This window comes from Lathyrus oleraceus, chromosome 4 (assembly GCF_024323335.1).
Source record: "Lathyrus oleraceus cultivar Zhongwan6 chromosome 4, CAAS_Psat_ZW6_1.0, whole genome shotgun sequence".
Classification (NCBI taxonomy): domain Eukaryota; kingdom Viridiplantae; phylum Streptophyta; class Magnoliopsida; order Fabales; family Fabaceae; genus Lathyrus; species Lathyrus oleraceus.
The window spans coordinates 500,696,098-500,768,186 of NC_066582.1; the positions used below are offsets into that span (position 1 = coordinate 500,696,098).

Here is a 72,089-nt window from a genome sequence, read left to right on the forward strand (position 1 = left end):
ATGATGAATGGAAATATTCTTATTCAGAGAATGATGGCTACAAAAAGGATTAAAAGTTACAATGATTGACACCCTATTTATAAGCCTCTAACAAACTTAAATATGAATCAAATCTAATATTTAAATCTAATATCTAACAAACTTAAGTATGAATCAAATCTAATATTTAAATCTAATATCTAACAAACTTAAATATGAATTAAATCTAATAATTAAATCTAATACCATCCCTTAATTCATATTCCATCAAAACTTGTAACACCAATTCCATCCCTTAATCTGAGAAATTGATCAGTCTTGATAGCTTTCGTCAGAACATCTGCCAACTGCTTCTGAGTGCTGCAGTGTACAACTTCTAACACTCCCCTCTGAACTTGATGTCTCAGAAAATGATACTTGGTCTCAATGTGCTTGCTTCTCCCATGCAACACTGGGTTTCTGGCAAGATTGATTGCAGACTTGTTGTCAATCATCAGCTTCAGAGGTTTGTTTACTTTAATCTTCAGATCCTGCAATAGATTCAGAATCCACACAACTTGGCATGCAGTAACAGCACCTGCAATATATTCAGCTTCACAAGTTGACAATGCCACAACAGGTTGCTTCTTGGAACACCAAGAAATGGGACCTCCCAGAAATTTGAATAAGTACCCAGACGTACTTCTTCTGTCAACTCTGTCTCCACACCAATCAGAATCTGAATAACTCTGAAGTTCTGACTCATCCTTTCTTCCAGAAGGAAATAATACTCCATACTTCAGAGTTCCCTTGATATACCTCAGAATCCTGACTGCAGCTTGGTAATGGGACCACTTAGGTTTACTCATGAACCTACTAACCATCCCAACTGAATAGCAAATATCAGGTCTGGTATTGCACAAATACCTCAGAGAACCAACCAACTGTTTGAAGGTTGTAGCGTCCACATCCTTTCCATCAGAGTCAGAATCCAGTTTCTGATTTGTATCAGAAGGTGTGACAGCAATCTTACAATTCTCCAGTTCAAATCTCTTCAGAAGTTCTAATTCATACTTGAGCTGATGCAAAATAATACCTTTCTCAGAGTATCTGAACTCCATCCCTAGAAAGTATGTCATTTTGCCTAGATCAGTCATTTCGAATTCATTCATCAGAACTTTCTTGAACTTGGCTATCTCTTGTTCAGAACTTCCAGTCTTGTTTCTCTCTATAGCATCAAGTTCTTCTTTCATGGCCTTCAGCCAGAGCTTCTGCTTAAGAGCCTCTTCTGTACTTATGAGTTTAGAGTCTACTAACATGGCACACTGAATAACTTCTCCTTCAGAGTCTACTTCAGTGTCTTTCAGCATGTCAAATTCTGCATATCTTCTGGGGATGTTTCTGACTCTTTGTGGTCTCTGAACTTGTTCAGAGTCTTCAACTTCAGAGTTTCTACCTTCAGATGGTTGACTTCCTCCAGAACTTTGACCATCTGAAGGTTCTAGCATATTTCCAAAGTCTGAATTGCCACCAGAATCTGGATTACCATCAGAGTCTGGGTCATCAGAGTCAGGATCATCAGAGTCTGAAACATCAGAGTCTGCAACATCAGAGTCTGGAACATCAGAGTCTGGAACATCAGATTCTGGATCACTATCAGAGTCAGAATCAACGTCAGAATTTACTCCAACCTCAGAAATTCTGAACTCTGACCTTTCTTCAGAAGTTCTAACATCAGAATCAGATTGAGACTTATCCCAATTCCAAACTTCTGATTCCTTCACAATCACATCTCTGCTGAATTCAATTTTATTGGTTTCTGGACAATAGAGCTTGTATGCACCTGTACTGTGGTACCCTATCAGAATCATCACTTTGCTTCTATCATCCAGCTTCTGTCTTCTGGCTTCTGGAACATGTTTATAGCAAACAGAACCAAACACCTTCAGATGACTAACACTTTGCTTATCTCCAGTCCACTTCTGTATTGGAACTATTTCCTTCAACTTCTTCGTAGGACATCGGTTGAGTACATACGTTGCAGTGGCAACAGCTTCTCCCCAGAGCTTCTGAGGAAGTTTCTTCTCCTTTAGCATGCTTCTCACCATATCAAGCAAAGTGCGGTTTCTTCTTTCAGCAAGACCATTGTGTTGAGGGGTATAAGGAGCAGTAACCTCATGCTCAATTCCATTCTCCTCACAGAATTTCTGGAATTCTTTGGAGTTATACTCACCTCCACCGTCAGTTCTAAGAATCTTCAACTTCTGACCACTCTGATTCTCAGCCTTCATTCTGAACTTCTTGAATTCATCAAACACCTCGTGTTTAAACTTAATAAGGGATACCCATGTCATTCTTGTGAATTCATCAACAAATAACACAAAGTATTTATTCCCTCCCATCGATGCTACTGGAAATGGACCACACACATCAGAATGTACAACTCCCAAGGCATGTTTTGCTCTTGGAGCAGTTTCTGACGCAAATGGCAATCGTGGTTGTTTTCCTTCCATACAAACTTTGCATGACTTTTCAGGCTTCTTAATTGCAGGAATTCCATGTACCAACTTCTTTGAATTCAGATGTTTTAAGCTTCTGAAATTCAAATGACCAAATCTTCTGTGCCACAGCTCACTCTCCTTCTCAGCACTTGTTGCACTAAGACATTCTGAGTCTGCAGTTCTGACATTCACCTTGAATGTTCTATTCCTTCCCTGTTCTGACTCCATAATCAACTTCTGATTACAGTCGTACAACTTCAGAAGATTGTCCTTCATGGTAACTGAGAAACCTTTCTCAATTAATTGTCCCACACTCATCAGATTGCTTCTGATGCCAGGTACATACCACACGTTCTGAATCAATGCTGTTTTCCCATTGTTCAGAGTCACTCTGACATTTCCCATACCTTCTGCATTAAGATATTTGTCATCAGCACATCTGATCTTTGTCCTCTTTTCAGAGTCAAAGTCAACCAGCCATTTCTTGTTTCCAGTAAGATGATTTGAACAACCAGTGTCCATATACCACCAGTCTATCAGATCCATATCATCAGATTCAGAGGCCATCAATAGCACAGATTCGTCATCAGAACTTCTGGCTATATTTGCTTCTTCTGATTTTCTCTCCTTGTTTGACCAACAGTCTCTAGCAAAGTGACCAAACTTCTTACAGCAGTAACATTGGATTTTCTTCTTGTCATACTTCTCTTTTCCCTTCTGAGCATTTTTTTGTCTATCAGAGGTTGAGCTTTCTGACTTCTGACCACCATCAGATCTTCTCCTGGCTTCTGACTGCTTCTGATACCTCCTATCAGAAGTTGCTTTCAGAGCCTGCTGCTCTACTTCCCTTTCAGAAGTTCTCTCAGTCAAACGCAACTCTTGCGCTTCTAGACTGCTCTGCAGCTCTTCAATTCTCATGGTGCTCAGATCTTTGGAATGTTCTATTGCTACCACAATGTAATCAAATTGAGAGGTAAGGGATCTCAATACCTTCTCCATGATTGTTTCTTCAGAAAGAGTTTCTCCACACGCTTTCATCTCATTAGTGATCAGAATCACTCTGGAGATGTATTCAGAAACTTTCTCATTATTCTTCATGTTGAGATTCTCATATTGCTTTCTCAAGGACTGAAGCTTCACCTTCTTCACTGATGCGTCACCACCATAACATCTAACCAGTGTGTCCCACGCAGCCTTTGCTGTCGTTGAATCTGCAATCTTCTCAAACACATTTACATCAACACATTGATGAATGAAGAACAATGCTTTCTGATCCTTCTTCCTTACTTCCTTCTGCGTGTTTTTCTGTTCATCCGTCGCATCTGCTGCTACCGGAACATAACCATCAGTGACAAGATCTAGAACATCTTGAGCACCGAACAGTACACGCATTTGGATCATCCAACGATTCCAGTTTTTACCGTCAAATACTGGAAGTTTGGTGTTCATGTTGCCGTTTCCGTTCATCTTTCTACCTTGCACAATACACTCAGATTTCTCACACAGTGTTTCCCAACCCACAGAATTAAAATTCTGATCAGATTTTGTTCAAGATTCAACACGAATCTAAGAATCAAAATCAAACACACAAGACCTCACGTTCACTCGTGTTTCCCGTGTTTCCCAATGAATCTGAACCGGAGCTCTAGATACCAATTGTTGGTGCAAAGGTAGAATATATGATGAATGGAAATATTCTTATTCAGAGAATGATGGCTACAAAAAGGATTAAAAGTTACAATGATTGACACCCTATTTATAAGCCTCTAACAAACTTAAATATGAATCAAATCTAATATTTAAATCTAATATCTAACAAACTTAAATATGAATCAAATCTAATATTTAAATCTAATATCTAACAAACTTAAATATGAATTAAATCTAATAATTAAATCTAATAGTCTGGACCAAATTTGTGTTATTTATTCACACCTGTTCGGTTTCAAGTGTGTTTAAGTTGGAGTGATGTTTGTTGTTAACCTTGTTGTAATAAAAAGTTATTAATATATAAAAAAAAGGTAATCAAAATTGAAAGGAGATACAAAAAGTTAATGCTCTTCTGGAACTTCTGTCATTTCGAGCAACTACAAAGGAAGTTGGTTTGTTGGTTAGACGGAAACATACCTGAAGGCGAAAAAATTATAAGTATTGAGAGACTCGATGCCGTACTGGATGAGTGCGAGTTAAAAATGATAAGGATGTTAGGGAAGTGATGTTTGGACCAAATTTGTGTTATTTATTCAAAGGTAATCAAAATTGAAAGGAGATACAAAAAGTTAATGCTCTTCTGGAACTTCTGTCATTTCGAGCAACTACAGAGGGAGTTGGTTCGTTGGTTAGACGGAAACATACCTGAAGGCGAAAAAATTATAAGTATTGAGAGACTCGATGCCGTACTGGATAAGTGCGAGTTAAAAATGATAAGGATGTTAGGGAAGTGATGTCTGGACCAAATTTGTGTTATTTATTCAAAGGTAATCAAAATTGAAAGGAGATACAAAAAGTTAATGCTCTTCTGGAACTTCTGTCATTTCGAGCAACTACAGAGGGAGTTGGTTCGTTGGTTAGACGGAAACATACCTGAAGGCGAAAAAATTATAAGTATTGAGAGACTCGATGCCGTACTGGATGAGTGCGAGTTAAAAATGATAAGGATGTTAGGGAAGTGATGTCTGGACCAAATTTGTGTTATTTATTCAGACATGTTCAGTTTCAAGTGTGTTTAAGTTGGAGTGATGTTTGTTGTTAACCTTGTTGTAACAAAAAGTTATTAATATATAAAAAAGGTAATCAAAATTGAAAGGAGATACAAAAAGTTATTAATATATCAAAATCAAAGGCAGGGGCCTGACACGGCCATCCGTGTCAGCCCACCTAGGATGAAACTGAAGATGAGGGTCAAGGCAGGGGCCTAACACGGCGACCCGTGTCAGCCAAGCGCAAAATATTCAAAATTTTGGGCTTTTATCCGGACTTGAGCAACAATGGTGTTCTGGGGATTTCAAACAAATGCAGAGTGATTTTCACTATTTTAGAAGAGTTTCTACTAGAGAAGAAAGATACTTTTTGACAAGGAGAAAATAGAGCATAGAGAATTGTCAGACGATCGAGAATTACATATATCAAGGAATTCGAAGAGCAGAAGATTTTCATGAGCAGAAGCAATTGAAGATCCAAGTCATCAAATTACTTGTAATGTCTAATTTTTATCTTGAATCTGCTTTTGAATAATATGAGGAGCTAAACCCCTCAATGCTAGGGGGTGTCCCTAATTTAGATCTGTAATGACTTTGAGTTTACAACTGCATTGATAATATTGTTTTTCATAATTACGGTAATCTTTTGATGTGTTTAATATTTTCTCTTTCGGATCAATTGAGATTGTTATATGATTATCAATTAGGCTGGACCGTCATTGATGGGGTTTTCATAAGATTACTCTACAGTAGATATTACCTAGGACTAGGGATACCCTGTATGAACCAGATAATTTTTGATATCACAGAACTTAATTTCACCGGTAATTTTCTATGATTAAAGATTTTCTCACCAAGGCCTTGAGAGAAAATACCCTTGAGAACTGGTAGTAGTTAATTGATATTTGTTGATGAAATAGTGACTTAGAGTTATTACAAGGACAAATTATACATATTTCCTGACATGTTCCTTTTTTCTTGAAACCCTTATTTTTACCGTGTTTCTTTTATTTACCCTTATTTTTATAAGTTTGAATTTAAAAACCCCAACACTAGTTTTTGTTTAATTGAACGATGATTTGAACTCGATATTAACGCGCATTACTTGAGACCGACATTCGAGGAATTTCCCCTTTAGTACTATAAAAGGAAAAATAATACACTTGTTATTTTTCCAATCACTCGTTCATTTAGAAAACCTATATAACAATGTCATTTTTCACAATTTTGAACTTAACTAACATAACTCATATTAACTCCTTTAACCATTTCTCACCATTTCTTCTCAACTTCTCGCATAATTCTCTCTTTTCTTCACTCCTTCACCATCATCAAAGTTCATATTCATAACTATCTAAAACTTCACATTGGAGTTTTAAATTTGGTGGAAATTAGCCACAATCCAATTTCAACAAACCATCCATCAAGTTTCAACAATTCACACATTATCATCAACAATCATCATTCTAAGTTCATCAATATTCAAGCATATTCATCAATATTCTACATTTAAGATTCATCTTCTATATTCATAATTTACTTTCAACCATAATTATTAAGCAAAGATTAATTGAATTAAATGAGCTTACTTTGAAGTTTTTAGGGTTTCTCATCGATGAATTCGTTGGGGATTCTCAATATTAACCGGGGCAAACATCCCCTTCATCGGTAAGATATTTCATCTCTCTTTGCCGTATTTTATATTACCACTTTCGAATTGGTTGAAATATTTTATCGAACACCTTGTGTGTAATAACAAATTCCATATTTTTCTTCACCTTTGATGATATGCTTGTTGTGGTCCTAATTTAAATCATAACATGTATCAAAACCGAGTCGTAATCAAATTCAACGCAGGCCGTATTTTATGTCATATTATATATTTTTTGTACTTTTAGTTTGAGTTGTGGTAAACATGTATCAGTCGGAGAAATAATAAACAATAAAGGTGTGAATACGTTGTAAGCATAGTAGTATAATGCGGTCATGTGTGCTTCTTGTGATAGTAATAAGATGAGAAAGGCTTAGCATTGTAATGTGCACATGTCATTTTGTATGTGATATATGTGCATGCATGGTGACTGTAAGCTTGAGTTGCGAGTTGCAATGCGTGTTTTTTTGTATGGATATATTATTGTGCGTGGTCATGAACATTGTATAGGTGATATGTGCAATCCGAAATTTAGACTCATCTTGCATTAATATGTCATATTTTATGTTGTCATTAACTTGCTAAATTCAATTGTGAAAGTGATTGCTAAGCTAGTAGGAAACTGATGCCAGCGAATCGGACAGAACACGTGTGTTGTGGACTTCATGTTTTTTCAATTAATATTTCTCGAGCTTTTTAAAAAAAATAATCCACTTTTTCATTGAAATTCCCAAAATACTTCTGGTTTCAAAAACATTCTCAAACTATCTCACTTTTAGGAGGAGTCGCCAATTGATTGGCGACTCCTCTTAAAAATTGAATGGAGACGCCAATTGGATTGGTTATGGCACATGCCCTAACCAATCCAATTGGCGCCTCTGTGTATAACTTGAGAGAAGGCGTCAATTGGATTGGCGCCTCTGTGTGAGTCATTGTTCCACATCTCATTTAATCATTTGGCAATCATGTTTGGTGTTCGTCGCTGATACGGAAATGTGATTTATGCGAGAGACAAACCTCAGATGCTGATGCTGTTATGGAACATCATTACGTTCGATCAACTGAAGAGGGAGTTGGTTCGTTGGTTAGATGGGAAAATACCAGAAGGGAAAAAAATTAGAAGTATTGAGAGACTCGACAGTATCTTTGGTTGAGTGCGAATGAAGACTGATAAGGATGTTAGGGAAATGATGTTCGGTCGAGATGACATCAATTTGATTGTTGTAATCAGTTAGAAATATTTCTGTTTTCAGATAGCTTATTTTGTACTGATGTTTGTTGTGAACCTCGTTGTAACAAAAACTTAATGATATATAATGATTGAAGGTTACAGAAATACAATGTTACAAAAAGCTTAAGACCCAGATGATGCTCCTCGATTGGGACAATTGTTCTTGTTGTGTCCTGGTTGACGACAGATACTACATAATCTTATCATTTTATCTGTGGATTCCATTTCTGTCCTGATACGTGTGCTGTTTGACCTTCCTTTTTTCTTTCTACACATCTCGTCATTGTGGCAAACTATATCACCTTCATATGGAGGCCAATATTCCTCCATTGGTAGTACCAAGAAGCTTTGATTATATACATTCATGACGGTGACGGCCTTGTACACATCAGGTAAATGGATGTAAGCGTCTTGACGAGTATAAGCGCATGCTGCAATGACATGGGAGCAAGGAATGCGGAAGGCCTGAAATTTTCCACAATCGCACCAACTTCTGTTTAGTCTAACAACATAGACTAAATTTGGTCTCCCCTATTTGTGGTCCATTGTTTCCTGGATGCTGAAATTTTTCCTATGACGGTCAAAGACTGTTACAGCGTGTGTGCTAGCTTTGATGTTCTCATTTTTCATGAATTTCGTGCAACACTCACTGAATACTTGCCCGGACATTAACACCGCACTCCATCTTTCACCTTTGGTTGCGAACGTAGAAGTCAACCTATAATAGGTCGATCTTACCAAGGCGGTTATTGGCAGATTTCTAATTCCTTTGAATACCCCATTCATGCATTCCACAAGGTTTGTTGTCATGTGGCCCCATCGACAATCTCTGTCAAATGCCCTTGTCCATTGCTGCTCTACTGGTATGTTATTTAGCCATCTCTATGCGTCTTCATTAGACAATCTAATTTCATCACGATAATATTGAAATGACGGCTGAGTTAGAGCATACCCAACATTCACCACCTTCTTGTGAAGATTCTTATCTTTTATTACACGCATGAAGTTTTGTGCAATATGTCTAATGCAATAGACATGGGTAGAAGGAGGATCATGTCATCCGTTGTCATGGTTGTTGTAGGCACTCTCAATGGCAGCATGCCTATCAAAAATCAAACAGAGATTGACTTGTGGAGCCACATGCGTTCTGAGATATCGAAGAAAGAAACCCCATCCACCATCCGTTTCATCTTCAACCAGAGCAAAGGCAATGAGAAAGACATTGTTGTTGCCGTCTTGTGCAACTGCCATAAGCAAAATACCCTTGTATTTGCCGTATAACCAAGTGCCATAAATTTGAATAATAGGTTTGCAGAATGCGAAACCTTTGATGCATGTGTCAAACGCCCAAAAGAGACGGTGAAAGATTCTATTACCTATAACACATGTTCCGTCTGGCATCATTGCTGACAATGTTTCCATAATTGTCATAGTTCCTGGGACATATGTTTTTAGGCCCCATAAAAACCATGGAAATTCTTTGTATGAATCCTCCCAGTTGTCGAATACCTGTTCAACAACCTTTGTCCTTGCAATCCAGACTTTCTTGTAAGATGAAGTATAATTATATGTTATTCTGATATGAGATATAATTATACTCTCCTTCATTGATGGGTTTTTATTAATCAACGGAAGAATGTCTTGACATATCAATGCATCACTTAGTTTACGGTGATCTTGTTCAACGTTAGTTGCAATGCAACTGTGAGGTGGGTCTACTGAAGCGATCTCCCAAGAGTCGTTTTTCTTTTTGTAAGACGTAGCCAACCGAAACTTACAAAGGATGTTACGACATTCGATAACATACCTTCTTAAATCAGTGTGTTTCACTGTAAAATCAGTAGAGTTTTTCATGTGGAATTTTTTGATAGCTCGCACACATTTGTCTTTAGTACGAAACATGTCTCCCACCTTTAATTCGCCTTCTGATCCTGGATACAGGTTATAGAAAACATTGTTGGATGTATCATCGTCATGCAGATCCAAATTTGTCATATGTTGAGGCAAATTGTAGACATGACTAGGAGGTATTGGTGGTGGTTGATCATCATCTTCAATGTCGTTGTTCAACATCTAATCAACCTGTATTTAGGTCTCCTCTTCTTCTTCATCAACGAAGTCCATTTCTGCTTCTGCTTCTGGGTTGACGTCATCTGACCATTGTGGATCAAATTCACCAGATTCATCCTGACTGGTTATTTGAGACTGCTGAGACGGTATAGATGGTTGAAGAGTAATGTACAACTCAATACAGTTGCAGCCTGAATGTTCATGACTAACAAACATGTATTCAACATCTTCATCGTCTCTTACCTTAAGCGGAAAAAACTTGCATTGACTATTCTAAAAAAATATTGGATTTTGATACGTGATCTTTGACACAATACCCGATCCTATACAGGATTGTATTCTTTTTTTCAAATGCAAGAATGTTGCATTTCTCTTAATCGTAAGTCTAATGGTATCAGTGTTTCGAAAATAAAAACCATATAACTCAGACTCGTATGTTTCACCGTTGCAGTGAGCATTGACACTGTATTTTGGTGAAGATGACATTGTGCAGATGAAAACTATTTTCTTATTGCAGATGAATGTGAGTGATGTATTTTGGATGTTGATAGTAAGACACTTAAATAGGGAAATGACGTGTCTCACATGCTAGCTAGTTCAAAGTGATGTGTCGCATGCAAGCTAGTCCGAAATTATGTGTCAACCATGCAAGCTACTAAGAAGTGACATGTTCAGCATGTAAGAGAGAGGACAACCACGTGTCAGACATGTAGACACACACTCCAATTGAATTGGTGCCCCCACTCATTCCTTGCACATGAGCGCCAATCCATTTGGCGACACCTTGTCAAAGCATGCATGCAGACCTCGAAACCAAGCAATCAGACCTAGGTCTTGCATGCATGTCCCAATGGAGGCGCCAATTTGAATGGCGACACCATGTACAAATTGTACATGGGCGCCAATTCAATTGGAGACACCATGCAAGCACAACTTTTCATGCTCCCATTCATTTGCCTATAAATACATCCACACCATCAACACTTCTTCCACACCATCACTTTCACTACTTCTTCTACAATTTCATCTGCAACAACTTCTTGTAGTTTCATCTGCACCAACCACTTTCTTCCCCGATAAAATGTCTATCCTCACAATGGGCGAAATGCATAGAGAAACAGTTGCAAACATAGCAACTTATGTAAGTTTTTTTCTTTTGTTATTTGTTTTAATAGAGGTCCCTTTTATTTTAACATACCAACTTAGTCAAGTTTTTTGTTCTTTCTTTTATAGGATGTTTCAAGGTTCCGGACTCGGGTCCACGAACATGTCCATATGGACCCGATGGTTCAACCTTATGTTGAACTCGCCATTTTTGGTCACATAAGCAAGATTTTGTCTTGGTCTGTAGATAACAAATTCATTCTTGCTTTATGCGAAAGATGGCGTCCAGAGACACATACATTTTAGTTCCCAACCGGTGAGTGTACCATGACGTTAGAAGACGTCTATATGCTTTTGGGACTGCCCATTGAAGGTAAGGTTGTTAATGGTAAAACCAACTATGCAAATTCAATTTGCATGGACCTCTTGAAGAATTATTTGTTAGATGATAACGCAAGAGGTCAAGGTATACTACTTTCACGCCTTAAGTCATACTATAATAGTTTATACTTAGATGAGCATTCTACCGAAGATGCTCGAATAATAAAAACTAGGTGTTACATTATGTTGTTAATTGGTTCGATTTTATTTCTCGAAGGTAGTGGTTCTAGCATGCATATTATGTATTTACCTTTACTTAGACATGTAGATAGAATAGGAAGTTATAGTTAGGGATCTTCTTGTCTAGCCTATCTCTATAGCTCCTTGTGCAAAAACTCACACAAAGACACATCTACATTTTCTGGATGTGCTATTTTGCTACAAGCATGGGGTTGGTCAAGACTACCGTCCCTAGCACCCGTCAACAACAATCCTTTTACATTCCCTTATGCACAAAATTAAGTTGTTTAAATTGCTATATCTTTACTTACTTCTTTAAAGATTATTATCTCTAACTAATATTCCTACCTTTTTGGTGTAGATTGTCTACACGTGGTATGAGTTATAACAGATGTTCTAGACACTGTACTACTCAGTATCGCAATCTATTGGATCACCTTCGATCGACATACGTAAGGATAATAACTTAATTTATTTCGCTATAATTTGTTAACTTCTTCTACCTAGATTATAATCATATCTTCTTTCACATTTCAGTTCATTTTGCGTCCATACCTTAATTTGGATCATGACCATGAGGTAAACGCTGAAGACGCGACCGTATGGACTGCATGCACACCGATAATACGGTTCACAACTGTGGATATGCACAACAGTGATCGTGTGAAGTTGCAGTTCAGTATGCCCCAAAACATCCAATATCCCCCAGCAAGCCTAGGAGAGTGGCATCTATGCAAAATTAACGACCAATGAAACTTCAATCCATGGAAAAGCTTCGCAAGATCGGAGTGTCGCAAATGGAAGCACCGCCATGACCATGTCTTAACTGACATAATCATGCCATATGAAGAAAAACCAAGTCGTACTTATATGGCTTGGTACAGATCGGTTGGTTTTCAGTTCATCGTCGAGGATATGTACCTCTACGACCCACGCCAGATGACTTACACACCTGACACCTCAACATTAAACCCCCAACAACAGTGTCAGATAGGATACACACAACCCCACGTCTTTCAAACGTTTAGTTCAACCATCACACAAACATACAACCAAAATATGCCATACACCTAACCCCAATACCAAGAGCATACCCCATACCACCACCAATAAATTGACCATCAACCTGAGACCCAACATCACTTCACACCCACGTCACCACCCTACCAAAGTCGCCTTAGCCAAAATACCTAACGATCATTCAACACCAAGCGCCCCTTCTCCTACCATAGCCAAGAAGCCCAAACCTCACAAAACTAAAACATCCAACAACCTTATCTCTACCAAACACCCCAACAACCTTTCCAACCTTTCCTCGACACATCATTCACACCCATGTCTCCCTTCAACCGTCTCGGTCGCCCACCAATGAGTCAACCACAACCCAACTACTCTGGCATGGGTCATGAACTCAGCTACGATGGTACACCCTCGATGCATACTGAAGACTATTCCGACTTGTCTGACTACCTCAACAGACCATCTCCTGTAGTTGGTAGTGACGCTCCTGGCCCCTCAGATGCTCAAACACTAGTGATGAATCATCAACGTGGGTTAGGGCCACGGGTTAGGGTAGCTAGGGGATGTGGAACCGGAGGTCGGTTAGGTGATCTCGGTCATCATCATTAGGCTTTTTTGTGTAAACGAGATTTTTTATTAATATCAATTGGTCCTATTTCAAATTTATGTATTATGTAGACCATTTACAAAAAAAAATTGCGTTTTACACTGAGGTGTCAATCCAATTAGCGCCTCCTATCAAGTAATACACATGGACGCCAATTGAATTGGCTAGGGCACATGCCCTAGCCAATCTAATTGGCGCCTCCATTCAATTTTTAAGAGGAGTCGCCAATTCAATTGGCGACTCCTCCTAAAAGTGGGATAGTTTGAGATTTTTTTGAAACCGAGGGTATTTGGGGAATTTCAATGAAAAAGTGGGTTATTTTTGTAAAAAAGTCATATTTCTCGTTCAGTACATTAGCTTTTCTTTTGTAATATTCTTTTTAATACATTAGTATCTCATATTTTTACTAATATCCTTGTTAGTGCATTAGTTATTTAAGGATTGAAGTGATAATTAGAGGAGTTTAAGAAATAATAATTCTTTTTAGGATTAAGAAAATAATACACTTAATTCCTAATTTAAATTTTAATTATTAGAAGTTTTAGAGTATAATTGAAAAAATAATTCAAGGTTAGGGTTGTAGTCTTACTTTCATCCTTTAATTCATAATTTATAAGTTTGGTTATTTCTTGAACTATTACTTGGTTTCTCGAACAAAATAGACAATATGACCAATCAATTACATGCTCCCTTAGGGTTTATATTCAATTAAGTGATCACAAGTACCTTGATCACTTGATTTGAATTAGATCTTAAGACTTGCACCTATAAATAATTCCTTATGTCATTTCTAATTCCATTCATCTTTAAAAGCCTAGAAATAGGTGATCATCAAGACATGACAACACTAAAATTCATCCTATTCTCTAAAATCATATCCCATTCTTGCAAACGCATCTTGTCTCATTCCCTTCAAAACAAAGATATTCTTTTCTTATTCAACTTTAAAACACTTAACCATTCTGATGCGAGTTATGTGTCACGAGCCTTATGAAATGGAGAAGGTTGAGAGGGAGAATTCCTACCCTTGTTCTGAATACCTTTGAATACGGGACATAGGCCATAGTTATTCAAAGTATTCGCCTATATTCATAGACTTTAGTACAATTCAAATCAGAACAACTTTCAGCGTTCATCCTTAGACCAACAATTCAACAATCAATAACAAAACACCTTTCCTTGGGTTAATCACCATCATTTGGTTAAAATGCCTCTTGCATATTTGCCTTGTAAATCCCATGGTTTACGAAAACCCCCATGTTGTAGGCCTTGATCCCCGAGTATAGGCAAACCCCTACAACACTGCATTGATTTAGACACCGCAACTTGGTTAAAGACACCTCATTCATGTTTAATCACCATTTCATAGTTAAATACCTCATTCTTGGTTTAGACACCACAACTCTGCTAAAGACACCTCATGCATGGGTTAATCATCAGTCATTAGTTAAAATACCCCCTCATTCATGGTTAATCACCATTTTATGGTTAATACCTCATTCTTGGTCATGATACCACTTTTATTTCCCATTATTGGTTATGACACTACTTTTATTTCAATTCTTGGTTATGACACCATTTTTATTTTAGTTCTTGGTTATGACACCACTTTTATCTCAGTCCCTGGTTATGACACCACTTTTCATTTTTAGTTCTTGGTTAAGACACCATTCTTTACAATTTATTGTTCTTAGTTCAGACACCACCTTTTCATTTCTTTGTCCAAACAACAATTTCTTTTCATAAAAGAACAACTATAATCCATTCCTTAGCAATCATCTTAAAATCTTAGAGCATACGAACTAGGATCGAACCAACTAAAGTCAAAACACTTCTAGAATGCGATTATAACACCGTTCCCTAAAAACAACCAACAAACATGTATGTTTCTGCCACGAACTACAGAGCTTTGATTTTGTCGTTGCACCTTGAGAATACGTAGGCACAGGATTTTGAAATCTTGGCGAGCAAATTAATTAATAAATTATTATCCCCCTTAATTAAAATCAATCGCAAGTAATCTTTAGATAATATCACCCATATGCACAAAGAACAATTAAAATGGTTCCCATTGAGTACAACAGATGTGAGGGGTGTTAATACATTCCCCTTGCATAATCGACTTCCTAACCATTTTTCTTTTCCCTTTGTATTTTATTGATATTTTCTCTTTCTCTTAGAATAAATAAAATTCAGTGGTGACTTTGTTGTATTTCGAGTGTGCGATGCGCCAGTTATTTTTCGCGGTGCATCACCATCTTGTTCTTTTTCGAGGCGTTGAGATCTTGAAAATTAAGATGCCCAAGCCTATAATGCCATATCCACTCTTCTCTACTAGTCATTGTAGCAAGACACATATGTTCTATAACCTTAAATTTAACCTTGAAGGTTCTATTTGGAGTCATAAGATCGTTTAGGACCAAAAGTCTGTTTGTATCCATAACATATAGCGTCTTATTCTCCATATGAATCTTGTAACCCCTCTTAAGTAATTGGTCAATACTTTGAAGGTTACTTTTGATTTCGGGAATATACAACACATTATTTATCAAAGAATGTTTACCATTCCTTCTCTTAATCGATACGTCAACGATCCCCTTCGCCTCTAGAGCGGTATCATCTAGAATTTTACCTTGTTCTTCATGGCACGATTGACTATAACAAACCAATATTTTCTTCTTGTCATATGTGTCGAACATCCGGAGTTTAGATATCATTGATCGATGCACTGTATAGTCTCTTTCGTAGTCACCATGCCATTTTCTTTTGCTAGTAAGCAGTTACATCATATAGGTAAGCGATCACAGCCTTCTCTAGCATCCTACTGCAACATTTAACGATTGTCTTGTAACCTGATACTATTTCATTCTCCTTAGTGATCATAACCAAGACTGTGTTCTCATCATCCCACTCTTGTCTTACAACTCTAGCTTCATCTTTTTGAGGTTCTTTCTTGTTGGCACCGCACTCTCTTGCAAAATGATCATACTTTTGACAATTAAAGCACCACACATTACTTTTGTCTCCTTTCTTACTTCCCATTTTTCCTCTAATGTTGCCACATCTAGAGTTGTATGATCTACCAACCCTATTGCCATTGCTTTCACCCTTTTGTAATGTTAAAATTTTGGACTTTTGGGATTCTCTTCCACCAAAATTCGGATAGTTCCCTCTACCTTTGTTCATGGGTCACTTTTCCTTCGCTTTCTTGTTTATTTCATTGAAACAGGCTTGTAAAGCGATCTCTGCTTTTGCCTTATTAACATTTCCTTCCTCCATTTTTTGCTCAAAAGTTTCAAGAGAGTTTTGTAGCTCCTCCTTGCTCATTGTCGTAAGATCGTTCGATTCATCGATCACAAATACTATATAGTCAAACCTTGACCTCAAAAAACGTAAGATTTTCGCAACCACATATTGCTCTGTGATCGTTTCTCCACACACTTTTAATTGGTTCACCAATCTTGCAATTCTCGTATTGAATTCACTTTCCCTTTGTCTACCTATCTCTTTCATTGAAACGGGTTTGCAAAACGATCTCTACTTTTGCCTTATCAACATTCCTTTCCTCTATTTTTTGCTTAAAAGCTTCAAGAGAGCTCTGTAGTTCCTCCTTGCTCATTGTCATAAGATCCTTTGATTCATCGATGCAAATACTACATACACAAATCTCGGCGTCAAAGAACGTAAGATTTTTGCAACCACATACTGCTCCGTGATCGTTTCTCCACACACCTTTGCTTGGTTCACCATTCTTGCAATTCTCGTATTGAATTCACTAATTGTTTCCTTTTCTTCTATTTGAATCAACTTTAGTTGCCTCATATGAGTTTGTAACCTCAACACATTTGCCTTATCAACTCTTGCATAACTTTTCTCCAAGACTTCCCAAGCTTCTTTTGAGGTTGTGCAATCACCAACCTTTTCAAAATTATCTACATCAACACATTGATGAATCAGATACAACGCCTTGTAATATTTTGTCTTCTCTTTCTTATGAGAAGCCCTTTGTGCAATTGTTTCACCTTCTACAAGTGGAATAAGATTGTTCTTGATCATTTCAAAAACATCCTGTAACCAAACAACACCTTCATTTACTTGCACCACTTGACGTAATTCTTCGCATCGAGAATTGGGAGATTCACAGAGATTAGTTCATTGAAAATGAAAAGCATTTTGCATTCTAAGTGTTCGATGGGTTGAACCAGACTCTTGATGCCAAATCTTGGGACAATGAACCACAAGAATTATGATTTTCAATGTGGAGAGGGAGAGAATGAGAGATTAATTATTGAGAGTGAAAAACGAGGATCATATCATTATTGAGACACCCAAGAGATATATATATATATACAATTACATTGATTAAGGTATAAATAAAAAACACAAAAACAGAAAAATTTACGGCTGTAACCGATTACAGTCCGACAGTAACCGATTATTGGCCAAATTACAACAAGTGTAACTGATTACAAACAAAATATAATCGATTACCGATCGTTTCTCTTTGAGCTATAATCTATTACATTCTCGTAGTAACCAATTCCATGCAGTTGAATTACAATTTCCCTCGACAAATCCAACCACCTAGTTTTGTTAATGTGCAACATAAACTACCGATTCTTGATTTTGTCATTTTAAAAGATGCACAAGCTGGCTTTTATATATATATATATATATATATATATATATATATATATATATATATATATATATATATATATGATCTCACCTGATCAGGAGGGCCTTCCACGGTCTTGGTTAATGGGCCGGAGAATGAAATGAGAGGGGGGTGTACCTGCAAGGTGCTCCAATGCTTAAGTCAGAAAAGGTACAGAATGAGGTTATCAGAGTGTGAGTTAGAATACCTGCCCCTTTGCCATGAAAGGGGTATTTATAGTGAGCCCCCAGCGCTGGGCCAAGGCTCCTAATGGGCTGGATTAGCTAGGCCCAAGGAGGAGCTGCCAGGGGACGCGTAAGAAGCGTTAAGACCTAGACCAAAGTCTGCCCCCTGGTCCAACTGCCCCTATCCCTAAGGCGACAATATAGGGGAGTTGGGTGACGTGGTGAGTGGGATGCCGTTAGGGCTCTGCCCGACACAACTGAGGTGCCCGCGACGTGGGTTGACGGTGAGTGGATGGAGATCGTATGAGGAGGACCCGCTCGCTGTCCGACACGTGTTTAAGGGGCCGGGGAGACGTTCGTCGGGCGGACTGTCGTCCACCTGACGTATCCTCGTGGTCGTGTGGACATGGTCGTTTGGATGTGGGCTTGGCGAGCATTGGGCCGTGCCGTGCCTGGGGTCATGGCCCAGTCCGGAACAGGAGCCCCCCAAGTCGAGTCTCTGAGCCAGAGGGATGACTTATGTTTCAACTAAGGGTTCCCCGAGACGATGGGGAAGCTTGATCGTTAGACAGGCGAGGTCGTACCAGACCTATTCATGACCGACCCTTTCTTCGGGAATGTCGGGGATGGAGGTGATCGGTTGATCTGCGCCTTCCTTGTAGTAAACGTGGGTATGACGCGGGGAGGTGGCGTCTTGGTGAGTCGAGGAGAGGGATAGGTGCTCGGGTCGTTTCAGCTTCTCATCTTTGACAGACGTGTCTCAGAATTAGTGGGGTCGCTTCGTTTCGCGTGCAAAGACGGCGTAGGCAGGCTAGGCAATGATGACCTAGCGTGTTGGTCCACGTGCCAAGCCCTATAAAAGGGGGTTGAGTAACTTCATTTCCACTTTTTCTTTTTGCTCACGCGTTCATCGGAGTTCTCCACATTCTCTCTCGTTTGCTCTCTCAACCGTCTGGACCGCCGTCTCCGCCCGTCCTCCTATCTGAACCACCGTCTTCTGCTCGGACACCACCGTACCTTTTCAACTTAACTATGTCAGGTATGGTTTTCCACTGTGACCCATTCTTTTTCCTTGTTGTTTCCTGTCAAACGCATGCTATTTTCGTAGAAATGTGGTTAGGTTTAACTTAGGGACAGTGTAGTGGACTGTAGGTGTATATTAGATGGTAGAAAATAGGGTTGGGATCCTACTGTACCGGGCATAAACTTCATATGCCGGGCAACACTTGCATAGGTTGTATGAAGTTTATGCCCGGTCTCCATAGAATGCGCGGGCCACCGAGTTGAGCACGGTTAGTGTCCGTCGCCGCTACGCCCTTTCACTTGACCTGCGGTGGAAGGGTGGATTTGATACGACGTCGAATTCACTCTTTCTGTCTGCGTTTCAGGTGTTACCGGGCGCTTACGACCGAGGAAGGAAGATTCTGGGTCCTCCACCGACGACGCGACAATCGCTCGTCTCCCTGTCGGGGATGGGAGTGTCCGAGATGGTACCGAACACGCCTCCTCTTCCGGGCAGGTCGACTTCTCCTGGGTTGCGGACGAGCCCTTGGAGGAGGAATCAGACTTCTGTGACGAAGCCATCACTGCTCACGCTATGGTCGAGGCCATAAACCGGGAGGATCCACCGAACTGGTATTGCTGCGCCCCCAAGGAAGAAGACCGCATTTGTCATCATTTCCCGGGGAAGCAGTTCACCATGTATGAATTTGCTTTTCGTGAGGCGGGGATGAGACTGCCCTTCAGCTCCTTCCAGATGTCGGTCTTCAAGTGGCTCCGGCTGGCGCCGTCCCAACTACATCCTAATGCCCTCGCATTTATGCGGGCATTCGAGTTAGTTTGCCAGTTCCTCGGCATTGGTTGCACCCGGGCTCTCTTCTTCCACGTGTTCCATCTCCAGAGGTCCGGTTCCCGTGGCCGCCACAGTTGGGTTTCTTTCAAGCAGCCCGTGCGTCTGTTCAAGACGTACGAGGATTCTGTTCGCCATTTCAAAAGCCGGTGGTACGTGGTGATGCCGATTACCCGGGCTGCCCTTCACTCTCTCTACTACTATCAACGGGAACCCAACGGGGAGGAGACGCTGATGTCGAAGATACCGCTGAGGTGGCAGCGTGATCATTTCGATCTCTCCACAGCGCATTACCGGGTCAAGTACGCGATGCTCGGCGAGGAGGATAGGCTCGCGTACAAGAAGCTGGTCGATTACGTGCAGAGCTTCAGCTTGGCGTTCTGGGCGAATCGACAGGGCGTGCCCTACCTGGATGAGGCCGGGGAGCTAATCACCGAGACGCGTTATATCAATACGAAGGCTCTGCTCGAGTGTGATACCGAGGAGGAAGCTCTGGCGTTATTGAGTAGGCAGACTTTGTTTAGCTTTTTATTTCTGTTTATGACTTCGGTCGCTAACGTTTGTGTGTAATTTATTTGCAGGTGCCATGCCCAATGCTCGTGATCGGGTGCTGAAGCTGGCGAATCAGGTCGGCGCTCCTGACCGGGTGCCCAAGAAGAAGAAGAAAACTGCGGCCCGTGTCTCGGAGACTGCTGGCGATGCCGGGGTCGGTCCCTCGCAGGCGGCGAGCGTGATTCCTTCCTCTCCTCCTCGGCTTAACCCGATCACCATTCCTGATAGCAGTCCGTCGCCAGCGGCTTCTCCCCTCCATAAACGGAAGCGTCCGGTTGGGGCCCTTACCAGGTCGTCTCCAGGAGGTTCGCATGGACCGGGCAGCTATCTTCTGCCTCCCTGCTATGTGGAACGGTCGTTCTTCAAGGCCGAGGAGTCGATTGCTGTGCCTGCGCCTGAGGCCAAGGCTATTCTGGACCAGGATGTTGCTGCCCGGAGGAAAGATCTGGCCAGGGATATTGCTGCCGTCATCCGGGTGATGGAGACGGCCATGGTTCTGACCGACACTTCGGTCTCCACCGCCTCGCTGGAGGAAGCCCTTTTGCAGGTTCGGACAGAGAAGGAAAGACTATCTCAAGATCTGTCGGACTACAAAGAAGAGCATCAGCTGCAGGAAGGGCTGCGCCAGAAGCTGGAGGAGGTGGAAAGGGAGAGGGACCAGTTGAAGGCTGCTAAGGCGAGCCTGGAAGAGCAGGTGGTCGACCATCAGAAGCTGACCGAGGACAACGCCTACCTACGGGCTCAGGTTGAGTCTCTCGAGGGAAAGGTCCGTCCTCTGGCAGATGAGACCGAGGAGGAACGCGCCTTTGGCTCGCGCGGTGAGCTGCTAGGGCATATTCGGACTCTCAACCAAGATCTTGTGGCCTGCTTCAAAGAGGGTTTCGACAATGCTGTCGAGCAGCTCGGGCTTCTGAACCCTGAGTTGGTGACGGAAGGGTCGGCCTATAACTGCTGCGTCCGGGATGGTGAGATCATCTGCCCGTTTGAAGTGGAGGAGGAGCTGGGGGGAGAAGAAGAAGAAGAGGATGAAGAGGAGCTCCGAGCGGAGTCTTAGTTTATATGTTTTTCTTACCATGGCCTGCGTGCCTTATGTATTTTGGCCTTCGGGCGTTGTGATATGGCCTTCGGGCGTACTTGGCTTCGGCCACTCTTATCGTTTTTAATGCATGAATATTTTCGTTATCATTCATTGTGCTCGTTTGTGTCTGATACTTGTTTGTATGAATTCGTACTCTGCTCGACTTTGTTAATCTCCTCGGTTTAGGGAACCGACGAAGTGTCGGGCTTTGTGCCCGTGGGTATCGAAGCCCGGGTCCGTTGTTCGAACCCTGGTCCCGAGGCTTGGGTCCTCCCATCGCGAGCTGGGTGCCCTGCCAGTCTTGGTACTTCGACGTTGAGCCTTGGTCAAGATCCCAACCGTCGGGGAGGGTTGTGTTTGTTATGTGACCCCGGATCGTTCCCGGGTCTCGTGGTTCCTCCCTGGGGTTTTGGGGACGAAGAGCGTGGTCGTACCTGCCACGTCTCCCCGTGGTGTATTTAGCTGTAATATTGTCTAAGTTTTTCTGCGTTCCATGGTCGAGCGAGTTGTTCTCCTTGTAGGTTTTCTAGGTAATAGGCCCCGTTGCTCGTTTTGTCGCGGACGCGGTAAGGGCCTTCCCAGTTGGCCGCCAGTTTGCCCTCTCTCGGGTTTTTCTGGTTTCTTCTGAGGACCAGGGTGCCGACCTGGAACTCCCTTTTTATGACTTTCGCGTCATGGCGTAGTGCTATCTTTTGTTTGAGGGTTGTTTCCCGGAGAGCTGCTTCGGAACGTATCTCCTCGACTAGGTCGAGCTCGGCTCTAAGGGTTTCATCGTTCATTTCCTCGTCTAGGGGCTCCTCTGTCCTCCTCGTTGGCGTCCGTATCTCCACCGGGATGACTGCCTCGGTGCCGTAAGTTAGTCGGAACGGGGTTTCCCCGGTGGTAGAATGTGGTGTCGTGCGGTAGGCCCATAGGACGCTATGTAGCTCCTCGACCCATGCCCTCTTTGCCTCGCCGAGTCTGCGTTTGAGGCCACGTAAGATTACCCTGTTGGCCGCCTCTGCCTGCCCGTTCGTCTGCGGATGCTCGACAGACGTGAAATGTTGTGTGGTGCCCAGGCTGGCGATGAAGTCCTGGAATCCTCCGTCCGTGAACTGTGTCCCGTTGTCTGTGACAAGTGCCTGGGGTATACCGAACCGAGCGAGGATGTTGCGTTTGAAGAACCGGAGAATGTTCTGCGCGGTTATTTTAGCCAGTGCCTCCGCCTCGATCCATTTGGTGAAGTAATCCACCCCGACGATGAGGTATTTACTCTGATATGATCCGGTGACGAAGGGTCCGAGGATGTCCATGCCCCACCACGCGAAGGGCCATGGGGAAGACAGTGATTTGAGGTCGTTCGGGGGTGCGAGGTGCATGTCGGCATGTCGTTGGCATTTGTCACATCTTTTGACGTGCTCTTTCGAATCGTTTTGCAGGGTCGGCCAGTAGTAGCCTGCTCGAAGGGCTTTTCGTGCGAGCGATCGTCCGCCGAGGTGTTGAGCGTTAATTCCCCGGTGTATCTCTCCAAGTATGTCGGGGACTTTCTCTTCCTCGACGCATTTGAGTAGTGGGATGGAGAATCCTCTCCGGTAGAGTTTGCCTTCGAGGAGTACGTACGAGCATGCGCGTCGTTTGACAGTGGTCGCCTCTTTCGGGTCAGCCGGGAGTTCGTCTCGTGTGAGGTAATTGTAGATGGGTGTCATCCAACAGTGGGCATCTCCAATAGCGTTGACCTCGAGTGGAGGCGGTAGTTTGTCGATGCTGGGCCGCGGGAGAATTTCTTGGATTACTGATTTATTCCCACCCTTTTTCCTCGTGCTGGCTAGTTTCGAGAGAACGTCTGCTCGTGTGTTGTGCTCGCGGGGTATGTGTTGAACTTCCCATTTTTCAAATCTATCAAGTTTTTCTTTGACGAGGGACAAGTACCCGAGGAGGTTGTCGTTCTTGGTTTGGTATTCTCCTCGCACTTGTGAGGCCACGAGCTGGGAGTCGGTGGATATTTTTACCTCTTTTGCTCCCAGGTCCTCGGCTAACCTCAGGCCTGCGAGGAAGGCTTCGTATTCGGCTTGGTTGTTTGATGTTGGGAACGCTAGCGCTAACGATACCTCTATCAGGATCCCTTCTTCATTTTCGAGGATGATCCCGGCCCCGCTGCCTGATGTGCTAGAGGCGCCATCGACGAAGATCGTCCATTTGTGGGCGCTTTCTGCTGGAGTCGGGCAGTGGGTCATCTCCGCGACGAAGTCGGCCAGCGCCTGAGCTTTCAAGGCTTTCCTACTTTCGTATTGTATGTCGAATTCGGAGAGTTCTAGTGACCACTTGAGCATCCTCCCGGCCATATCCGGGCGCCCGAGCAGCTGTTTGATTGGCTGATCGGTCCTCACCTTTATCGTGTGTGCGAGGAAATAATATCGTAGTCTCCTCGCTGCGTTGATGAGGGCCAGGGCGACCTTTTCGATTTGCTGATATCGGAGCTCGGGACCTTGGAGTGCTTTACTCGTAAAATAGATGGGCTTTTGTCCTTCGTCGGTTTCTCTTATTAGAACGGCGCTGACGGCCTCGGTCGCCACGGATAGGTACAAGTATAGGGTTTCCTTTTCTGATGGCCGTGACAAGACCGGGGGTTGGGACAGAACCTTCTTTAGATGGAGTAGCGCTTGCTCGCATTCGTCGGTCCAGTCGAAGGTAGCCTCTTTGCGAAGGAGTCTGAAGAATGGCAATGCGTGCTGGGCGGACTTGGCGATGAAACGGGAGAGTGAGGCGAGCACTCCATTGAGTGACTGGATCGATTTTTTGGTTTTCGGGGTCGGAAACTCCGAGAATGCCCGGCATTTGTCGGGGTTGGCCTCGATCCCTCTTTCGGTGAGATAGAAACCGAGGAACTTGCCTGCCCGGACTCCGAACGTGCATTTCTCGGGGTTGAACCTCATTTTACACTGTCTCGCCTGTTTGAATACCTTCGTAAGGTGTCGAGCATGGGTTATTTCCTCGTGTGATTTGACGATCATGTCGTCCATGTATACTTCGAGCATGTCCCCTATTTCGTCCTTGAAGACTTTGTTCATCATGCGTTGGTATGTAGCGCCAGCGTTCTTGAGCCCGAACGGCATCACGTTGTAATAGTAGTTGCCCGTTGGGGTCATGAACGCTGTGTGTTTCTTGTCCGCGGGCGACATAGGGATCTGGTTGTATCCACTATATGCGTCCATGAAGGACAAGAGTTTAAAACCTGCAGAGTTGTCAACGAGCGAGTCTATATTAGGGAGGGGGAAAGCATCTTTCGGGCAAGCCCTATTAAGATCAGTATAATCAACACACATACGCCATTTTCCATTATTTTTCTTAACGAGGACTACATTAGAGAGCCAGGTTGTGTACTGGGCTTCAGAAATAAAATTTGCCTCTAAGAGGTCTTTTACAGCTCGCTCGGCAGCCTCTGCCTTTTCGGGCGATTGCTTGCGTCTACGCTGTGCTATGGGCTTGGCTGCCCGGTCTACAGCTAGCTTATGACACGCGATCTCGGGGTCCAGCCCGGGCATTTCTGCGGCATTCCACGCGAAGAGGTCGGAGTTCTCTTTGAGGCATGCTACTAGCTCTTCTCTTGTTTCCTCGGGTAGTCCCTTACCTATCTTCACCGTCCTTTCCGGATCGTCCCCAAGAGGAATGAGTTCGAACTCCCCGTCGGGGATTGGTCGGACCGGGTGTTCGAGAGAGCGTTCCTTGGGGAACCTCCCCTCTTCGGTCTCGTCCAGCCCGACGCGACAGTCGAGGTCGATGGCGTTGACTCCTCGGGCGGGATCCTCGGTCTTGAGTTTTTTGTTGTTGCAGTTGCTCTTCGTGCTGACTACGGCCTGTCCTTTTACTGCGGCGTCGTAGCATCGCCGGGCTGCTTCGATGTCACCATGGATGGTGACCACACGTCCCAATTTGGTGTAGTATTTCATCTTCAGGTGGACGGTGGATGGGACCGCAGTGAGTTCGGCCAGTGTCGGGCGTCCAAAGATGCAATTGTAGAGAGACGGACAGTCTACGACCAGGAATTGGATTTTGACTTCCCTGGCCGTTTCTTGTTCGCCGAAAGTGACGAGGAGCTCAACATATCCCCACGGTCTGGTTGTTGCTCCGTTGAATCCTTGGAGATCTGATCCGACGTAGGGGGCTAAGTTGGTCTTGTCTAGCTTCAGAGTCTTGAAGAGGTGGACGTACATGATATCCACTGAGCTGCCTTCGTCGACCAGGATGCGTCGTACGTCGAATCGGGCCATCTTTGCTCTAATCAATAGTGGGATGGCCGAGTTCGGGGATCCGCCCGGGAGTTCCTCCAGGAAGAAGGATATTGGGTTGGATTTTCCCCGGTATTTTGTCAATGTCGCTTTCTGCTCGGGGGCAGTCAGTAGGAGTTCGTCGAACTTGCGTTTGACGGAGAGGGCCGCGGATTCCCCGTTAGTTCCTCCTCCTGATATCACCAGTGTGGTAGGGAAGTCTTCCCAGGGGCTGAGTGCAGTGATCTTGCCCTCGGGCAATGGTTCGGGGGGGAAGAAATCTTCCGGTCGTGACACGCAGAGGGCCACTTGATAGGGAGAGTTGTCGGGGGGTGTGTTTTCCCGGGGTCTCTTCTTCTCTGGCTCGTCGTGTCTGGGAGCTTCGTTCTTCCTCGTGTACTGCTTCAGGTGCCCTTCTTGGATTAAAATTTCAATCGCATCTTTCAGGTGGACGCAGTCTTCGGTCACGTGCCCGTGACTTCTGTGGAACCGGCAGTACTTTGATTTGTCGGTGTGGGGCTTTGGTGCAGACGGTTTTGGGAACCTGACCCTGCCCTGCTTAAATTCAGAGTTGATACATTCTGCGAGGATACGCTCTCGAGGAGCTGTCAGTAAGGTGTACTCGCTATATCTGCCCGCGGGGCCTCTTCCTTCCCGGAGCTCGCGAGGTCTTTCTTCTCTTCGTCTGTCTCCGTTGCGACGGGAAATGCTCGTGTCCTCGCGTTTTGAGTGCTCGGTCTCCCCAGCGTTACGTCCGCTGCGGGCATTGTGTGCCACCTGCTTTTCCTCGTATCTGATGTAGGCCTGGGCTTTATGCAGGAGCTCGTTTAAGGTGCGGGGAGGCTCGATCCCTACGGCTCTGCTAAGTTCACTGCCGGGTAAGAGACCTCTCTCGAGGAGATACTTCTTCATGTGCTCGGTGGTATCTACCTCGACAGCTTCCTGGTTGAATCGCTCGATGTATGAGCGCAGTGTTTCATTCTTCTTCTGCACTATGGCTTCAAGGGCCGCCTCAGTCTTGGGGTGACGACGGGAAGCTGTAAAGTGCCGGGTGAACATGGACCTCATGACTCTCCATGACGTAATGGACTCAGGGGCCAAGCTTTTGTACCAGGCCATGGCCCCTTTCCTGAGGGTCGTTGAGAACAGTCGGCATTTGAGGTGCCCGGTTATATCATTGCGGTAGTCGAGCATCGCGTTGACGTTGTCGACGTGATCGTCGGGATCTGTAGTCCCGTCGTACACAGCTAGGTTTGGCGGTTTCTCCATGCCTTTGGGGAGCGGGGCTTCCATTATTGCCCGAGATAGGGGGCAATGCAAATCTTCCTCGTCGCTCCTTAAGGGAGACAGTTCGTTGTTGTCGGGGCTGTGCCCGCGCCTTGGTGATGTTCTCGCTCGACCACCGTCACGATGGGCGCGTGCCCTGCTGGCGTGGGGTTCGGGAGAGCGACGTCCTCGCTTCTTCGTTGGCTCCGGACGTTGTTGTATCCTACTCACCGGCTGGGGCCGGGCCTCTTGTCGTTCGGCTTCGAGGGCCATGATTCGTTCGTGCTGCTGGTGGAGCATAGAACCGGCCTGATTGAGGGCATTCACCATGGCAATCATTACGGCGTCTCCTTCAACGGGAACGGGAATGGGATGAAATGTCTCTGCCCCTAAATTGTGGGCGTGAGAGACATCTCCGTTGTTTTGGGGCTCTGGAGACGGGGTGGATGGATGACCGTCCCGAACGTCCGCTTCATGGGATGGGGGGCCGTCGTCCATGTTGTAGTTGACGAGGGGACGGCTGTGATCGCTACGTTGTTCTCCGGCCATGTTGGAAGGACAGAAACAAATGAGCTTTTGATCCTCGTTTGATGAAGATGGGGATAGCTAGTTCCCACAGACGGCGCCACTGATCTCACCTGATCAGGAGGGCCTTCCACGGTCTTGGTTAATGGGCCGGAGAATGAAATGAGAGGGGGGTGTACCTGCAAGGTGCTCCAATGCTTAAGTCAGAAAAGGTACAGAATGAGGTTATCAGAGTGTGAGTTAGAATACCTGCCCCTTTGCCATGAAAGGGGTATTTATAGTGAGCCCCCAGCGCTGGGCCAAGGCTCCTAATGGGCTGGATTAGCTAGGCCCAAGGAGGAGCTGCCAGGGGACGCGTAAGAAGCGTTAAGACCTAGACCAAAGTCTGCCCCCTGGTCCAACTGCCCCTATCCCTAAGGCGACAATATAGGGGAGTTGGGTGACGTGGTGAGTGGGATGCCGTTAGGGCTCTGCCCGACACAACTGAGGTGCCCGCGACGTGGGTTGACGGTGAGTGGATGGAGATCGTATGAGGAGGACCCGCTCGCTGTCCGACACGTGTTTAAGGGGCCGGGGAGACGTTCGTCGGGCGGACTGTCGTCCACCTGACGTATCCTCGTGGTCGTGTGGACATGGTCGTTTGGATGTGGGCTTGGCGAGCATTGGACCGTGCCGTGCCTGGGGTCATGGCCCAGTCCGGAACAATATATATATATATATATATATATATATATATATATATATATATATATATATATATATATATATATGTTCCGGACTGGGCCATGACCCCAGGCACGGCACGGCCCAATGCTCGCCAAGCCCACATCCAAACGACCATGTCCACACGACCACGAGGATACGTCAGGTGGACGACAGTCCGCCCGACGAACGTCTCCCCGGCCCCTTAAACACGTGTCGGACAGCGAGCGGGTCCTCCTCATACGATCTCCATCCACTCACCGTCAACCCACGTCGCGGGCACCTCAGTTGTGTCGGGCAGAGCCCTAACGGCATCCCACTCACCACGTCACCCAACTCCCCTATATTGTCGCCTTAGGGATAGGGGCAGTTGGACCAGGGGGCAGACTTTGGTCTAGGTCTTAACGCTTCTTACGCGTCCCCTGGCAGCTCCTCCTTGGGCCTAGCTAATCCAGCCCATTAGGAGCCTTGGCCCAGCGCTGGGGGCTCACTATAAATACCCCTTTCATGGCAAAGGGGCAGGTATTCTAACTCACACTCTGATAACCTCATTCTGTACCTTTTCTGACTTAAGCATTGGAGCACCTTGCAGGTACACCCCCCTCTCATTTCATTCTCCGGCCCATTAACCAAGACCGTGGAAGGCCCTCCTGATCAGGTGAGATCAGTGGCGCCGACTGTGGGGACTAGCTATCCCCATCTTCATCAAACGAGGATCAAAAGCTCATTTGTTTCTGTCCTTCCAACATGGCCGGAGAACAACATAGCGATCACAGCCGTCCCCTCGTCAACTACAACATGGACGACGGCCCCCCATCCCATGAAGCGGACGTTCGGGACGGTCATCCATCCACCCCGTCTCCAGAGCCCCAAAACAACGGAGATGTCTCTCACGCCCACAATTTAGGGGCAGAGACATTTCATCCCATTCCCGTTCCCGTTGAAGGAGACGCCGTAATGATTGCCATGGTGAATGCCCTCAATCAGGCCGGTTCTATGCTCCACCAGCAGCACGAACGAATCATGGCCCTCGAAGCCGAACGACAAGAGGCCCGGCCCCAGCCGGTGAGTAGGATACAACAACGTCCGGAGCCAACGAAGAAGCGAGGACGTCGCTCTCCCGAACCCCACGCCAGCAGGGCACGCGCCCATCGTGACGGTGGTCGAGCGAGAACATCACCAAGGCGCGGGCACAGCCCCGACAACAACGAACTGTCTCCCTTAAGGAGCGACGAGGAAGATTTGCATTGCCCCCTATCTCGGGCAATAATGGAAGCCCCGCTCCCTAAAGGCATGGAGAAACCGCCAAACCTAGCTGTGTACGACGGGACTACTGATCCCGACGATCACGTCGACAACGTCAACGCGATGCTCGACTACCGCAATGATATAACCGGGCACCTCAAATGCCGACTGTTCTCAACGACCCTCAGGAAAGGGGCCATGGCCTGGTACAAAAGCTTGGCCCCTGAGTCCATTACGTCATGGAGAGTCATGAGGTCCATGTTCACCCGGCACTTTACAGCTTCCCGTCGTCACCCCAAGACTGAGGCGACCCTTGAAGCCATAGTGCAGAAGAAGAATGAAACACTGCGCTCATACATCGAGCGATTCAACCAGGAAGCTGTCGAGGTAGATACCACCGAGCACATGAAGAAGTATCTCCTCGAGAGAGGTCTCTTACCCGGCAGTGAACTTAGCAGAGCCGTAGGGATCGAGCCTCCCCGCACCTTAAACGAGCTCCTGCATAAAGCCCAGGCCTACATCAGATACGAGGAAAAGCAGGTGGCACACAATGCCCGCAGCGGACGTAACGCTGGGGAGACCGAGCACTCAAAACGCGAGGACACGAGCATTTCCCGTCGCAACGGAGACAGACGAAGAGAAGAAAGACCTCGCGAGCTCCGGGAAGGAAGAGGCCCCGCGGGCAGATATAGCGAGTACACCTTACTGACAGCTCCTCGAGAGCGTATCCTCGCAGAATGTATCAACTCTGAATTTAAGCAGGGCAGGGTCAGGTTCCCAAAACCGTCTGCACCAAAGCCCCACACCGACAAATCAAAGTACTGCCGGTTCCACAGAAGTCACGGGCACGTGACCGAAGACTGCGTCCACCTGAAAGATGCGATTGAAATTTTAATCCAAGAAGGGCACCTGAAGCAGTACACGAGGAAGAACGAAGCTCCCAGACACGACGAGCCAGAGAAGAAGAGACCCCGGGAAAACACACCCCCCGACAACTCTCCCTATCAAGTGGCCCTCTGCGTGTCACGACCGGAAGATTTCTTCCCCCCCGAACCATTGCCCGAGGGCAAGATCACTGCACTCAGCCCCTGGGAAGACTTCCCTACCACACTGGTGATATCAGGAGGAGGAACTAACGGGGAATCCGCGGCCCTCTCCGTCAAACGCAAGTTCGACGAACTCCTACTGACTGCCCCCGAGCAGAAAGCGACATTGACAAAATACCGGGGAAAATCCAACCCAATATCCTTCTTCCTGGAGGAACTCCCGGGCGGATCCCCGAACTCGGCCATCCCACTATTGATTAGAGCAAAGATGGCCCGATTCGACGTACGACGCATCCTGGTCGACGAAGGCAACTCAGTGGATATCATGTACGTCCACCTCTTCAAGACTCTGAAGCTAGACAAGACCAACTTAGCCCCCTACGTCGGATCAGATCTCCAAGGATTCAACGGAGCAACAACCAGACCGTGGGGATATGTTGAGCTCCTCGTCACTTTCGGCGAACAAGAAACGGCCAGGGAAGTCAAAATCCAATTCCTGGTCGTAGACTGTCCGTCTCTCTACAATTGCATCTTTGGACGCCCGACACTGGCCGAACTCACTGCGGTCCCATCCACCGTCCACCTGAAGATGAAATACTACACCAAATTGGGACGTGTGGTCACCATCCATGGTGACATCGAAGCAGCCCGGCGATGCTACGACGCCGCAGTAAAAGGACAGGCCGTAGTCAGCACGAAGAGCAACTGCAACAACAAAAAACTCAAGACCGAGGATCCCGCCCGAGGAGTCAACGCCATCGACCTCGACTGTCGCGTCGGGCTGGACGAGACCGAAGAGGGGAGGTTCCCCAAGGAACGCTCTCTCGAACACCCGGTCCGACCAATCCCCGACGGGGAGTTCGAACTCATTCCTCTTGGGGACGATCCGGAAAGGACGGTGAAGATAGGTAAGGGACTACCCGAGGAAACAAGAGAAGAGCTAGTAGCATGCCTCAAAGAGAACTCCGACCTCTTTGCGTGGAATGCCGCAGAAATGCCCGGGCTGGACCCCGAGATCGCGTGTCATAAGCTAGCTGTAGACCGGGCAGCCAAGCCCATAGCACAGCGTAGACGCAAGCAATCGCCCGAAAAGGCAGAGGCTGCCGAGCGAGCTGTAAAAGACCTCTTAGAGGCAAATTTTATTTCTGAAGCCCAGTACACAACCTGGCTCTCTAATGTAGTCCTCGTTAAGAAAAATAATGGAAAATGGCGTATGTGTGTTGATTATACTGATCTTAATAGGGCTTGCCCGAAAGATGCTTTCCCCCTCCCTAATATAGACTCGCTCGTTGACAACTCTGCAGGTTTTAAACTCTTGTCCTTCATGGACGCATATAGTGGATACAACCAGATCCCTATGTCGCCCGCGGACAAGAAACACACAGCGTTCATGACCCCAACGGGCAACTACTATTACAACGTGATGCCGTTCGGGCTCAAGAACGCTGGCGCTACATACCAACGCATGATGAACAAAGTCTTCAAGGACGAAATAGGGGACATGCTCGAAGTATACATGGACGACATGATCGTCAAATCACACGAGGAAATAACCCATGCTCGACACCTTACGAAGGTATTCAAACAGGCGAGACAGTGTAAAATGAGGTTCAACCCCGAGAAATGCACGTTCGGAGTCCGGGCAGGCAAGTTCCTCGGTTTCTATCTCACCGAAAGAGGGATCGAGGCCAACCCCGACAAATGCCGGGCATTCTCGGAGTTTCCGACCCCGAAAACCAAAAAATCGATCCAGTCACTCAATGGAGTGCTCGCCTCACTCTCCCGTTTCATCGCCAAGTCCGCCCAGCACGCATTGCCATTCTTCAGACTCCTTCGCAAAGAGGCTACCTTCGACTGGACCGACGAATGCGAGCAAGCGCTACTCCATCTAAAGAAGGTTCTGTCCCAACCCCCGGTCTTGTCACGGCCATCAGAAAAGGAAACCCTATACTTGTACCTATCCGTGGCGACCGAGGCCGTCAGCGCCGTTCTAATAAGAGAAACCGACGAAGGACAAAAGCCCATCTATTTTACGAGTAAAGCACTCCAAGGTCCCGAGCTCCGATATCAGCAAATCGAAAAGGTCGCCCTGGCCCTCATCAACGCAGCGAGGAGACTACGATATTATTTCCTCGCACACACGATAAAGGTGAGGACCGATCAGCCAATCAAACAGCTGCTCGGGCGCCCGGATATGGCCGGGAGGATGCTCAAGTGGTCACTAGAACTCTCCGAATTCGACATACAATACGAAAGTAGGAAAGCCTTGAAAGCTCAGGCGCTGGCCGACTTCGTCGCGGAGATGACCCACTGCCCGACTCCAGCAGAAAGCGCCCACAAATGGACGATCTTCGTCGATGGCGCCTCTAGCACATCAGGCAGCGGGGCCGGGATCATCCTCGAAAATGAAGAAGGGATCCTGATAGAGGTATCGTTAGCGCTAGCGTTCCCAACATCAAACAACCAAGCCGAATACGAAGCCTTCCTCGCAGGCCTGAGGTTAGCCGAGGACCTGGGAGCAAAAGAGGTAAAAATATCCACCGACTCCCAGCTCGTGGCCTCACAAGTGCGAGGAGAATACCAAACCAAGAACGACAACCTCCTCGGGTACTTGTCCCTCGTCAAAGAAAAACTTGATAGATTTGAAAAATGGGAAGTTCAACACATACCCCGCGAGCACAACACACGAGCAGACGTTCTCTCGAAACTAGCCAGCACGAGGAAAAAGGGTGGGAATAAATCAGTAATCCAAGAAATTCTCCCGCGGCCCAGCATCGACAAACTACCGCCTCCACTCGAGGTCAACGCTATTGGAGATGCCCACTGTTGGATGACACCCATCTACAATTACCTCACACGAGACGAACTCCCGGCTGACCCGAAAGAGGCGACCACTGTCAAACGACGCGCATGCTCGTACGTACTCCTCGAAGGCAAACTCTACCGGAGAGGATTCTCCATCCCACTACTCAAATGCGTCGAGGAAGAGAAAGTCCCCGACATACTTGGAGAGATACACCGGGGAATTAACGCTCAACACCTCGGCGGACGATCGCTCGCACGAAAAGCCCTTCGAGCAGGCTACTACTGGCCGACCCTGCAAAACGATTCGAAAGAGCACGTCAAAAGATGTGACAAATGCCAACGACATGCCGACATGCACCTCGCACCCCCGAACGACCTCAAATCACTGTCTTCCCCATGGCCCTTCGCGTGGTGGGGCATGGACATCCTCGGACCCTTCGTCACCGGATCATATCAGAGTAAATACCTCATCGTCGGGGTGGATTACTTCACCAAATGGATCGAGGCGGAGGCACTGGCTAAAATAACCGCGCAGAACATTCTCCGGTTCTTCAAACGCAACATCCTCGCTCGGTTCGGTATACCCCAGGCACTTGTCACAGACAACGGGACACAGTTCACGGACGGAGGATTCCAGGACTTCATCGCCAGCCTGGGCACCACACAACATTTCACGTCTGTCGAGCATCCGCAGACGAACGGGCAGGCAGAGGCGGCCAACAGGGTAATCTTACGTGGCCTCAAACGCAGACTCGGCGAGGCAAAGAGGGCATGGGTCGAGGAGCTACATAGCGTCCTATGGGCCTACCGCACGACACCACATTCTACCACCGGGGAAACCCCGTTCCGACTAACTTACGGCACCGAGGCAGTCATCCCGGTGGAGATACGGACGCCAACGAGGAGGACAGAGGAGCCCCTAGACGAGGAAATGAACGATGAAACCCTTAGAGCCGAGCTCGACCTAGTCGAGGAGATACGTTCCGAAGCAGCTCTCCGGGAAACAACCCTCAAACAAAAGATAGCACTACGCCATGACGCGAAAGTCATAAAAAGGGAGTTCCAGGTCGGCACCCTGGTCCTCAGAAGAAACCAGAAAAACCCGAGAGAGGGCAAACTGGCGGCCAACTGGGAAGGCCCTTACCGCGTCCGCGACAAAACGAGCAACGGGGCCTATTACCTAGAAAACCTACAAGGAGAACAACTCGCTCGACCATGGAACGCAGAAAAACTTAGACAATATTACAGCTAAATACACCACGGGGAGACGTGGCAGGTACGACCACGCTCTTCGTCCCCAAAACCCCAGGGAGGAACCACGAGACCCGGGAACGATCCGGGGTCACATAACAAACACAACCCTCCCCGAAGGTTGGGATCTTGACCAAGGCTCAACGTCGAAGTACCAAGACTGGCAGGGCACCCAGCTCGCGATGGGAGGACCCAAGCCTCGGGACCAGGGTTCGAACAACGGACCCGGGCTTCGATACCCACGGGCACAAAGCCCGACACTTCGTCGGTTCCCTAAACCGAGGAGATTAACAAAGTCGAGCAGAGTACGAATTCATACAAACAAGTATCAGACACAAACGAGCACAATGAATGATAACGAAAATATTCATGCATTAAAAACGATAAGAGTGGCCGAAGCCAAGTACGCCCGAAGGCCATATCACAACGCCCGAAGGCCAAAATACATAAGGCACGCAGGCCATGGTAAGAAAAACATATAAACTAAGACTCCGCTCGGAGCTCCTCTTCATCCTCTTCTTCTTCTTCTCCCCCCAGCTCCTCCTCCACTTCAAACGGGCAGATGATCTCACCATCCCGGACGCAGCAGTTATAGGCCGGCCCTTCCGTCACCAACTCAGGGTTCAGAAGCCCGAGCTGCTCGACAGCATTGTCGAAACCCTCTTTGAAGCAGGCCACAAGATCTTGGTTGAGAGTCCGAATATGCCCTAGCAGCTCACCGCGCGAGCCAAAGGCGCGTTCCTCCTCGGTCTCATCTGCCAGAGGACGGACCTTTCCCTCGAGAGACTCAACCTGAGCCCGTAGGTAGGCGTTGTCCTCGGTCAGCTTCTGATGGTCGACCACCTGCTCTTCCAGGCTCGCCTTAGCAGCCTTCAACTGGTCCCTCTCCCTTTCCACCTCCTCCAGCTTCTGGCGCAGCCCTTCCTGCAGCTGATGCTCTTCTTTGTAGTCCGACAGATCTTGAGATAGTCTTTCCTTCTCTGTCCGAACCTGCAAAAGGGCTTCCTCCAGCGAGGCGGTGGAGACCGAAGTGTCGGTCAGAACCATGGCCGTCTCCATCACCCGGATGACGGCAGCAATATCCCTGGCCAGATCTTTCCTCCGGGCAGCAACATCCTGGTCCAGAATAGCCTTGGCCTCAGGCGCAGGCACAGCAATCGACTCCTCGGCCTTGAAGAACGACCGTTCCACATAGCAGGGAGGCAGAAGATAGCTGCCCGGTCCATGCGAACCTCCTGGAGACGACCTGGTAAGGGCCCCAACCGGACGCTTCCGTTTATGGAGGGGAGAAGCCGCTGGCGACGGACTGCTATCAGGAATGGTGATCGGGTTAAGCCGAGGAGGAGAGGAAGGAATCACGCTCGCCGCCTGCGAGGGACCGACCCCGGCATCGCCAGCAGTCTCCGAGACACGGGCCGCAGTTTTCTTCTTCTTCTTGGGCACCCGGTCAGGAGCGCCGACCTGATTCGCCAGCTTCAGCACCCGATCACGAGCATTGGGCATGGCACCTGCAAATAAATTACACACAAACGTTAGCGACCGAAGTCATAAACAGAAATAAAAAGCTAAACAAAGTCTGCCTACTCAATAACGCCAAAGCTTCCTCCTCGGTATCACACTCGAGCAGAGCCTTCGTATTGATATAACGCGTCTCGGTGATTAGCTCCCCGGCCTCATCCAGGTAGGGCACGCCCTGTCGATTCGCCCAGAACGCCAAGCTGAAGCTCTGCACGTAATCGACCAGCTTCTTGTACGCGAGCCTATCCTCCTCGCCGAGCATCGCGTACTTGACCCGGTAATGCGCTGTGGAGAGATCGAAATGATCACGCTGCCACCTCAGCGGTATCTTCGACATCAGCGTCTCCTCCCCGTTGGGTTCCCGTTGATAGTAGTAGAGAGAGTGAAGGGCAGCCCGGGTAATCGGCATCACCACGTACCACCGGCTTTTGAAATGGCGAACAGAATCCTCGTACGTCTTGAACAGACGCACGGGCTGCTTGAAAGAAACCCAACTGTGGCGGCCACGGGAACCGGACCTCTGGAGATGGAACACGTGGAAGAAGAGAGCCCGGGTGCAACCAATGCCGAGGAACTGGCAAACTAACTCGAATGCCCGCATAAATGCGAGGGCATTAGGATGTAGTTGGGACGGCGCCAGCCGGAGCCACTTGAAGACCGACATCTGGAAGGAGCTGAAGGGCAGTCTCATCCCCGCCTCACGAAAAGCAAATTCATACATGGTGAACTGCTTCCCCGGGAAATGATGACAAATGCGGTCTTCTTCCTTGGGGGCGCAGCAATACCAGTTCGGTGGATCCTCCCGGTTTATGGCCTCGACCATAGCGTGAGCAGTGATGGCTTCGTCACAGAAGTCTGATTCCTCCTCCAAGGGCTCGTCCGCAACCCAGGAGAAGTCGACCTGCCCGGAAGAGGAGGCGTGTTCGGTACCATCTCGGACACTCCCATCCCCGACAGGGAGACGAGCGATTGTCGCGTCGTCGGTGGAGGACCCAGAATCTTCCTTCCTCGGTCGTAAGCGCCCGGTAACACCTGAAACGCAGACAGAAAGAGTGAATTCGACGTCGTATCAAATCCACCCTTCCACCGCAGGTCAAGTGAAAGGGCGTAGCGGCGACGGACACTAACCGTGCTCAACTCGGTGGCCCGCGCATTCTATGGAGACCGGGCATAAACTTCATACAACCTATGCAAGTGTTGCCCGGCATATGAAGTTTATGCCCGGTACAGTAGGATCCCAACCCTATTTTCTACCATCTAATATACACCTACAGTCCACTACACTGTCCCTAAGTTAAACCTAACCACATTTCTACGAAAATAGCATGCGTTTGACAGGAAACAACAAGGAAAAAGAATGGGTCACAGTGGAAAACCATACCTGACATAGTTAAGTTGAAAAGGTACGGTGGTGTCCGAGCAGAAGACGGTGGTTCAGATAGGAGGACGGGCGGAGACGGCGGTCCAGACGGTTGAGAGAGCAAACGAGAGAGAATGTGGAGAACTCCGATGAACGCGTGAGCAAAAAGAAAAAGTGGAAATGAAGTTACTCAACCCCCTTTTATAGGGCTTGGCACGTGGACCAACACGCTAGGTCATCATTGCCTAGCCTGCCTACGCCGTCTTTGCACGCGAAACGAAGCGACCCCACTAATTCTGAGACACGTCTGTCAAAGATGAGAAGCTGAAACGACCCGAGCACCTATCCCTCTCCTCGACTCACCAAGACGCCACCTCCCCGCGTCATACCCACGTTTACTACAAGGAAGGCGCAGATCAACCGATCACCTCCATCCCCGACATTCCCGAAGAAAGGGTCGGTCATGAATAGGTCTGGTACGACCTCGCCTGTCTAACGATCAAGCTTCCCCATCGTCTCGGGGAACCCTTAGTTGAAACATAAGTCATCCCTCTGGCTCAGAGACTCGACTTGGGGGGCTCCTGTTCCGGACTGGGCCATGACCCCAGGCACGGCACGGCCCAATGCTCGCCAAGCCCACATCCAAACGACCATGTCCACACGACCACGAGGATACGTCAGGTGGACGACAGTCCGCCCGACGAACGTCTCCCCGGCCCCTTAAACACGTGTCGGACAGCGAGCGGGTCCTCCTCATACGATCTCCATCCACTCACCGTCAACCCACGTCGCGGGCACCTCAGTTGTGTCGGGCAGAGCCCTAACGGCATCCCACTCACCACGTCACCCAACTCCCCTATATTGTCGCCTTAGGGATAGGGGCAGTTGGACCAGGGGGCAGACTTTGGTCTAGGTCTTAACGCTTCTTACGCGTCCCCTGGCAGCTCCTCCTTGGGCCTAGCTAATCCAGCCCATTAGGAGCCTTGGCCCAGCGCTGGGGGCTCACTATAAATACCCCTTTCATGGCAAAGGGGCAGGTATTCTAACTCACACTCTGATAACCTCATTCTGTACCTTTTCTGACTTAAGCATTGGAGCACCTTGCAGGTACACCCCCCTCTCATTTCATTCTCCGACCCATTAACCAAGACCGTGGAAGGCCCTCCTGATCAGGTGAGATCAATATATATATATATATATAAAATATTGTGCAAGCTGCAGTTTCTAACGCTGGCTGAGGACGTGAAATGTTTTATTAGTTGTTTAATTAGAGTTAGTAAGATTTGAATAGTATAATAATAGTAAGATTTTTCCTGAAAGTGAACAAACATTTGTTTTATCACTTAATTCAAATATAAAACTAATGAGAATTCTTATCTCCCATCACAAAAAGTTGAGTATAGTTATTTATAAAGTAAATTATCTTAAAAGCCTCTTAAATTTAAATAATTTAATAAATAATTAAATATAATAAAATAAAATGGTTTAAGTGATTGATTGGAATTACACTAACTCATTTTGAAAATGGATAAAAAACCTGTCACTTTTGACCGTCCTTCAAGGCACTATACCCTGCTGCCGGCCTAACTTGTAAGCTTAAGCGGTATGTACCTTAGCTCGAAGGGGCAAGTCCAAAGCAGATTAACACAACAAAGTCCACTTTTTATATATTCACCACCACTATTTATTGGTACCTTGTTTTCATCAAACAAACAAACGGCACCGTTATTTAGGCTTCTGCAGGCTGCATCTATTCCATTCCAGCTGCAGATCATGGGAAGCATGAAAAAAGAATCACACAAGCAAAGCAAGTTTAAGCATTACATTTCAACTCCTGTAAGAATTCTAAAGAAGGCAAAGGATTTATACGTTAATGGGTTATTAGCTTGTTCCGGAAGAATTGCTGGCTCTGCACCTGTTCATATTTCCGTTTCACACCTCCCTGAAGACACTGCTAAGACAAATAGTAGTGAGAGACAGTCATTGAGAGAGATTTTCAGAACCGCGCCGATCAATGAAATGAGATTTGTGATGAATGGAGATAGAACAGTGCCAATAAGAAATACTATAGGGAGTGAAATGGTTATGCAAAGGAGGCAAAGGCAACGGATCGTGGGGTGTAAGTATAATAGAAATAAAATGAGTTATCAGACCGAGTTGAGAAAGATGGGAAGAATTGATGAAGATAAACCTTGTTGTTTTGAGGAAGATGAAAGTGATCATTCTATTTCCAAGGGAAGTTTAGTGTATCTGTATCCAAGAAGTAGAAGGATCAATACTGTTGTCAAACTGCCACCCGTTTAAGCTGCAATTTTGTTGATCTATGGTTAAACTTTTTCAATAGTTTCACCATGTAGTTTTGGGAGTTATAGGTTTTAGTTTCAATGGCTAATAATATTGTTCTCTGTTGATTAAGTATAGCAAAAAGATCTTATTGTTCTTGTGAGTTTTGGGGGTTGGATGAGTTGTGTGTGTATGATGGTATCATTAATCATAATGATCTACTTGTTTGAAGTTAAGTCATTATTTGAAATTTAGAAAGTGGTTTCAACTAGTATTGAACTTGGCACAATAATTATACTAGGAGACTGATATAATCTGAAATGACAGGTACACTTTTTTTTGTTGATAAGATGTGATTAATCAAGTATAGTTTTTTTAAATTTTATTTTAAACTCCACGCCTTTATTTATTTTTATTTTTAAATGATACATATCAGTATAAAAATCATATATAGACGGTATAATTTCAACTATTTCATTCTCAATGATTAAATGATTGACAAGGACAATACGCATGGGAGTTCAGAATTTTCAAATCTAATATAAATGACAACTTTAAATATTAAAGATTTTTTAGTCCAACGACTAATCTACTATATTGAGTCATAACAATATTATGAATACTTTTAAGATTTGCAAAATATTATCATATTAGCAAATAACAAACACGAAGACACAAGTGCTCTTTGGTTTACCATTATATGTCAGTTGTTTTAAACACAACACGTTGTAATTTTTTCCAAAGTTCTATAATATGAGGAAATCAAGTTTCTAAATGTTTAAGGCAAGCAAGTCTTTTCAGGTTGTAAGACAAAGAAGCCTTTTAGTGTGAGGCAAGGAAGTCTAAGACAATATTGTCTCGGTCGTTGTGTGTAATTAAATGTGATTATAGTGAAATCTCTTAAGTGTAAATGAATTGCAGTATCCTCTTCTTAACGTGGTGAATCAATATAAATCTTATGGGTAGATTATCTATTCCTATTTTCTTTATTTTTCCGTTGCCATATTCTTTGTGTTTGAAAAAATATTGGAAAAAAGTTTTCAAATACAACACGGTTCGACGCCCTCCCCCATTTCTTGTATTTTTATCACCTTTAAGTGGGATATGAATTTTGATTCAAGATGACATGATTTCATTTAATTTTCAACTTCTTTAGATGACTTCCTTTTCTAACTCTTGACACCCACCAATGATGATATCATCTTACTTCTTAAACCAATTGCATTTCAAATTTCATGTAGAGGATTATCATGAGTGTTACCTAGAAAATATTCATTTGATTGAGTCATTAAATGTTTAATAAGCTATTCAATCTGCATTTTTAGATTTCTAAGTGATACTTCATTGTTCATGTTAGATGTCTCTTCGTTGACTTTGATTGCTTCAAAATTTATTTGAATCATCTTCATGAATTAAGTGAGAGTTTATTCTAGAAGATAAAGTTTCCTTGGATGTTGATTTTGAGTTAGTTGATTTTGATTTGCTCCCTAGTTTGATGTTTGATCTTAGTCGTTGCTCTAATTGAAATTCTGATGGTCTTTCCACCCTAAATTGTAAGTGTTTGAGATCGAATTACCTCTTAGAAACTTACCCATATAATTGGCTTCTTCTAAACCTTTAGGGACACACTGGTCATTTGCATGTCCTACACCATAAAAAGACAGGCGAGAGTGTGAGCTTGTTGAACATATTGTAATATCATGGTGGAACCTGCAAGTTCCTTTGTTAGGGTTTTAATTTGAACACTCATTAACTTTTGGATGGATAACAATGCATTTTTAATATCAAGCTTGAGCACCCATTTCCTTTTGGAACCCCTATATATAGTTGCATGTCCATAATAAATTCAGAGGGAGCACCCCAATACAATTATTTTGTTGTTTGTATTATCACTTTCATCTTTGATTTACTTTTGAATATTGAGTCTCCTTCATGATTGCACCTCTCTGAATCAAGTTGTGAAATGATTCATTTTTAGTATGCATAAACCATTTGTTATGTTTGAACTTGATGGCGATGCTTTTAATCAATTGAATATTGAAATAAGAGCCATATATGATATTTATTCAAGTTAGGTGGAAAGAAAAATCTCAAAGTCTCCTTAAAATTTTGAAAATTTGGGATTTTGGACGTTTGATTCAAATCAAGCATAAATATTTCTCTATCCTTGTTTTAGGTATGAACCCTTTCAAGGTTGTTCTAAAGGAGACTTTCGAGGGTGATTAAGGTGAGTCATCTCCAAGCGTAGAAGCTTGATTATTTTTACTTCTTTGTTTTTTCTTTCTTCGATCCCATAATATTCTTTAGGATTTCATGCCTTGGATAGGACAACAACATTTATATACATATATTTTTAACTAAGCGCATTAATTAATGGGTTATTATTACATTAAGGCTTGCTCTCGGTCCCTGCAATTTAACATTCAATTGCCTCGTGGGCGTTGTCGGTGCCAATGTTTTGTATCGGTCGACATCAAGCCCGAGCCACAATGGATACAATGTATTATCCACCTCGAGTGTGAGAACCCTTGTGGTTTTGTCCTTTAGAAGGGGTGTGTCATACCCCAATTTTGTCCCCCATTCAGTAAATCGATACATTCGTCATAATCGTTGCATCTTTGCATATCATAACATGCATTCCATACCGCATAATGTCTAGAATGTCAGTCGAAATAAATTTTCGGATTTACAAACAACCCGGTTGAATTAATTATCAAATGTGTGTCAAAACAGCGGGCGAAAAAGTTTCAAAATCAAACTTGAAGACGTCAGTTTTATTAATCTACGTTTCATGTAGTTTAACCTGGTGTGCTCGATTTATTTTTCGACTAATTTTTCGGTCACATTTTGGTCCGTCTGAGCATTTAACCGGTCATTTTTCATTTCAAAATTGGCTCAAACACTATATATTTCCGAGAAGTTTATTTCGCGCTGATCACTTTAGTGCATTCATTTTAATTTTTCAGGCATTTTCGCGCCCGACTTTTATTCATTTTTGAGTCAATTTTTTTTATTGAAATGTTTAGAAAAATAAATAGGGTTAATCCTCTTGTTGTTTTAAATTTATCTTATTTGTTTTAATTTATTTGACTTTTATTGCATTTAATTGTTTCTAAACCCTTTCTAAATCACAAAACATCTTAAGGGCATTTGTGCCATTGTAAAAATTTGAAAACCCTAATAATATAGTATGTGTACTACGTGTTGTCCAAAATAAGACTCGAAATTGAATTTTAAGAAATGACTTTTCCAATTCATAAGCGATAACTCACTTTGATATTTTTTTATTTATTTTTCACCATACACAACCTCACTATCATTTTCTCCCTCATTAATCCTAATATACATCACCATAAAACACTATCTTCTTGTTTTTGATCTGAGACAACACATCTACCACAAACTCCAGTTCCAAACTTCATACATGTGACCTGCTTCCCCAATCTCTCAAAAACCACCCCTAGATACTCTCTTCCGTTGCCACTATTTCACAAGAACATCTCAAAACCCACTCATACAAATTACAGAGCATCATCTTCATAACCATTAACAAAACCACCATTCATTCATCACCTTCAAGCTTGTTGAAAAGACATAAAACATGCACAGAACATCATTAAAATACCGCACAATACTTCCATAATTCACACTTCAAAATCACCCCAAGACACACTGATTCCTTCATTTTTTACTCAGCCTTCATGTTAAACACAACCTTTAAATTCCTACAAAGCTTACGACTACCTTCACGCAAGACCGCAACACCAACTTAACTCGGTTTCGCTCTCGTTCGCATTTACGACAACAACAACAATACTGCTCGAAACTCAATGACACGGTTCAAACCGTTCAACTCACTGCATACCTCATGTATGGTACAACAATTGCATCCCACCATTAAAGGTAACGCATAGCACCGAACCACCGCATGAAACCGCCATGAACCTCCTAGCTTCACCACGAACTGACCACCTTTCAACACTACATCTTATTCTACGGGTGGATCGCTCCAACACATGAACCAACGTGTTTGCACCACACCGCCCTGATGTTAGAGCCTTTGAATTTTTGGTGTTGCTGCAAAACTAAGAACAAATGGAGTTGAAACAGAGAAATTAATTTGCACGATAAACTTCCAAAGCGTGTAGTTTTACACTAAGCTTAAGGAACAATTCACCCCCACCAATCTTTCTATGTTGGATGCAAAAGGAGTTACCGGCGAATTTCCTGCAGGATACTTTGGAATCCTTAAAGAGAATTACACAATCTCTCTAAGCATATCCGTTGATAATATTTTCCAGAAGAATGTTTCTTTCAATTGCTCTCATGCATTAGAGAAGAGAAAGATGATTTAGAATGAGAAATTAATTGAGATTGGTTTTTTGTGTGTTTTTACCACCGTGACCATAACCTGTAATTTATATTGAAAATCACGTCTGTTATGAAACAGTAGCAACTCTTAGAAAAGGCATGGCACTATTCCAATTGCAACTTAGTAACAACGTTTCGCATAAGAATAGCAAATATTTGTTTATACGTTGCAACCACTCCTAAAAGAAAGGAAACCAATTAAATGGCACTTTAGACCAATAATAATTACTATAGACCATGCAATTGAAATATGAAAACTTTGAATATAATAATTATATTTATATTATTAATTCAAATAATCATACAATTAATTATTATTTTGGAAATTTTCTCACAATCCCCTACCATTTTCAAAATAACTAAATCTCATAATTCTGGAAAAATCATGGTTTCAGATATTGGTATCTCACGATTTGAACCAATACTGAGTAAGATATGGGTTTCACTCATCCCGAATAGACATTGGTAGACAAGCTTTGAACCAACTACTCATTAGAACAAGTATGCAAAACTTACACATGAAATCTCGATACTATCAAAAGAATTGTAAATATGACACATTTGATAAGGCCCTATGTCATGTATCCTTTTCATGAGAATTTAAGAGTCAAGCCCTTGAACTCTATGAAGCAACCTACTTCATTCTCATATAGGTAGAGTATATCAGAAAAGCTCCCATAATAAGCATTCCAGCAAACATATGCTATATATCTATTAAGAGAATAATCTCATCATATCACTTTTACTTTTATGGTCTGAGTACTTTTTGCCCATTGGGATGTTTCTATTGTTAAGTACTTCAATCACTCTAATAATATACTTTCATCATTGAACTCAAGACTTAATTTTAATCAAGTGTGAGTTGAGTTTCCACTATTGGTGATCAATAAGATATGGGCTTGAGAGCCATCCCCAATGATGTCTTCAACACCATGTCTTTTGTCAGACCTTTCGTCAAAGGATCTGCAAGATTATTATTAGTTCTTACGTATATTATGGAGATTACTCCATTTGAAATTAAATCTTTCACATAGCTATGTCTTATACCAATATGTCTAGATTTTCCATTATATACTTGGCTATATGCTTTAGATAGTGTGGATTGACTATCACAATGTATGGATACAGGTGTTATTGGCTTTGGCCAAATAGGTATCTCATACAACAAGTTTCTTAGCCATTCAGCCTCTTTACTACCTGCAGCCAGAGCAATAAATTCTGCAGCAATGGTGGAGTCGGCAATGCAAGTCTGTTTCTTTGAACCCCAAGAAACCGCACCTCCACCAAGATTGAAGATCCATCCACTAGTGGATGCATGATCTTCTATATATGTTACCCAACTGACATCTGTATACCCTTCTAAAACCGAAGGATATCCACTATATGTTAAAGTGTAGTTAATCGTCTCTTTCAAGTATTTTAATACTCTATTAATAGCATGCCAATGATCTTTACTTGGATTACTTGTATACCGACTTAACCTACCAACAACATATGCTATATCAGGTCTAGTACATGTCATAGCATACATCAAGCATCCAATTACCTTTGAATATTCAAATTGTGCCACTAGACACCCTTTATGTGGTTGCAAATTAACATTTTGATCAAATGGGGTAGAAACGGATTTGCAATCCAAATGATCAAATTTCTTAAGCACCTTTTCAATATAGTGAGATTGAGATAAACCAATATGTTCACCATCTCTTATGATTTTAATCCCTAAAATCACATCTGCTTCACCTAAGTCTTTCATATCAAAAATTTTGGATAAGAAAGCTTTAGTCTTTTCTACCTCTTTTAATTCAGTACCAAAGATTAACATATCATCCACATATAAACAAATCATAACTCCTTTTTCATTGTTGAATTTACTATAAATACATTTGTCAGATTCATTTATTTTGTATCCATTGGCCAACATAACTTGGTCAAATTTTTGATGCCATTGTTTGGGCGCTTGTTTTAATCCATATAAAGACTTAGTTAATTTACACACTTTATGTTCTTGGCCTTTGATAACAAACCCTTCAGGTTGTTTCATATACACCTCTTCATCCAATTCTCCATTTAGGAAAGCAGTTTTAACATCCATTTGATGAATGACAAATTTATAGATGGAAGCGAGTGCCATGAGCACTCTAATTGATGCAATTCTTGCAACAGGTGCATAAGTATCAAAATAATCAATTCCTTCTTTTTGTGTAAATCCTTTAGCGACAAGTCTAGCTTTGAATTTTTCAATGGTACCATCAACTTTCATTTTCCTTTTAAAGATCCATTTACAACCTATGGGTTTTGACCCTGGTGGGAGATCTACTAATTTCCAGGTTTTATTACCCATAATCGAGTCCATTTCCTCTTGGATGGCTTCTTTCCAAAAGGCTGAATCTTGAGATTTTATTGCCTCTTCAAATGTTTATGGATCATTCTCTAGGTTATAGCAAATTGGTCCATAACGATTTATAGAATCATTATTTCCTTCTACAAGGAACATGAAGAAGTCTGATCCATAATTTTTTATTTTCGGATTCTTTTACTTTTTATAGGTTCTGAACATCCCAACATATCATTATTTGATACATTATTTTCTAGACTTTGAACATCATAATGAACATTGTCTTTGCAATTTTGAATTGAGGTAAATCTACTTTCTTGAAAAATTGCATCTCGTGACTCAATCACGGTATTAATAGGATATGAGTCATTGGACTCAATAACCATGAATCTATATGCTTTGCTGTTTTCAGCATAGCCCAGAAATACACATTTAATTCCTCTTTCTCCCAATTTCTTTCTTTTTGGTTCAGGCACCTTAACAATTGCTCTACAACCCCAAACTTTTAAATATTTAAGATTTGGTTTTCTTTTCTTCCAGAGTTCATATGGGGTTATCTTGTTCCTTTTATTAGGAACTCTATTCAGTATATAACATGCAGTTAGCATGGCTTCACCCCAATATCCTTTGGATAAACCAGAATATGATAACATGGCATTCACCATTTCTTCCAACACCCTATTTTTCCTTTCTGCTATCCCATTTTGTTGTGGGGAATAGGGTGCAGTTATTTGATGTATAATACCAGTGGACTCAAAATAATTAGGATGATAGAATTCTCCCCCTCTATCACTCCTAAAACATTTAATAAAAGTTTCATGTTGGAGTTCTACTTGAGCTTTAAAATTTTTGAATTTTTCTAAAACTTCATCTTTAGAGTGCATTAAATAAACATAACAAAATCTAGTGCAATCATCAATGAAAGTGACAAAATATTTTTTACCACTAATAGTAGGCCAACCATGTAAATCACATACATCAGAATGAATTATATCTAATACTTTAGAATTTCTTTCAACTCTCTTAAAAGGTTGTCTTGTAATTTTAGTTAACATGCATGTGGTACAAGAATTTAAGTTTATATCAAAATTAGGAATTAAACTTGATTTCATCATGTCTTTTAATTTACTAAAATTAACATGTCCTAGTCGCATATGCCATAAATCACAAGACTCAACAGTATAAGCAGAAATCACATTATTATTATTATTATTAATATTACACATGAACATATTCTCACAAAGATAACTTTTCCCCACAAACATTCCCCCTTTGGAGAGAATAAATTTATCTCCCTCAAATACAGATTTGAAACCATACTGATTAAGTAAAGGTACAAAAATCAAGTTTTTCCTAACTTCAGGAACATAGAATACATCTTTAAGAGTGAGTATTTTTCCAGATGTGAATTCAATCTCTACCGATCCTTTTCCTTTGACTTGGACAGTAGAAGCATTTCCCATGTACAAAACACTACCATCTTCTTCATTAATGGTCTTGAATAGTTCTTTACTTTTGCACACATGACGGGTAGCACCAGAGTCTATCCACCAAGAATTAACATCTTCTATCATGTTGATTTCAGAAATAACAGCAACAAGATTTTCTTTTATTGCACTTGAATTCTTATCTTTGTTCTTTTTCTTTAAGAACCTGCACTCATGTTTAAAGTGTCCTGGATTTCCACAATGATAACAATTTCCTTTCTTTTTCTTTAGGTTGTTGTAACCTTTGTGGTTTTCATGAGAATTTTTGAAATCTCGTTTTCTTTTATTGGAATGTTTGCTTGAATTTCCTTCCTCCATCACATGGACCTTCTCTTGAGTAAATTGGCTTTTAGTATCATCTTGTTTTCGATACTCTTCTTCTAAACGAAGGTGATTACCCAATTGTTCAAGAGAAATATCCTCCTTCTTATGCTTCATGGTTCTTTTAAAATCTTTCCAAGAAGGAGGAAGTTTATCTATTATGGAGGATACAATTATAGTTTCATCCATGTGCATATTATGTTGTTTGTAATTATTGAGAATACGTTCAATTTCATGCATTTGTTCCATAACAGACCTACCATCTATCATTTTATAATTATTAAATTGAGAAACAAGAAACTTCTTACTTGTAGTGTCCTCTTGCATGTATCTTGATTCCAATTTCTCCCATAACTCTTTTGCGGAGTTACTGCTCTGATAAATGTCGAACAACGAATCGCACATACCGTTGAGGATGTGTCCCATGCATATATAATCATCATTGTCCCATTTTTGTCTCTCTCTAGTTTCAGCAATTGTTTCATCTTCTTTTTCTTCCGATTTTGGAATGTTAAGGACATACACCACCTTCAGTGTTGTGAGAAGAAATTTCATTTTTTTCTGCCAACGAATAAAATTCCCTCCATCGAATTTCTCTAATTTCACAAAGTCAGAAGTCATCTCTTTTAGTGAAGCAGCCATTGAATAGGAAAACTTGTTCCTTAAGATTGTTAGAGCCTTTGAATTTTTGGTGTTGCTGTAAAACTAAGAACAAATGGAGTTGAAACAGAGAAATTAATTTGCACGATAAACTTCCAAAGCGTGTAGTTTTACACTAAGCTTAAGGAACAATTCAACCCCACCAATCTTTCTATGTTGGATGCAAAAGGAGTTACCGGCGAATTTCCTGCAAGATACTTTGGAATCCTTAAAGAGAATTGCACAATCTCTCTAAGCGTATCTGTTGATAATATTTTCCAGAAGAATGTTTCTTTCAATTGCTCTCATGCATTAGAGAAGAGAAAGATGATTTAGAATGAGAAATTAATTGAGATTGGTTTTTTGTGTGTTTTTACCACCGTGACCATAACCTGTAATTTATATTGAAAATCACGTCTATTATAAAACAGTAGCAACTCTTAGAAAAGGCATGACATTATTCCAATTGCAACTTAGTAACAACGTTTTGCATAAGAATAGCAAATATTTGTTTATACGTTGCAACTACTCCTAAAAGAAAGGAAACCAATTAAATGGCACTTTAGACCAATAATAATTACTATAGACCATGCAATTGAAATATGAAAACTTTGAATATAATAATTATATTTATATTATTAATTCAAATAATCATACAATTAATTATTATTTTGGAAATTTTCTAACACCTGACATTCATGACGCAACCGCCGCCTCCGAAGACCTCGTCTCCCTAAAGTGCGCTGCTTGTGGATGTCGTAGAAATTTATGGCGCCGTTCATTCCAAACGCCCGACCACCGCCGCACACCACTTTCAAGTATCGAGATGGGAGAAGATGTTGAGAGCTTGAGAAAGAAAAAAAATTGAGTTTTTGCATTTTTTGTGAAAATATGTTTCTGAAAGAACTTGAGAGAGAAAAGTTATGAGTATTACTCTCATTCTTTTTTTCTTTTTTCTATTCTCTTAATTTTTATTTTATTTTAATAAAATTAGTTGCCATGTGTCGCAATTTGATAGGGTTTGTTTGCAATTTAGAAAAAAGGTAGTGATGGCCATGAGACTACCGTTGCCCCCTTACCATAAGCAGTACCGTTTGTTTCTTTTACTTTTTGTTTTGTTATTTTAGTTTTTTATATTTATCTTATTTATTTATTTTATTTCCTTTATTGATTAAATTATAACTAATAGGGATTATTGGTTTGGGCATAGTATATTTCAATTATTTACACCTCATATCCCAATTTATACCCATCTCATTGTTTTGATTATGTATTTTTGTTTCCTTTGATTTTATTTTTTTAATATTTAATTTAATCGATTATTTTTCTTACTTGTTGAGTTTAGATGTTAATTGATTGTTTCAACTGACAAGTAGATTATTTGATCGATTTCATTATTGAGTTATGATTTCAGAGCTTAAGTTCAATTTGGCTTCCGAAAATCGCTTAGGATGCATAGATTCATTTGATCAGCTTCTTATAGAGTTGATTCCTACACGAATCGACTTTAAGTTAGCTTGAAGCTAAATTTGGTCGCTTTCGATTTCAGTTTGTTTCTGGTCCCGTGGCTTACTCTTGGGCCTTCTTACAATGAGCTCTTAAGCAACATCAACTTAACTTTCAATAATTTCAAACCTTTGTACTTTAATTATTTTAATTTATTATCCAAGACATTTTCATAATTAAAACCTGAAGAAAAAGATTACCTGGATGAAATACCCAGTCGTAATCCCGAATATTAGGCTCAAGTTGTAAGAGCTTGTAAGCCTTATATATTCGTCTTCACTTCAAAATGCTCCAATATTTAAATCATTTTCATAAGTGAATCTGAAGAAAAAGATTACCTGGATGAAATATCTAGTCGTAATCCCGAATATTAGGCCCAAGTTGTAAGAGCTTGTAAGCCCTATGTATTCGTTTTCTCTTCAAAATACTTGTAAATACTCAAACGTGTTTTTCTCAATAAAATCTGAAGAAAAATATTACCCTGGATGGGATATCCAGTCGTAATCCCGAATATTATGCCCAAGTTGTAAGAGCTTGTAAGTCCTATGTATTCGTCTTCTCTTAAAAAATATTTGTAAATATTCAAACGTCTTTTCTCAATAAAATTGAAAGAAAAAGATTACCTAGGTGAAAGGTCCAGACGTAGTCCCGAGTATTAAACTCAAGTTGTAAGAGCTTGCAAGTCATAAATACCCGTCTTTCAAGTCCAAAAATACATTCAACCAATCAAACTCTATTTTCGCCGCCGTGCGATGAATCTTTAAAACTTTTTCATAAACGAAAGACACTTTGTCTTAAGGTGATGTAAAGCAATGCCTCGGCCATAATTGTTGAGTTGAGATAAGTGACGTTTTTTCGAATATTGATTTGTAAATCCATTCGATGTGTGGTATACGTCCGCTCCTCATCTGTTTTGGATAAAACAATGTTTTCGTAGATTAATACGATATAGATTTCGCTAAAATCGACCAACAAACAAATAGTTTTCTACCCAGAACTACGTAAACCTTGAGTTCTCTATTGCACCCGGAGATACGTAAGAGCGTGATTTGTAAATCTTGTTAGGCCCATTAATAAAAAAAAAAGGTTTAGTCCCCTTCGTTGCAAAATCCAGAAACATTCTTCTCTTTTCTTTTGATCCTATTATTCTTTCCCTCATAATATCTTGAGAAGCCTAAAATTTCAAGCTAACATAACGCGCACAATTAACCTAATGGTTCTCATTGAGTACAATGGACGTGAGGGATGTTAATACCTTCCCCTTGCGTAATCGACTCTCGAACCCTGATTTGGTTGCGATGACCATAATCATTGTCGTTCTTTCTTGGGTTTTATCGATATTCCCCCTTTCCTTTTTAGGAATAAATAAAGTTCGGTGGCGACTCTGTTTAGTCCATCATGCGAGTGTGCGATTGCGCTTCGCTAAGTCGTGTTCTCATTTTTGAGGTGCGATAGGGTGCCTTATTGAGTTAAGGTGTTTGACACGCTCTTTGAACTTTGTAGTCTCAATCGGATTTTTGTCGTTAATAGCTCTGATTGAAAAGAGTTATTATGCTTTCCCCATATTGATAGGAACCTTCCCTGACCAAAGGTAAGATTCACATCCCTCATCCCAAGGTTGACCTGGTTTGGGATGGACGTCTCCGGGCTCTACCATTTATGCTATTGGAGTGGCTAGTTCCTAAGAAGGGGGTGTGCTAGCTACGTTGAAAAATGTTATCCTTAAATGTGAAGTTTTTCTTAAAATAGTGGCTTATGTCATCCTGCATGAAATTATAAGTCTCTTTGTGGTCACAATATCTTACAGTTAATAAATTATTATTGAAATTATGCAAAAAACTTTACAGAGTACTTAACTCGTAGAAGGAGTCGTAAGGATATGGTGATCCCCTTCTTCTTCACTTGTTCCTAGGCTAACCTTACCGCCAACTAAAGCGGTTTTATTTCTTCCGTCCGAGGGGGTGCTGACCTCTAGGGACTAGCCTGCCTACATTTATCAGCGAGAGATATGGGGTGGTCGGTGTCTTTGCAAACGTTGTTTGTTGACGATTGTATATGCCCAACTGTCTCTTGATGTAGCTTAGCCTCATACCTCCTTAACAGTTAGACGAGTAATATGTTTTCTTCCCTTTATTTTGAGGTAGAAGTTGCTCTCAATAACCCCAAGAAACATAATTGGCAGCGTTCTTGCAAGATGCATAAGAGTTTAATCTCTGGTGTCTGACTGGATTCTGCTCACGCTGAGAGCATTGTCGAATGAAGGTGAGTTTTCTTAAGGAATTCTTTGCTAAATACTTCATCGGTCCATGTAAATCGAGCCTGGTTTCTTTTTTCTCAATATTGTCTCATTATGGATCGGTGAAACTGGGCATTAAGTTAGATGAGAGTGCCGACTAGAGGCGACTTCTATGATACTTCTCTTCGATGTTATCGAGAGTTCTGGGTGCCTTTCCTCGTGTATTCTTCCCCGTTGGGGGTGCGAGCTTCGTCGTTATGCTAGAGTGAGCCATAGAGTTCTTGAAGACCAATGAATCTCTACTATCTTATTCGTCAGACTCTAATCGGAGGAGATCTGGTAGTTTGATTGCCTTGTATCGGAAGTTTTCACTATGATTCTATTGCCTATGAGGTATATCACAAGAGCTTTCGTCAGCGGTGGCAATTGCTGCGAACAGTGATAAATCCGTATTTGTGATTATTGGGACTTCCCTGTTCCTCGAACGCCTTTGTGCACTTAGATATTCCTTTCTCGACTCACTGTCATATTTCCAAATGAAAAAGGTTTTTTTAATGACGGATCATCATTGGACATAACGTTCTTAGGGATGTTAGTGGTGATAATAAAATATGGTTAAGTAAAATTATAATACTTAACACTTTGCGTTACTACGGAGTATCGTATGATCCGTGGCGGTAACTACTTCAACTGTTGATAACTCTTCGTTTGGAGTTCAGTTTGCTTTGTCGCATTATAGGAATTCTGGTGCGATATGATCTCTGCTTCCTGTTTGTAGATTCTTCACCATATGAAAAAGAGACTCCAATAGCGGATCTACACCTGAAGTCATTACAGATTTGTCGTACCTTCGAAGTTATCACGGTAAGGATGATATTGATGACAGATAATTGAGGTGATGCGAGATTGGAAGGTTTGATAGAGGATTTTCTACTCAATCATGTAGCTAACTACCTCCATTCTTTGGTGACTCAGGTACATATATGCGTTTGGATCTAAAATGATCATATCGTGGATTTTTTTGTGGGAATTAGGAGTCATTTCCCATAGTCTGCATCACTTTTTATTCTGAAACAAGAATTATGTGTAAGCTAGTGATCCGAAATCTTGAACCGGTGGTGCTGGTTTCCGATATGGCAACGCGGGATGGACCTACAAGGTTAGCACTCTAACACCCAAGTCAGTTTAAGATTCAAAATGAGTGATGTCAAAAGTGGAGATCAAAATATGTATCTTTTATTTCGCGTAAAATGACTTTTATACCTTAGATCATGTGAAGTGGGTGCATAAATTTGGGCCTTTGTGATTTGGGCATTTGGTCGACCCATAACACATAGACTAATACCCAACGAATTACATGGCTAAAGTATTTCAAAAAAAATTCACCTAAAATCCAAATTAAAGAGAAATTAGCTACTCATGATTCACATGATTATGGTAAATGAGTTTAAGAAATTATATATGAATCAAGGAAAAAATATGAGCTTGATTGGTGTAGAAACATCAATTTGTGCCTCTTGAACTTTGCAGTAAAAACACATATCCTAAAATTTGGAACCCTTATTCTGATTATGATGTTTTGCTTTTATAGGCTAGGTTTTCGTTTAACAATTCGCGCCACAGTCTAAATCATTCACGTCACGATCCATCATTTATTACACTTGGAAGTAGGTGATTGGAGTCTCCATCTCGCCACAATCGTAAGCTATTGTGACACGATTTACACAAAGTTTTCACATTGTTTATCCTTTCACTTATCACGCTACGATCACATCCGACCACAAGGTGATTTTCACAACACTCATACTCTTCTTCTTTATTATGTTGAAATCGGTTGCTTTGCAAAATTGCGATAAAGAGAGGTTTGGCCAAATTTGATACACCACCCATTTCTGAACATTAAATCTGAATATTAAAGAGATGTGGATTGCATTCCACACCTCAATTTCAAAATGAGTTTAGTTAAATCAATTTAAAATAGGAAATTACGGGCATATATTTCTTTCTTGAAATGGAATTTGCAATGATATGGTGCTAGATATTGGCCTTCATGAAGAACTAGTTGTTTCCATTAACAAAATGGATCGGAAGAAATTAGTGCGGTATAAATGAGAACTCTGATATTTTGGTACTCCAATGTTATCATGTTGAAAATACAAACCTCATGCATAGTTAGAAACACGCAAATCTCATTTACTTCCACTTTGAGTTTATCATTTACTTTAAATCACCTGAACCTAAACATGATTATTAAAGATAACTTTATGTAGGGTGAGAGACCTATGGTCTCTCACCGTGCGCAACATGTTTCTTTTTGTATTTTAACAATTAAGCAACCGCCACAAAAATTTAACATTTTTTTTGTTGCAATTAATTGTGGCGGTTTTAAACCGCCACACAATTTCAGAGTTTTTTTTGTTTACAATTATTTAACCGACACAAAATTTTAGAATTTTTTTTGTTTGTAATCATTTAACGACAATTTTAAATCCCATCAAATACACACTGAAATTTTGTGACGGTTTAAAATTTTCATTAAATGATTGAAACCTAATTTTTCTTTTTTAAAAAAATTACATGCACGTCACCGTAGACAGCACAGCACATGTACAATATCATTTTTAAATAAACTAGTAGTGAATTAAAACTAAAAATAAATATAATAATCCAAAGATCATATTTTGAATCATCACTTTCAATATATGAAATTATGTAAAGATTCAATTTGACTTTTTAAAACTTTGTTCAAACTCTTTTTTTTTTTAGAAAATTCTGTTTAAACTTTTTTAAGACATAAAATTCGTAAAATTTTAATTAAGGAATAAATATTATATAATAAAAATAAATGAAATAAAATTAGAAAAAAAAAGAATAATTTTACACTCTAACCAATTACAAACATGTATAATTAAATTAAATTGTATTTTTTAAATTAGTAATATAACATGGCTGTATAATATATTTTTATTAAATAATAATACATAATCATTAACCTCTTTAATTGATGATATTTATAAAAAAAACGTAAGATTCAATGTCAATAAAATAATTTTATATTAATATTAAAAATATTCTATACATAATCAATTAATCATAAACATTGAATTGAATGTTTAAAAATGTTTGATTTTCACAAAATTATTTTACAATTGTACTACTAGTATTGTAATTAAGAGAGGTTTCCATATATAAAGGGTAAAACGGGAATAAATTGGGGCGAGATGGATGAATTGGAACGTGGACGGAAATTGAGTGAAGAGTAGCGTAGAACAAAAAAGATGCGGCCAAACGCCGCCGGTAACGGCAACGACGACCGATGGGGAACAGCCGGACCGGCGATTCGCAAGAAAGGAACGAGTGTTCGTCCATGGCTGGTTGTCGACGTTACCGGAGACGCACAGGTGGTTGAGGCCGGAAAACACGCCATCATGAGACGAACTGGCCTCCCGGCACGTGACCTTCGAATCCTCGATCCTCTCCTTTCCTATCCTTCCACCGTTCTCGGACGAGAGAGAGCAATCGTCATCAATTTGGAACACATCAAAGCTATTATCACCGCAAACGAAGTTCTTCTTCTCAATTCAAGAGATCCTTCCGTTACTCCTTTTGTTCAGGAGCTTCAAGCGAGGATCCTCCGTCATCACGAAGCAACCACTAATCCTCAAGAAGATTCTCACGGCAGCGGAATTAAGATTCTTCCGTTCGAATTCGTTGCGCTTGAGGCGTGTCTTGAAGCGGCTTGTAGCGTTTTGGAGAATGAAGCCAAGACTTTGGAGCAAGAGGCGCATCCTGCTCTTGATAAATTGACGTCGAAGATTAGTACTCTGAATTTGGAACGCGTGAGACAAATTAAGAGCCGTTTGGTTGCGATAACGGGGAGGGTTCAAAAGGTGAGAGATGAATTGGAACATTTGCTTGATGATGATGAGGATATGGCTGAAATGTATCTTACTGAAAAGATACTTCAACAGCAGTTGGAACAAACGTCTTCTGAGGAAGATATTGATGCTCATGATGATGATGATAATGATATTGATAGAGCAGAAGGTGTTGAAATATCTTTGGAAGGGCGGGTAGGAGGAGAGGCAGGTTATGAGGACGGGGATGAGGATGAGGATAATCAAAATCGAAATGCGGGAGAACATATGTTTGGTGCTACAAATCAAATTGGTAGGGATAGCCGCGGCGGAACAAGGGCGAGCACTACTTATAGTGCCACCACCAATAAGCTTGATGTTGAGGAGCTTGAGATGCTCTTGGAAGCATACTTTGTTCAAATTGATGGAACTCTCAACAAGCTTTCCACGGTATCCTTGCTACATCCCATTTCCTTGTTTCTATACTTAGTTTTATCTCTTGTTTTGTTAACAAAATAACAGATACAAATTCAATAGTTCAATTCAACAAGTTAAAACACAAATGCAACTAGTTGGGTAGAGTAGCTTAATGAATATGTCGTAATAACACAATATTTCAGGAGCAAAGCACTGTTTCCGTAGAGTAGCTTAATGAATAATGACTGAAATGAGAGCACTTTCTGGTTTGTATTTGAGGGCTTGGATTGATTGTGATTCATCTAATTTTGCTTGCAAAACACCAGTATTAGACAGTTATATAATACTCGCCACAACTCAGGGAGGCTTATGAAGCCTCATAGCCGGGTTACAATCTCCTCAATTGTACTCGGCCCGGTATTCTGCATTCAGAATCATGCGACATAACACATGTCTTGTAGCACCCAAAAGAGTATTGGGGCCAGGTACTCCTTACCTCCTACCCTAGCAGAAGAACCTAAAAAATTCTGCTAAAGTACAGTTGTATAGCTAGGGGAACGGAAGGGGGGCCATATAAGGAGAAAGAACCGAGGAGGAAACCTAAGTCATTCATTCAGAATTAACCCTAAACACTTGGCCTTGAGCATGTCACATTGTCGGCAGAGGTCCTAAATATTCCACACAAGAATAAATAAATATCATGGGATTTAAGATACCTAGTTTATATAAATGCTGTTGATTTTCTATCTGATATGGTTATCATATATGTCTTTTTGAAAGAATATAGTTTACTATAGATATAGAATTGACTTCTCTGTTGCTGACACCTTGTTATTTGTCGGTTGTTGTGTTGAAGTTGAGGGAGTACGTCGATGACACAGAGGATTACATCAATATTATGCTGGATGACAAACAGAACCATCTCCTCCAAATGGGAGTCATGTTGACCACGGCAACTCTGGTAGTGAGTGCCTTTGTTGTTGTGGCTGGTGTTTTTGGCATGAATATTCATATTGAACTGTTTGATGATAAGCTCTACGGGACGAGAGAGTTTATGTGGACTGTTGGTGGCGGCACTGCTGGGACCATATTCTTGTATGTGGTTGCCATTGCCTGGTGCAAGTATAAACGCTTGCTAGAATAAGGTGCACTCCATTGTGTTCCATACAATAACGTAATTTAATTGGAAAATCGACTTTTTTGTATGTTCTGTAAAATTTTAATACAAGACTTATACATCATCTATTTGCTTCTTCTTTTTCCTGGACATTATTGTATGAACGAAGTTTGCAACAACATTGGTTTTATGCAACACTTGCTGCCAGTCATGTAATATTCACAAAGATTTCTTGAGATTCATAGATTTTTCATCATATTTAGTTTTATGGTTGTTTTTTGTGTTCTCTGTACCAATTTCTTTCTGTGTATAGAAAATTTTTTCTTAAACAATATTTGGGCATTGTAGACCTTTATTATGTTCTACTAGCTGGTGTTTTTTTCTAATTGATCCTCCGGTTCATAATTTTTAGGAGCCTGGCATTATGTCTGTTCTTTATGTCCTTGGGTATTATTCTTGTTTATTTATTGCTTTATTGGTTTTTATTTTGTGAACAATGGCCCTAAAATTTTGTTGCATTTTATCTTATGCTTCTGAGGAATAAGTCTATATGTTACAGTATACAAGATTCAAGAATGCCTAAACCGGTTATTTCTGGCATCTAACTGCCACATGGTGTTATGGTGACATTGAATTACTTTATGTAACCACGCCTTGTAAACTCTAATTGACATTGAATTCCCATTATGATGCCAATGTAGTTTTTTCTTGCAAGATGGGTCACTTGTAACATAAACCAATTTCATTGGATCAAAATGACCTGTCCTAGGGGCAAAGAATATTTAGGCCAATTTAGGCCTGAAAGTAACTCATTAACAGCATCAACAAATCTCAACTGAACAACTGGAAATTTTGGTAGTGCTGCCAAACATTACTTTTAGGTAGGTTTAACACTGCATCCTTCCTTGGCTCACATATGAGCAATCTAAAGTCAAGTTTCTTTGTTCACACCAGATACTCAAATTGAAACTGTGGTGGAAACTTCTTTGTAGTTTGTACTCCAAGAATTTCCGGTACATTACTTCTCTGACACTATGTGAATTCTATCTCCACCAGATCTCTCATGATGCTACTTTTTGTTGCATGGTCATCCCATGACTTTGGACCACTTTGCTAGATTGAGATCAAGGTAACTTGAGAAAGGGACTATGCTTTAAAAATTGAATTTCCTTTAGCCAGAAGGATGCACATGAATGTATTTAAAGTCCACTATTGAACAGTAAAAATTTGATAGGAGATTCCAAAGTACTGTGCACTTAGAAGGAACTAAAGTTTCTTTGACTTAACAATGTTGCTTTTTGTATAGATGGTTGGTTTGGCTGTGATTATAAAGGCATGAAATGTTGTTCCCATAATACCCTTTTGGATTTTTCTCCAGATTGATGGACTGCAGCTGTAACAATGACCATCTACAAGTTTATTAGTTTGTTTTGTCTTTAGCTTAGCCTCTATTAATTTTATTTTACTAACATTGCCTAACTTCAATTACATATATAACAAAACCACATGTGGGTAGAGATTCTTATTTTGACATATCCTAAATTCTCAATGACCATATTTTTCCAGCCTTTTCAACCTTTTCAGGCTACACATAATAGTTTTTTAATCTGAATAGGAACTGAGTGGGAATAATTAAGTACTAATTCAAAGGAAGACACATAATTGTGCCATGACACCAAGTTATGTGACAACTTCCAAGCAGGCAGACTTGAACAGACCAAACCTATATTAAAAAAGAACATTGCTTATAATAAATATTTTTAAATGAGGATCCTTCCAAATGAGATAAAGTTGGCATACTAAACAAAATGAGGCATGTTCCTCTGGGTCAGGAAGATCTCCTGAGCCTAGAAAAGATTTGAATAGATGCAGCATATATCAAATATTCCAACATCAATATTGCCATTTCCTTCTCATCTTTCTACATTCTCCATATCTCATACCTTTTATCACTTTTTGTTCTTATAGAAAACACTAAAACTTTCAGAATGTCTTATCCGATGTAACGATTTAACCATTTGGATTTGGATCCTCTCCAGGAGGGTCCGACCCGTTTCCGAACCATATTAGATGTTTTTGGTTATTTCATTTGTTAATTATTTGATCTCCTTAATTAGTCCTAAAGCATTTTGAGATGTGCATGCATGTGTAAGATTTGATTACTAGTTTTGTGAGATTGAATTAGATCTCTGCCAGCTTCTGCACCACATTCTTGTTGCTTAGAACATACTTAACTTAACAAGATTATTATTCTGTGGCTAGGTAGCTAAGATCTAATTCTAAACTAGGAGTAAACAAAAAGACTGAGGAACATGTTGTCATTGTCAACCCCAAGAATGCAACAAATGTTACATTTCCGATGCAGTAAAAGCATCTATCTACCTATGCTATGTTATGCTACCATGAATTTTGAATAAGTTACAGAAACAACACACTATCAAGATCTGCATCTATAGCTTTTTATGTGGAAATAAATAATGTATGCATTTCATCAAAAACAAGGATTGAACATGTTTTTACAGAACCTGTTTCCTAACTTACTATCCTGTCCTGTATTGTGTACACTATTCAATTCATCTCACAGCAGAATTAAATTATAAAAGAAAATAAAATAAAAAATAAAAAGTTTCTAAGTTTTCCTTTTTAGATTGTTTTCCATTGCACTGCATCCAAAAGAGAAGAAAAAAACACAGAAAAGAGAAAGAACATAATAATAATCCCTTTTGAGATCAAATTCTTTCTGCACTATCAAAAATATCACTTCTCTCTGCCTTCCATTGATCTTCATCATTCAGTAACTTCTACAGAAACAAGTTCAACAGCAGAAGAACCATGTTCTTTATATCATTCCCATCTCTTTCCCTCCTAATAACCATTTTCTGAACACAGAATGCAAATGAATATGATTACAATTGGTATCACAATTTAACAACTCAAACTTTATTTTCTTTCATTGTAAAGAAGAAGAAGCATTGCTTACTTGTTGATATGAGCTTCATTTTGTGATAGAGATGATTGTAAGAAACCAAAATGGTCTTGCAATGAAGATCTCTCCTGAAATAGCAGAAATGACTTTAGATATGACTTAGTGTAAACTTTAAAGGAAAGAAAGAAACAAAGAACCAAGACACATACCTCAAAATAAGTAGCAGAAAAACCTTGTGAATAATCTAGCGCACTCTCTATGGTTGAAGTTGTTTGTTGGTTATTGATAGTAACAACATTGCTATTGTCAAAGAGAGGAGAGCTAGCAGTGTCATCAAGGTGCTGCTGAATATTATTTTCTTTAACTTTCTGTCTCTTTTTACTTCTCTTGGCAAGTTTTGCAGGGTTGGATGGAGAATAGTCATGGTGTGGAGGCCCAGAAGAAGCATCAGAAACCATGGATGAGTCCTCTTCTTCATCATATTGAACCATTTTGTGTTTAGTTTGGTCAAGAGAAGGTGTATGTGATTGTGAGGAGGTATGGAAAGAGTGGTCAAGGTATAGAGTCCAACCAGACTCACAACCACTACTGCATTCTGAACCCAATGCATCCATATGATATGATCCTCTTTTCACTATGTTGGAGTAGATAGGATTCTCTAATTTATGATGAAATGAAAGAGTTACAGTAAAAAGAGTTATAAACTATATAGTAATTAACTAACATGTATATATCAAACTCTCACATGACCATATCCTATTATTTATTATTGGTTACTATACAAAGTGTACTATATGTGGCAATGTGTCTCTCTAGTTTAGTTTTGGGATGGGGTCATGAGATCAAGTTGGATAAAAATGGAAAAAAGTAGATGTGGTGGAGAAATCCAACTCAAATAAAGAAGATTTGACAATGGTGGTTAGACGAAGTGTTTAATTGATGAAATTTTAACTATTGACGGAAAACAAAAAAAAATGATATTATAAAAGTTGTTATAAAAAATTATAAATTAGTTACGAAAAAATAGTTGTAATGGTCAAAAAATACATGTGTTGGCAAGGAGACTTGGAGATTTAAGTAGATTTATAATTATTGTAGGTGAATAGGATTTTCCTACGATGGCGAAAAGTCGTGTAAGGTGATGTTTTACGGTGATTTAAGAGTTCTGCTCACTTGAGGTGAGAGGCTATGTAGATTAATGAAGTGTTCAGATATAAACTTTTGAGGGGGTGATAGGTGTGATTTAAGCGCTATGGCTTTAGGGGATGTAATGATCTCTATGATTTAAGATATGTTAATTCTCTTCTTGAAGGGAGGAATATTTATAGAGGCCCTTTGAGCATAGGGTTTGCATAACCCCGGATGGTGACTACCGATATCTCACAATTAAGAGAAGTTATTGACCACCTATCTTTCAAAAGTAGTGGGAGATTATCTCTCCTTTGACTGACACTCTTACCCGTCATCGATATCCTTGGGCGAGTCTTCAAGATATTGCATAGGCAATACTGTTTTTTGGGCGAATGCACCCTAATTTTTGACCTTTACAAATATAATACTACGATAGTCATCCAAGTTTCCAAGAAAAAACTCTATTTTCAACTCAGGTGTTCATCAACTCTCCTTAGATATCTCCAATGATTTCTCAATTTCCAAGAACACACTTTTAGGAATTTACTCTTATTTCTATAAGATTACCACTATGATTCTCAAACCCATCTCTTTGTCTTCAACTTTAAAGTTTTGAAGGTTGTTTAGATAAGAATGATAGAAGATAAAAATAAGAAACTCTCAATTCTCCCTAGATATCTTCAAGGCTTTCTCAAATTCCAAGAACACAGTCTTAAGAATTTACTATTGTCTCTATAAGATTACTACTATGATTCTCAAACCCTTCTCTTTGTCTTCGGCTTTAAAATTTTGAAAAGACTGTCTAGATAAGAATGATAGAAATACATATTTATAATTATTGAAATCCAACAAATCCTTAACAAACAAAAAACATAACCCATTAACGAAAGAATCTACGAATTACAACAAAAATGAACTCCAATACACGCGATCTGAGAAATTCGAACCCGAGCTTCACTAGACCAAACCGACCGCCAGACCTAAGGGTGACAAAACAGGCCTCCCGTCTTGCCCAGCCTTAAGCCCGCCAAAAAAAGAGGGGGACATGCATGTTGACCAAATGAAATTGGGCTTAAAAATCTAACTCGTCACACCAAGATGATGGGTTAGCAGGCGACGAATTTGCCTGCCTATTTTTTTTATAGATTTTTTCTCTCCATTTTTTAATAGATTAAAAGACTTTCTTTTTACATTTCAATTAGAAAACATAAAATAGCAACTAAAAGTTTAAAACCATCAAGAAATTTCATCTAAAATAGAACCATTAACAAGAGTTTCAAAATTATAGTTCAAGTATTAACCTTCAACAAACCAAAATAAATATTTTGAGTGCTTGATAACTAGGCTGAAGGACTGATGAGTCAACCTGCCCCTTTTTTAGCGGGCTTAAGGTTGAGTAGACTGAATGGGTAGACGGACACAAAATCCCAACCAAACTTGCCATTTTTTGACGGGTGCGAGGGCCGGCCCGGTGGGTCACGACCCGCTTTTCCACCCCTAGCAAGACCCATACCCAGTGTCGCGTCACCGCCATTACCTCCGCCTCCAAATTGATTTTTGGTTTTTGCAATCTCAAACATTTTTCCTTTCTTTTCATCACTTAAAGTTTTAATGCATACTTCAACAATCTCCACCTTGAGAAGAAATTGTGGTGATGCCAATTTATCCATCGACCATTTTACTGTTCTTTATCAATACAACATCCATTGAATAATTTTTATCAAATTCAAGCCTTGCTTAAACCTTGTTTTTATCACTTGCATCAACTTGCTTCCAACCACCTTTTTCAGCTCTAGTAGTCTAACAAGCCCACAAGAATGGTTCTTCAACCATATTTGACTCCACACGCTTTCAAATGCCTCTTTGAAGGTCGGTTTCCAAATTTTGCAACCGTTCAACCACATTCAAAGCATAACACTCAAGACCTGCATAATTCCCCTTTGAGATGATACAATTTCTCTCATTATTTTATCAGAGTAAATGATTATTAGAGGTGTATGTAATCATTCTCTCATTACTATTAGCTTAAATTTTTACTCTTCTTTCCCGACCAAAACTCACTAAAAATTATATATATATATATATATATATATATATATATATATATATATATATATATATATATATATATATATATATATACACGATCATAACTCTTTATATCTCTTAGATAGTCATTAAAGACACAATATTCATCTTTATTATATATTTTTTACATAACTATTAAAACTAAAAACATGTTAAAGGATACTCGGTGTATGTAAAAATAAGGATCGTGTTTTCTTGCAATCGAGTGAACACACATTTAAATTAGTAATAATTTAGTATTCAAATAAGATCAAAAAATTTAAATTTCAATATTTAAAATTAAAAAACAAAACAAAAAATATATATTTACTGCAAAATCAGATATTTATTGATAAATCATTAATATTTGAATTGCGTGAAAGCATGATTCTGTTGACTAAGGAATTGAATTTTGACAATTCACAATACAACATACTAGTAAGTTGTAAAACCTTTAACATGACATGTTAGACAGCAATGCAATATGTACCCTATCTAACAAAACGTCCACTTCTCATTCTATTCAACTCTAGTATGGACACCACATACCTAAATATCTCTGATTTAGCCTCAAATATGGAAAGAAAATAATGGACATAAACAACACACATTACTCACCTCTTTTCCTTTTCTGTGCCCATCATGTGTGACGATTAAAGAATCACTTAATGCACTTTAATTTTAGATCAAAATGTGCCCTTTGTTTTTTACTGTCACACACTCCAAATAAAAGAGAGAGAGAGAGATTCTATAACTATGCATGCAAATAGTTTTTAAAAAATGGGATTTGGCAGAACAATTACAATGGAGAGTGTAAAAATTGAATTTGGGGTATAGTGAAGTTTGACTGGGATTTTATGAATCCACATGCGATCACAAGAATTTACTCTTAACAGAAGCATGTGAGCACGTGTGGATTACACATATTCAAACACATGTATGCACGTGCACAAGCACTTGTATCTATACCACTCTCACGTGTCTAGTATTATTCTTTTCAACTACAAATTGTACGGTGGTTATTTATGGGTTATTGAAATGTTAATTAAGGCAATTTGAACTATGATTCTTATCTTAAAAGGTGTTGTGCACGTGTTTATGTTCAAATATGGGTGATCCTTATCACATTCTAGTTTATGACTATTTCATGTTGAAGAAGAAAGAAAAGACAAAGGTCTATTTCAACATTATAAATTAAGTGAGATGAAATATATAATATGAACCTTCCGGTTCTATACTTCTAAAATACATATTCAAAAGTATTCTTTGAATTATATGATCCACAACATGCTTTTAGAACATTTGGATTCTTGAATCTAAAAGTGAAGTGAACTAGTAAATAAATATCCAACATAAGTATTGTTAAAATAAATCAAATTCAACAACATTATACATCAATAATAATAATAAATAATAATAATAATAATAATAATAATAATAAAATATCAATAAAACACAATTTTTTTTTAAATAGGCAACAAACTACTTAATCTCAAATATTTTGGAACAAATTATAGTTGAATATATCTTATCAAATGTCTAACTCGGTCGATCCTAAGAAATATTGTTAGTCAAATATTGAAATTACGTTTTTCACATCACCATCATTTTAAAGTTGCATTTTAGTGAACCAAACACATTCGTTTGAATCGATTGACAACGGAAATACTCAACATTAACCATTGTTTCGAAACATTTTTATAAGACCGACCTAGTCAAAGGCTTAATGTAATGTATCGTACGTTTAAGGATGACAAACAAATAAACTCTTGCAAATAGGCTACACTCTAGAACCTAGCACCACACTAATTGCATTCGTCTGAATCAATTCAACGACATTTTGCATTATGTGTCGTGCTCATCGAGGGTGGTTTTAACCGTCGCTCATATATAAGCACCATCAGAGGCTTCACCAAGGTACGACTCATTCACTCTTGCAAGTTACACCTCTCTGAACTTACTAACTTAGACGTTTGAGTGTTAATCATGCATATACATCTCTTTCTACGCCAATTGAAGACTCTTGTCACTGTACCAAAGAGCTTCTAAAGTGGCCTACATCAACACATCATTAATTTTTTATTCTACACAAGAATATTGTCGTTGTTTGTGTGAATCATTCTTTGACAAAATTCCATGTTAAATTCCTCCGATCTTTTTTGTTGCATCGCCATAACTGTTTCTGTTACTTAACCTGATCACTCCATGTTTGCATAATCGTTGACAATGGTTGTTTCCAAAGCAACTTAATTAACCGTTCATTAGAGCACTATTGCACCAAATTCGGCTTCTTTTACTTAATCATTTTTTGTCATCTCCTCGATAGATATATGATTATCTTATATAAAGGAATTGATCAAAAGAACCACAAAGAGAAAAACCTCATCCGAGGCGAAATACGAAGGGAGAAAATCAAAAGATGGAACCTATCTTAGGGTTCTATATAACAAAAAGGTAGGTTCTATGTAGGTGCTTAATTGGCTGCATTGTATGGTAAAACACTAGCTGGTTACTAATGTCTTGACTGATGTCATGACATGGTATGTATATGTGACTACATTGTAGGTTAGAATATCTAACTGTACTCTGATGTCTTGACTGATGTCATGACACACTTGAGTAGTTACTGCAGGATTAGCTAACACAGGATTTATGGAATGTCAAACTGGATGTTGTGACATTCATACCTGTCAGCAGATACTAAAGAATAGAACAGTTGGTGTTCTGTTAGAACTTAGTATTTATTTCCAGTCTGGTTATCAAGGGAAGACCAGACCTGGCATAAGGCCTACTGACTGAATGTCAAACTGGATGTTATGACATTCATCACTGACAGCAGCTACTGAACATTAGACAGAGTGGTGTTCTGCTATACTTCAGCATGTTACTTAGTCTGTTCTTCAAGAGAATAACAGAACTAACTTAAGGCCAAATGTGTAAATGTTAAATTGGACACTTTGACATTTATTAATGTAAGTTGTTACTGTAGTATGGTCATTTTGATCATGTACAGGTCAGCAAAATTGTACAGTCTGTTTTCTGGAAAAACAGACTCAGCATATGGACCTTGATGTCAAGTTGAATGTCGTGACATTCATTCCTGACAGCATATGCTATATTGTAGGTTGTTCAGTTTTCTGTTTCAGCTTTTTCTCAGGCTATTCTTCAGGGATTCAACAGCTGAGAGAAAATCCAGGAAATCAACAACCAAGCTACATTTAATGAACCTAACAAATAGCCTATTTGTTAGTAACCTAAATGTTGAATTTATGGGAACTCGCGTGACCTTAAATTCAGGAGAATACAGGTGCAAAAGCCCAGGTACTGCAATATAAAAGGAAGGCGTTCCTTCATTCAGTTTCAAGGGATTTTGAGGCGTGAAGATTTTGTGTGTCCATCATACTTCACTGCTGTATTGTTGTGAGTCTTGTATTAGACGTATCTTGTAAGCCAAGCCATTATCAAGTAGATGATTGCTGTGGTATAGGGTGTTCATTGAGTTGTAAGTGTTGTGTCGCTCAAAGCTTTTAAGCGTGAGTGCTGTGTATCTTGATTAAAGTTGTGAAGCACAATCAAGAGTTGTTTGAAGTGTGACTTCAAATTGTCTTTAATATTGATTAAAGGTAGTAATCACTGAGGTGATTGATGGGGAGTGAGTAGGAACTCTGATCTTAGTGTAAGATTGAAATTGCATTGGGTAGGGATTAAGTGATAAGTTGTAAACGGGTGAGTTTAGCTTTGAATTGATACTACTAATAGTGGATTTCCTCCCTGGCTTGGTAGCCCCCAGATGTAGGTCATGTTGGACTGAACTGGGTAAACAATTACTTGTGTTATTTACTGCACTTACGTTTAAGTTCTGCATAATTCCTGTCTGTGCAGAATTGGATGTCATAACAACCCGTGTGACATCTAAAGTCTGATAACTAGAATTTCATTTTATTCCCAATGAAGTACTCCTATTGGTGATAACATTTATTATAGCTAACACAAAAATTTATCAAGAATCCAGATTGACCGGAAATTTAATGTGACATCATGTATGTCGGTTTCCTCGAAGAATTGGGGTTAGATATAAGAAGATTATCACCTTACATATGAACTCATTTGCAAGTGTTCAATGACTTTTTAACACACCCTTAGGGCATTATAGAGTTGATGGTTCTTTTGGAGAAGGAAGATATGCGAGGATGATAGACATACATCTCTTGATTATCCCCTACAAAAGTGTCTACAATTGTATCTTGGAAATACCTTTCTTCTTATCTCTCGACATTGTTGCTTCTATCGTCCATTTAGATGAAGTACCACAACATTTATGACGAAATGATAACCATCCATGCTAACTTGGCAAAAGCCCTTCAAATACATGAAACTCTCCCAAAAGACCCAAAAACGATAACCCTCCAACAAGAGAGAAAGGTGAAATAATATGGATATCAACATCACAAATTTTGACGCGCATTTGGACTAAACTATGAAGGATGATGAGTGTAACACCCCAAAATAAACCGATTATTATTATTACTATTTTAATTTTAAGTGTATTTTCGTTAATATTATTATTATTATATTATTATTGATATTATTATTATTAATATGATTATTTGAAATTAATTTTTTAAGTTAGAATTAGTAGAGAGAAAAGGTGAGAAATATGGAAGGAAAGAAATAGAGAGAAATTAAGAAGGAAAGAAATAGAGTGAAAGAGATAAAAATAGAGAAAAGAGGAAAGTTAAATGGAAACACACATATTTTTCTTGAGAAAGTGAGAAAACCCCTAGCCACTCTCTTCTTCCCTAAAGAAAACATTTTTCTCCAAAAACCTAAGAGAAAGCCTCAAATTCACCAAAAAGATCGTAGTAGAGATTATGCAAAGGAGAATTGCCACCATTATTGAGAACTTCACTGAAGAATTTCTGCATTTACAAGGTAAGGGGGGATTATTCTATAAATTTGGTATTTTAGTGTTTAGGGTAGTGATTCATAGTCGCTTAGTTATAAATCTCTCTTATCATTAATGGTTTGGTTTAAGTGCATAATTTGATGTGTTTTTCTATTAATCTTGTGGTTAAATGCCAATATCATGTGTTGATTTAATGAATATGTGTTATGATGTATTAATCCTGTTAAATTGATGAAAAATTGATGTCAAAATGTGTTTTGGATTGTGATTTCGTAATGGTATTGAAATTGGGGTTTCGGAAATTAGTTATATGTAGAAAACTGCGGGTTTTTTTGGTCGGGGTATTATGGTAACCAATTACCATATATTAATAATCAATTACCGACACAAAATTGGATTTTGAGACCGTTTTCGAGGATGGTAATCAATTACCACATGTTGGTAATCGATTACCGCAGACTGTCATGAATGTTTTTTAAATAGACATGAAAATAACGTATTTTGAGTCTCGTTACTCAGAATGAGACACAGTCAGATGCATTGGAAAGATATTTAAAAGAGATGTCCTATAGTGAAGTAAGATAATACTTATGTGCATTTTTATACATGTGAATTAACCATGAATTTCCATGCTTATGTGTGTCATGTTTCATTGATAATGGAAACATACAGAATTATATGTTATGCTTCTATGATAATGAAACCTCAATTTGGGTGATTGTATTTATGTTGGATGAATTGTTATTAATAAATAATAGTGAAGTGAACCTTATGACATGAGTCCAATATTTTGATAAAATACTTTTTATGAATCATGTTGTGAATGATGAATGATTGTGAGAACACTCTTAGGATATTAGTCCAATATTTTGATAAAATACATGTGAATCCTAACGTGGAAAACAAAAGTAAATGTGTGGTAAATTGTGAAGCCCAAATGTGGCGATTATGTTGAAGGTTTGATAAGAACCAATGTGAAGCGTTAATGTGGCAATTATGTTGAAGGTTCGATAAGAACCAATGTGGAACTCTAATATAGAAATTGAAATAAATATGTAATAAATCTTGTGGAAATCTTAATGTGGTAATCAAGGTTAATGTGTTTAAAATATGGTTTGGAGGTTTGAATGGAATTGTGTTTGTCTAAACCTCATGCATCATACTACATCGGAGTAGGTATCATCTAGAGATATCATGTAGTACGACGTAGCTCGCATGTACTCCTAGACATTGCATGTATATGGAAGCCTAGGAGAGTGTCGTAGTACGAACATAACTCACATGTACTTTTAGAAGTAGAGTTTAGAAATGGATATTGTAGTGTATACGTAGCTCACATGTCTTCATAGACATTGCAAAGTCTATGAACGTCTGAGAGAGTGTTGCAGTACGGGACATAGCTTATATGCCCTCATAAAATATTAGAACTCAGGAAAACAAGCTCTGAGTTTAGTGATGGTACCACATGCATTGGAGTAGAAGGTAAGTGCATTATTTAAGCATTCATGTGCATGTTGTGTTGGGTGTGAATATGGAAGTAGAAAAACGGTCTAGAGGGGGTGAGTAGACCCAAATTAACAAAGGCAACCTTCATTTTCCAAAATCATAGTATTTTCAAAAATGAGTTGCGAGTGGAAGGTTTGAAGCGAAAATGAAAATTATATAGTTGAATATAATCAAGCTAACATAGTTTGTTTCACAAATATCCAAGATTATAATAAAGAAACACTTGTTATGAATTGTTTAAATTTGTGTAGTCCCAAGAAGTGTACACAATGATTCAATTTTTGGAGTTCTAAATTCAATCAGTTTTCAGATTTATCAATCACAATACTAGCTTAACTAGTTATCAAATTCTAACAAAACCTAAAGCTTTATGTAATAAATCGCTATCAAGAATAAAATGACATAATACAAAGGAATTAAAAAACTCAAGCATGCAATCACTATGAATTTAAATTCAAGAGTAAGAATTAGGGAGATGACACTGAGATTTATAGTATTTCGGCGTTCGTCCTCGTTTTGCCTATGTGCACTCCAATGGTTTCCCATTGGAACCTAAAGAGTTCCTTGTTATTTGACAAATATTTCTAAAAGTTCATACAATCACAAATCCACAATACAACTGAGAAAACAAGTCTCATAACTTGTATACAATAAACTTGCCCAACTCTTATACGTAAGCTTTACTCGAATAAATTTCTTGAATCTTCCAATAACACCAATTATGCTTCAAGCCTTCGTGTGTAGCTATCAACCCCTTGATCCTACCGATTTCTTGAGCAGTGAAATTGTCTGAAGACCTGAGAAGAACTCCGCCTTATTTGTAGCCTACCACACAATTACTACTAAGACAATGCTGGAGAGAAAAACCTATTTTTTTTTATGGAATTTGTCACTACCATTGACAATCCCTTAATATTTCTAACAACCTAAAAACTCAATAAGATCTCCAAAAATAGTTAGTTTCAAGTATGTGCCTCCTTCAATCAATCTCAGAACTCTCGTTATCAAGACCTGAACTTAATTAAAGTTGAGGATGTGAGAAATTCATAACAAGACTTTGACCACTCAAAAAAGAGGAAATTGATTTTCAATAAAATCACATTGAAAAATCTTAACAAAATGATTGATGATATGTGAAGAATGAGGACAAACAGCTTTTATATGTGCTTGAGATAAAGTATACAAAATAATTGAAAAAAGTTAAACAGTTTTCTTGAAAAAGATGTCAGTTGATTCAGATCAAGCAAAATGTAATTTGAATCAAATGCCATGTGATTCGAATCATGTTCAAAATTT

At 40.8% G+C, this 72,089-nt stretch overlaps 5 protein-coding genes across 5 annotated transcripts; 3 read left to right on the forward strand and 2 right to left on the reverse strand.

Annotated features, from left to right (window-relative positions):
- Positions 1 to 22,181: 22,181 nt before the first annotated feature.
- Positions 22,182 to 27,782, reverse strand: LOC127138222 (uncharacterized). Its single transcript, XM_051064613.1, has 2 exons — positions 24,090 to 27,782; positions 22,182 to 22,844 (listed from the first exon to the last, which is right to left on the reverse strand). The coding sequence occupies exons 1-2, from the start codon at positions 27,780 to 27,782 to the stop codon at positions 22,182 to 22,184; spliced, it is 4,356 nt and encodes a 1,451-aa protein (XP_050920570.1).
- Positions 27,783 to 29,207: 1,425 nt separating this feature from the next.
- LOC127138223 (uncharacterized) lies at positions 29,208 to 34,808 on the forward strand. Its single transcript, XM_051064614.1, has 2 exons — positions 29,208 to 32,900; positions 34,146 to 34,808. The coding sequence occupies exons 1-2, from the start codon at positions 29,208 to 29,210 to the stop codon at positions 34,806 to 34,808; spliced, it is 4,356 nt and encodes a 1,451-aa protein (XP_050920571.1).
- A 4,512-nt stretch (positions 34,809 to 39,320) lies between these two features.
- Positions 39,321 to 40,239, forward strand: LOC127076849 (uncharacterized). Its single transcript, XM_051018639.1, has one exon. The coding sequence runs from the start codon at positions 39,459 to 39,461 to the stop codon at positions 39,987 to 39,989; it is 531 nt and encodes a 176-aa protein (XP_050874596.1). The 5' UTR covers positions 39,321 to 39,458; the 3' UTR covers positions 39,990 to 40,239.
- A 15,788-nt stretch (positions 40,240 to 56,027) lies between these two features.
- LOC127076851 (magnesium transporter MRS2-3) lies at positions 56,028 to 58,513 on the forward strand. Its single transcript, XM_051018640.1, has 2 exons — positions 56,028 to 57,173; positions 57,997 to 58,513. The coding sequence occupies exons 1-2, from the start codon at positions 56,145 to 56,147 to the stop codon at positions 58,282 to 58,284; spliced, it is 1,317 nt and encodes a 438-aa protein (XP_050874597.1). The 5' UTR covers positions 56,028 to 56,144; the 3' UTR covers positions 58,285 to 58,513.
- Positions 58,514 to 60,711: 2,198 nt separating this feature from the next.
- On the reverse strand, positions 60,712 to 61,880 carry LOC127076852 (protein SOB FIVE-LIKE 5). Its single transcript, XM_051018641.1, has 3 exons — positions 61,393 to 61,880; positions 61,238 to 61,311; positions 60,712 to 61,136 (listed from the first exon to the last, which is right to left on the reverse strand). Exons 1-3 carry the CDS (start codon positions 61,795 to 61,797, stop codon positions 61,097 to 61,099), a joined length of 519 nt encoding a protein of 172 aa, XP_050874598.1. The 5' UTR covers positions 61,798 to 61,880; the 3' UTR covers positions 60,712 to 61,096.
- Positions 61,881 to 72,089: the final 10,209 nt, after the last annotated feature.

Bases quoted from the DNA above. Each gene is read 5' to 3' on its own strand.
- LOC127076849 (XM_051018639.1), top strand. From the start codon at position 39,459: ATGGGAAGCATGAAAAAAGAATCACACAAGCAAAGCAAGTTTAAGCAT.
- LOC127076851 (XM_051018640.1), top strand. From the start codon at position 56,145: ATGCGGCCAAACGCCGCCGGTAACGGCAACGACGACCGATGGGGAACA. The intron at 57,174-57,996 runs GTATCCTTGCTA...GTTGTGTTGAAG, and splicing joins CTCTCAACAAGCTTTCCACG to TTGAGGGAGTACGTCGATGA.
- LOC127076852 (XM_051018641.1), bottom strand. From the start codon at position 61,797: ATGGATGCATTGGGTTCAGAATGCAGTAGTGGTTGTGAGTCTGGTTGG. The intron at 61,312-61,392 runs GTATGTGTCTTG...CTGCTATTTCAG, and splicing joins TTTCTGCTACTTATTTTGAG to GAGAGATCTTCATTGCAAGA. The intron at 61,137-61,237 runs GTAAGCAATGCT...TTCTGTGTTCAG, and splicing joins AATGAAGCTCATATCAACAA to AAAATGGTTATTAGGAGGGA.
- LOC127138223 (XM_051064614.1), top strand. From the start codon at position 29,208: ATGGCCGGAGAACAACATAGCGATCACAGCCGTCCCCTCGTCAACTAC. The intron at 32,901-34,145 runs GTGAGGACCGAT...GGTATACCCCAG, and splicing joins TCCTCGCACACACGATAAAG to GCACTTGTCACAGACAACGG.
- LOC127138222 (XM_051064613.1), bottom strand. From the start codon at position 27,782: ATGGCCGGAGAACAACGTAGCGATCACAGCCGTCCCCTCGTCAACTAC. The intron at 22,845-24,089 runs GTGAGGACCGAT...GGTATACCCCAG, and splicing joins TCCTCGCACACACGATAAAG to GCACTTGTCACAGACAACGG.